Here is a 72,089-nt window from a genome sequence, read left to right as displayed (position 1 = left end):
AGGTTGCCATTCAAGAATGTCAGAGCAGCGTGTATTTCATTGTTTAAGACAATCAAAAGTTATTCTTAAAATTTCAGATTTTGAGAAAATACATTAACCAGACATTCAAAAAACTCACTAAAAAAATGAACCTAAATCTATGAGAAATTTATATGAAAATATTAAAATTGGTAAAGTCATGCTAAAAATGGTCATGAATAATGAAGCCAACTGAATAAGGGAGAAACAGGAAAATAAATATACTTACCTTAATTTTAGAGCTCAATAATGCTATATATTTATAGCAGAAATAAAGACACAAGAACTGTAAAGAGAGGATTAATTACTCTTTTAAATGAGAAAATGAAAGGGAAACAAGTTAATTTTTTTTAAAAAAATTAAGGCGCTAACTATAAAACAAAGCAAATTAAGCAAATAAATAACTTTTGAAAAGTCAAAAGTTATTGTTTTGGGATTTATAATTAGATAAATGTATTTCTATAAAACTTGGAAAACAAATTTTTAGCTAGAGTTTGTTCACATTAAACACAAGGGTACACATATTCCAAATTATTTCAGAATTATCTTTACACAAAAAAGTTTTAAAAACTAGATATGGCAAAATGTTATGGTTTAAATTCTGTTTCTAGGAAGCAAACATTTGAGATTGTATCAAAATGCAAAATTGGGGAAATATCTGCTTCTAAAGAATTAGATTAAAACAAAATGATGTTGAAGAAGTTAAAGCCAAAGAACTCTAGTATGGAACGCTGCACCCAATTACAGAAAAGATGACAATATTAACATCAGGCAGAAACAATAGAAGAAGAGAAGCACAGTGATGAGTACAAAACAAATTCGATTTTTTATGCACCAAAGAATAGACATGAAATTAAAAACAACGGTTAGCCATTTAACAATGAACTAACAGATTTCCAATTTTACTGGCACATTTTAACACATTATCATTATTTTACTCTATATAAGAATATATAAATTTTAAAACATGGAGGATCTTGTCAATCCAGTCAACATAATGAAACTAACTGATATGGAAATCCTTACCCTTGACTCGCATTTAAATCTCCCTTTATATGTTCAATGGGCTATTTACATAATATTTCTTTAAAATATTTGACCAGAATGATACTGTCAATGAATTAAAAAAATTAAAAACTATGTAAGTTGAAAAGTAATAGCATTTTTCAAAATGAACTTTCTTTTCAGACTATTTGCCTTTAAAAAAAAGAATATTTCTTAATATTATAGTGAAACCACAAGTAATAATATCTTAAGGAAAAACCTAAATAATGTAGATTAAAACTTATAGGCAGGCAGGGGTGCCTAGGTGTCTCAGTGGGTTGAGCATCTGACTCCTGGTTCAGCTCAGGTCCTGATCTCATGGGTTGTGAGATCAAGCTGGTTTCAGCGCTCATCAGGGCGTCTGCTTAAGGATTCGCTCCCTCTGCCCCTCCGCACACTCATGATTGCTCTCTCTGTCAAAAATAAATAAATGAATAGATCTTAAAAACAACAACAACAACTTAAGGGCAGTGGCTAACTCGTCATCTCTAAAGTTTTCATCACTAATGTCAGCAAACCAGGTATTTCAAGACAGGACTTAGAGCTATAAACATGTTCTAATTAAAAAAGAGGACGACAATAATAAAAAAGTTGTAAATTAATAGGAATAGAGAAAGCATTGCCACATCTAAAGTTTTATTTCTTAAGCCAAAATTGGACAAAAATAAATTCCTGGAAAATATAATCAAGAAAAGAGCGAAATGTCCCTAATTCACACCCATCGGCAGCATTTTAGGTGATATACAAACATCAGCTGTAAAGGAAGAAATTACTAAGGGAAAAATTACCACTTCAGGTTTTTTATTTTGTGAAAAAAAATTAGATACTTCCTGTGAACATAGATAATGCTTTTTTGCAAAGAAAATAGGGTTAGTCTTGAATTTTGCCAAGCAGGCATGTTATTGAAAATGATAGAAATGTTGTATACTTTTTGGTAGATGTGTTTTATGATTGTATTCAATATTTGTATAACTGCATATGTTCACATTTGCACTTACAGAGATTTCAAAGTGCTTTACAATTTTGGGTTGCTTGATTCTAGAAGATTGGTTATTAAATTGTACAATGGAGTTCTAAAACAGATTACAAAAAGGAAACAAAAGAAAACAGTCGCCCTTGGAATATAGTTTTGCTGCAACTATAATTACTATTGTGCCAATGATTTATTTTCCATAGTGATGTCTTCGAAATTCTATTCTTAGCCTTCTTGCACACTTTCTTCCTAGACCATGTTATGCACATTCATTATTTTAACATACATTGATAAATCCTGATTATAACCAGTTTAGAATTATAACACCTGGGGAATTCAGCATTTCCAGCTGGAAGTTCTCAAAGTATCTCATTTTTGATATACCTCAAATACAGCCTGACACTAACCGCCCCCCCCAAATCTGTATTTCCTTCAGTATTTGCTTATACAGTAAGTGTAATCACCGCTCACCGAAGAATGAAATCTGGCCCTTATCCTAAATACCATTCTTTCTGCTACCAACCTCACAAATCAAATTAAATTTACGATTATATCCTAAAAACATTACCTTCTTAAGTTATTTCCTATTCCATATCCCCACTGCAATGCCAAGAATGGCTCAAGTGGCCATCTTCACTCCAAGCCTGCAAATCCCTTCTTCTGATTGATCTTCCAGTCTGCTTCTGCTATTATTTCTGTCCTCCACAGTCTACATCCGAGCTCCCCCAGCATTTCAGACATGTTCTTCCAATATTTTCCCTTGTTTGCCTCTATAAACATTTCCCATCCATTGCTCTCTTGACCCTGGGCTCTAGACTTACCAAATTGCTTCTTGTCCTAGTACCATGCTCTCTCTCATCCCAGTAACATTGAACTTCCTGTACTCTTCCTGAAATGTCCTCATCCTTTCTCTGCATTCCTCAAGACTGTGCAAGCATTCTCTATAAAACTCTCTTTAACTTCTTATATAAGCAGAATAAGTAACTCTTTCTTTTATATATTTTTATAAACCATCAGACTTCCTCGATTACATGTTCCTCTTCTGCTATATTTGATTATATATACATTTATGTCTGCACCATGTTTGGCTGTCTGGTGACCTGAGGCTTCAGTATACATACAGGCAATCCAGTAGGAATAATTTTAAGCAGAATATTGGGTGTTGAGATTAGAAAAAGTAAAAGCAGGCAAAGAGGGAGAGCATTTCAATCCAAGCTTTGAGAGAAATAAAGGTAGCCGCACTTACTGCAGCCTTCTTCTTAGACCTCAGCCGAAGACGGGATTCGGAAACAATAGCCAAGAGCGTGTGCTTACACATGGACTCACGATACACAAAGCTCAGACTATACTCGAGTACAGTTTTCTTTCTCCAGATCTATGCTTCTCACACAGTATTTCTGACCATACAACGGGTGCAAAAAACATACTGCTGTAATCCTCTTACCACACACTTTTCTCCTTGTTGAGATGTCATACGAAGAGCAAATTCCTCAAAAAAACTTGAATCCAGAATGTTTTAAAATTTTTATATCAAGTCAATTTTATAACACTTAAATTGGCTTTCATTGTATTAAATCTTCACAAGTATTTGTCTATTTTTTCCATTGAAACTCTTTTAGAGACAAATGTGTCTTCCCTCCTTTCAGTGTGTTTTTATATTTTAGCTATCTGAAAAAGGTTTGTGTTATGTTTTGTGTTTCATTTGCTTATTTGTTTTTATTAATTACAAAATTCTATTATTAATCTCTCAGTATAAAATTTTCACTACAAATACAAACGTAATTGCACCTCTGGGTCTCTTAGTAGTCAAACTGAAGGGAAGTTATCTGGAATGAAGGGAATTAATCTCATTTCATTTATTTTAAGTAAGGTATTTTAACATTTTTCAAAAGTTCTTGTTCTTCTTCTTCTTTCCTTCTTTTAGGTTGGCCTGTTGTCTATGTGCTAACCGTGAATATGTTCCCTCAAATGAAAAAAAAAAAAAAAAGGGCCTTTGTTGATGTGATTAATGATCTTGAGATGGAGAGAATACCCTGAGTTATCAGGGTGGGCCCAATAGCATAACAGGGTCATCACAATGGGAAGAGGACTGTTAGGACTGTCAATTAGAAATAGGACAACAGAAGAGGCCAGAGGGAGACCTGAAGATGCAAATGACCTCCAGAAGCTGGAAAAAGCAAAGACAGAGTTTCTTTCCAAAAGCTCCCGGGAGGAATGCAGCCCTGCCAACACCTTGGTTTTAGGATTTTTGGCCTCCAGAACTATAAGAGAATGAATCTGTGTCTTAAAGCACAAAGTTTGTGGCAATTTGTTAAAGCAGCACTAGGAAACTAGACAATGATCAATACTAGAAATGTTCTGGATCATGGAAATTGCTTTATTAAACATTGAGAAGAGAGCTAATATGTATTGAATACTTCAGTGTATCAGGAATAACAAAGCTATGCATTTTGCAAACCTTATCTAATTTTATCTTTAAAATTTTGTGAGATAGAGCTTATCTCCAGTTTAATAGCTAAGACTTGGCAATGAGCAACACCACCAAAAACAAACAAAAAATCACATAGTTAAATGATAGAACAGGCATTCAAAATCAGTATCCTTGGCCTTAAAATCTATTATCTTTCTAATGCATGTTTGACTCAAATTTTAGATCAAAATTATTTCTGAATCTGGAAACATCTGAAATAACACCAACAATCCTGGCTTGATTATTTCATTTTAAAGATGATATTTTTACTGACTTTACTAAACTTTTGGTTATCTTTTAATGATTCACCACTGTCAAGAAATCATCCTTGCCCCTTACTTCCTTCGGTCAGCATGGATTAGTTGGTCCTTTTAAATGTTCTCCTATTCTGCACCTCCATCCATTTTTTTATTTTATTTTATTTTATTTTTTTTTTTTTAAGATTTTATTTATTTATTTGACAGGATAGAGACAGCCAGCGAGAGAGGGAACACAAGCAGGGGGAGTAGGAGAGGAAGGCAGGCTCATAGCAGAGGAGCCTGACGTGGGGCTCGAACCCATAACGCGGGATCACGCCCTGAGCCGAAGGCAGACGCTTAACCGCTGTGCCACCCAGGCGCCNGGCTTAACGACTGAGCCACCCAGGCGCCCCTCCATCCATTTTTTTAAACAGTTTTTTTTTCCCCCTGTATTCTACAAACATCTTTACAACATGTAGAGTTGATTTTTTTTTTTTGTATCTAGTATGTTAACACAATGATTTGCACTTTTTAATATTTTTTGTATAACTAATAATTCATAGCATGGGCCCACTGATAATTTAGTAAAATGTTAAAAAGAAAATTTTGATATATTGGGCAGTTGCATTATTTAGACAAAACATCTTCATTTTTACATCTACATCTGTCTGTTCAATGATTTGTTGTGTGAATTTGACCTATGATACAAATGTTGCCTGAATGTTGTTTTATTTGTCTGTGTAGTTGATTCTAAAATATTGTTTGGAAATAACACTGTTGTAGTATTAGATGAAGGAGGCAAAATTATTCATAGTTCTCAGAAAGAAAGACCGGAAAGAGAAACAGAAACAAGTTATCTACCAGCAAGTCAATGGCAGAAATGAAAATAGGAGGGCGCCTTGGTGGCTCAGGCAGTAAAGTGACTGACTCTTGATTTTGGCTCAGGTCATGATCTCAGCTCATGATTGAGCCCCATGTGTCAGGCTCCAAGTTCAGTGTGGAGTCATGTTGAGATTCTCTCTCTCCCTCTGCCTTGACTCCCCCCCCCCCGCTTGTGCACTCTCACTCTCTCTCAATTAAATAAATAAAATCTTAAAAAAAAGAAGAGGAAAGAGAGAAAATAAAGTCCAGGTAAGCTAACAGCATATACTACTTTCTCTTCTCAAATGTTTCCTCCTTTACCTCATGGTTTATATGACTTTCAAGTTATTTCATCCAATATATCCTTACATGGAAAAGAGCTAAAGTTAATGGGTATATGCATATTGGTTCAGTCACATCTGGATCCCAGTTCTACCACCCACTAATAAGCTGTTCCCAGGTGTGAAGTCAAAATGTAAAGTGTAAATCACATCAGAAACGTGTTCTGTTATAACAGCAAATCTGAAATAAACAGAATCTTTTTTAAAAAGCAAGATTGTAGGAGTACAGAGTGCAGTGTGTGTATGATTTTAATACAAGAAATATTTTCCCGGTAAAATCATATGTGGTTTACCAAATACATGAGACAACAGAGGAAAACTGAAAACAGCTGTATGTACACATCTTGGGGCTCTGATTTAATCAGATTTGCTTGAGCATTGGCTCTTGAGATTTTAAATCAAAATGTTACTTTTTGAGATAAAAATACTAATATATTGGAATATATATTTTAAAATATGCCATATATTTTTAATATAACATAATCATGGAGTAAAACTTCCACATTAACCAATTTATCTTGAACTATCAAAAGGTAATGGCGCAAGACACTTGTTAAAATTGGCAAGGAAGTACCTATTCAAGGTTACTGCAACAGAAGTCAACATTATAGGGGCGAGCAGTTGAGCTCAACTCCACTGAAACAAAAGGCAGAAGGATTTTCAAACTCCAAAGTGGACTAATGGAAAAATACTGAAGACCCTAGGTGAAGGTAGGTCCGTGTGATTAGGCTATCAGTGTTTGCTAATTGACACTTACCAAATGAGGCTTCTACTCTCCCACAGAGACTGGGCGACAAAGGCCTTACCTTCCTAATGATTATAGTTCAAAGGGATGGCTCCCAGGTCCTAAAGTAGGACAATACATTTCTGCATTGTAAAATATTTGTATCACAAAGGAACAGAGAAAGAATTTACAATTGAAAATTTTCTAAACTAAATGCTCTGAGAAAAAGGAGGGCAGGAGTTTACAGTCAGTAAAAAATCTATCTAAAATCTAGTGAACTTGGAGGGAATGTTAAGGTCCTCTGGGTCAATGTATATAATGCATAATTTGAACAACATGAATTATAATACTAAAAACATTATGTTATCTTGAACAAATTTCAATGGTGTCTTTAGGATTCAAATTTTGGGGGAAATGTAATATTTCAGGACTTTCCTTTTTTTTCTTGTAAAAAATGCCAGTAAGCAAGTGATCTGTTAGAAGGATGTTGGATTATATTTTCCTTTAGTTCAAGATTGTAATGCAGAAAAATGTTCTTCCATGTGGCGCCTCGTGGCTCAGTCAGTTAAACGTTCAGCTCTTGATCTCAGCTCCAGTCTTGATCTCAAGGTTGTGAGTTCAAACCCTGCAGTTGGGCTCCATGCTGGGTGTGGAGCTTACCTAAAAAAACAGAAGAAAGAAAGAAAAATGTTCTTTCACCATTTTTTAAATACCACAAAGATATTTCAATAGTAATCAATGCTGTCAGGTTGAATTTTGAATAGTTTGAAAATCTAATTTATACCATATAGGCTTTCATGAAGGGTACAACTATGAAAACTACGTAATTCCCACAACAATGACAATGGTTTACATCTCCAATCTTTTAAAAAAGAGATATCAACACAATATTGCTGCCTTCAATTATATAGTTTTATAACTCCAATTTAATTTCTGCATTTATAATCAGATCAGCAACACGTTGACATGGACAATAATAAGAAAAATTGTATCCAAGGTTGGTATTTTAATTTGTGCTGGTGAGATCGTGCAAATTAATTTTTTAAGTGCTGTGGGTGGGGGGATTCAATTATTTGGCTTATCTATTGTGAAATTATTAAAACCAGAAAGGACAAAAAAAACACTTAGAAAAAGAAATGAGTTGTATGGAAACCTAGAATAAGAGTACAGAGCTGAGCAAGTTTGAGGTAAATACCCTGTCTGGACATTAATTTTTATTACTTTTTATTATTTTTAAAAAGATTTATTTATTTATTTTAGAGAGAGAGAGCAGGGGTGGGGGGGCAACAGACAGAGGAAGAAGGAGAAAGAGAATCTCACGCAGACTCCTGACTGAGTGTGGAGCATGACATGGGCTTCAATCTCACAACCCTGATACCAAGACCCAAGTCGAAATCAAGTCAGACCTTAACCTAGTGAGCTACCCAGGCGCCCTTGTCTGGACATTTAATTTCCATTGGGTTCTACACACACACAAAAAAAGCAATACAAAATAAAAACTAATAAACAAAAACACCGATCAAGCAAAAACAATAAGGGATATTTTAAATTTCTTGCACTAGAAGAAAGGAGGAGAAAAAGGAGCTAAATTCACTACTATTCTTCCTGAAGACTCACTTAAGGGAAGCAGAATTTGTCACCCCAAAATATGTCTCTCTGGGATTAAGATTTGGTTAAACTGGTTATTTGTAAAAAAATTAGAAAAATGAAAACAGAAACAAAAAAGCAAACAAAAAACCAATAGGCATGAAGAAAGCTCTGAAAACCAAGTCGAAATTACCTTTTTGTAAAACACATGTACATTTGTAAGGGAAACCTCCATTTGTAATGGTATCTCCATCTCTGTAGACTTAAGACTAAATCTCCATAAAAATTTAACAACAAAGAAAGTATGGACTTAAATCTGCATGACAACATACCTTGTTTATTGTGTTTTGCCTGATAACTTCCCATAACTGACTCTTCTCACCCCTAACATCTTTTTTTTTTTTTTTTTTTTGGTCTTTAGCTTAAGATGGTATTTAAGGTGAAGGCTTGGGCCATTTCAGAGAGTTACCCAATTTTCCTGGAGGAAATAAAACGGGAAGTTTACATGTTATTAAAATTCTGCCTTTTATTATGGGGGTCTCAGTCAAGAACCTATAAGGGTGGAGGGAAAATTATTTTTCCTGAGAAAAACTTCTGAGATTTATTGTCTATCAGAATAAAATCAGTCTGTGCTTTGAAAATGGTCCAAATCATCTGGCTGTAGCATTTCCAAGGTTCTTATGAGTAAGACTGAATTGAAGATATCAAAGGTCATTGGTGTAAACGACAATAATAGAGCTATGGTAATATTGATAATGAGGCATATAATGAACTGGACTTCATTTTGGAGATCCTCAGTGACCAAAAAGAGAATTGCAAATGAAGTGGAAATTTAGAGAAGATTAGTCAGGGATGATGAAAAAAGGCTATTTTAAAAGGTAGAATTTCAGGTTGGTTGCAATTTAGTGTAATGAGATTCTACTCTTAAGTGAAAATCCATTAAATGACAGAAATAATTTAAATAATGAGAAATTCTATGAGATGAGACAGCAAAGTCCATATATCCAGAAGAGATGTTCTCTCCTGACTCAGTCCCTGAAAACCACAATAAATCTGTTTCAGTCCCTGGTCCATTTTGATCAATTTGACCAATGCAATCCATTAAATAACCCAAGAACCTTATTACTTGATGGCACTGAATAATGTATTATTAAAATTTTGTTAAATTATTGTACAAATTAACAGATGTGTTTTATTATTTAAATGCATAAGTTTATGACCTTTGTCCTGAATTCATACAATTTTTCAAGCTTAGTAAATTTTTATTTGTATATACAGTGATGCAAGTTGATCTATCCACGTTATCATCTATATATATTTACATAGAAAAATAATCACTAAACTACCTTAAATGGTTACAATAATGAGTCACCTATGTAATTATTTTTTTTCTTAGAAAAATGTCATTTACCATAAAAGCCTCTTTGAGAAAGCCACTATTCCACTGACAGTTGTTCCACTTCCATTGTTACAGGTAGACACCTAGTTCCACCATTTACCACCTATATGAACGCCAATAAACTTATTATCCCTTCCAAACTTCAGTTTTCTCATAGGCGAAATGGTGGTAACTACCATTCTCATAGGGTTGTTCTGAGGAATAACTGAGTTTACTCAGATTATGCCAAATTATGGGAATGGGGGTTGGAAGATGGACCATTAGGGAAGCTTGCTGAGGTTCATTAATAAAGTATAAAAAGTATTTAGACTTTTCCATCATTTACAGATAAGAAAATTAAAGATCATGGAGTATAATGAATTACCAAGTTTATAAAACTTGTTAGAAACCATGACAATATTAGAATCCACAGTATTCCTAATTGTCTAAATCAGTGCAAAGAAAGGATTTCTTTAAATATTCTACTAAGTAAATAGCATTAACTACAGTGATGAAAATAATACATTATCCTATAATGTGTTTCAATAAGACACTTTTGTCTCCACTTCTGAATTCTCAGCATCCTTTTTCAGAGTCATATGCAAATTTTCAGGTCTAGAGATATTTTACAGTTCATTTTTTTAATATTCTAAAACATCAGTAAAAGTTTCAAACTAATTTCAAGAAAGCTATGTGCCTACTTTCAGATTATGTTTATCACGTATCCTTTTTTCAGGAAAAAAAGAAGTCAGTTGAGTAAACATACATATATTTCCATGCATACAGAGAAATATTAAAATAATTTGTAATACCCAGAATCTAGAAAGAAAATACATAAATTAATCATTTTAAATATCCTGAAAGCGTTCAGTTTACACACACACACACACACACACACACACACACACACGATCTTTTAATCAGTGGTTGAGGGAACAAACTTGGTTGGTGGGATTAAGGAAAAATTTGTGAGGGTGGGTACTATAGGTGTGGATTTTTCTCTCATCAGAATTTTATAATCCAAGAACAATGAACAAATTTGGCAAAATTTTTTGCATCATGAGCATGATATATTCAGTGCTATGACTCTTAATTTCATGAGAAAAATTGAATCATAGGGTGCTATGCTATCTGGTAGGTCTCAAATATTTGCTTCTAGTAGATAGTAATCTTCTGCTTATTGATATGTGTCTTGCTTAAACAAAAATACATTAGTACTTATATATAATAAATGTAATGTAAAAGCATAAAAATCTAATTCTTGGTTATGCATTTATTTATAATCCCTATAATCCTTTATGAGTATATATAATAATTAAATACCAATTACCTCATTTAAAAATTTGATTTCATGCAGTGTAATTTGGAGTGTTTACTTATTAATATTTAATTACTTCTTAATTAAAATTTGCAATTTATAAAATATGTATTCTTTTTAAATAGCTAATGATAAATACAAGTAAATGAAAATAATTATTTTACTTACAAGTTAATAATTAATAATTAACTTTTTTAACTGAGATTTTGTTTCCTTTAATTTTTTTTTTAAAGATTTTATTTATTTATTTGACAGAGAGGGAGAGAGCCAGCGAGAGCGGGAACACAAGCAGGGGCAGTGGGAGAGGAAGAAGCAGGCTCACAGCAGAGGAGCCTGATGTGGGGCTCGATCCCACAACGCAGGGATCACGCCCTGAGCCGAAGGCAGACGCTTAACCACTGTGCCACCCAGGCGCCCCCTTTTAATGTTTTTAATAACATATTCTTACAGGCTTTCTAAGTGAAATAGTTAGGGACATTTTAAGTACAGATGATCTCAAAGATTACTGTCCATAACAAGTATTATTTTCACCTAGTTAGTGAAACACAGTTCTTGCGGTTGGTAATTCAGGATGAAGAAAGTACCTGCAGTCGTATTCTCAACTTAAATGGTGACTGACTCCCCAGAAGTCTTACAAGAATACTACTTTGTGGATTTCTCCTGGGCCCTAGTTATTCCAAGTGTCAGCAGGAATTTGTTACAACGCTTCATCTCCTCTAACAGAGCCTTGTGACCTGAATTTGGATAATAGTTTCTTTTTATAACAACTCTTTAGCGTAGTTGAAATAAGCTCCATTTTACAGATCAAATAGTGTTGAGGAAACAGAAGTTCCATCAATCCTCATTTAAATTATAAAAAGCAAGTTTATTTTTTTCTCCATGTGCTCAAATCACTAGCAAATGACATAAATGATTAAAAAGGAATTATCTAATAGATTATTTCATGTAATATTTTTTAAAATATGAGATAAATTATTTTGTGATTATTAACACATGCATATTTTGGTTCTATCATAAGTTATGTGAAAATGTGCTGTGCACATAAATCTACTGCATATATTTAAAAACTGTCCAATAAGAGATCATGTCCAAGAGGCTGTCTGAAATTAGACACCATGAAACATTCACTTTCAGTGAAAATATATTTCTGATTTACCGAATAAATCTTGCTCAATTGCCCTAAAACATTAAGCTCTTCACACTTCAAGTGGTCTTTTCTAATTATGTTTTCATTAGCTTTGGATTTATAACATAAGCTGGTCTATTGGGTCAAAGGGAGGGTATTAGAGAATCAGTTGCGAACACATAAAAGACAAGTTGAATAGGAACATTTCACAACTTAGATATTAAAAAAATATTTTTCATACATAGTAATGGGAGGAGAAAGATGTATACAATATCAAGTTTTAATGAATATATCTATCCCATTAGTCTCAATTATTCAAAGCTTCCGTGTGACTTTCCAAAGGAAAGCAATGGTCTATTTCTGTGATGAGTCAGCAGGGGGCAGTAGGTGTCACAGAAAGATGATGGAAGAAGCTTGAACAAACTCTTTCCAATGAGTTCCCTCACAAGCTTCTAATAACAAACCTGTTACCAACAAATCACTCTGTTGTTTCTATGTCAGTGCTTTTATACACCTGTTTGAAAATGAGCTGATGTAAAAAGTAAACCTATTCTCAATTTCCCCAGAGTATACTTGAGTGCATTTATTTTCAGCGGGATAAAGTTAATCCATGTAAATAAGAACTCTTCGTGGAACATCAAGAATAACACAGTTGGATTTAAATGAGCCCTTGGCTTGATTTGAACAGCTTAGAATTTTATAGGGGTGGTACTCTCACCCAGTCCCCCATCCAGTAAAGATATTTAACCATAAATTTTAATTTTTCTATGTAGTTGAGATTAAAGCAATATTTAGAATGTAGACCACTGTAAAGCCAAGGTTTTCTAAAATAAAATCACTAAAATATTAAAAATACTGTGATGTCTTTTAGTTTAAAAACTGCTTCAGTGAGGATTTTTGCTTTGCTTTGCTTTGTTTTCTGAAGTCCATTTAAAATATAGCTTTCTGTGGTTACTATGCGATAATGGTAGCTGATTATATGATAGAGCTGCACAATAATAATTTGCAATCTGTCATGTGTGAAATCTTGCACTGAAGCAGATAAACCCAGGCTGCTGAAGTGTGCTCGGTATCATTGCATTAGATGTAATAGCACAGATTGTATAACAGTATATAATAAAAACATTGTGTTTCTTCTATGATTAGAAATTTGATTACTCTAAATTATCATTCTGCCAAATGTTTTAAAGATTTTTTATAAGTTTAACTGGAACTTTGTACATTAATTAAAATGATCCACCAGAAATGCAGAAAATCCATTAGGAAGAACAAACAAAGTTTGCTCCACCTGGTTATTTTTTACAACCTCAAGAAGATTCGAATAAATGTCATGTTCAATTCCACCCATCACCCTATTGCCTTTTATTCTGTAATGAATATGGAAAAGATGATGAGGGCAGTTTACCAATGAGACAGGCCAGGACACTCAGATACTGAATAACATTATCATGATTCTTATCTCCCAAGGAAACTAGAAAATTAAAGTTGTTGGGAGATTGACCCTCATGTAAATTTGAGATTGTTTCTTTGAATGTTGTGACAAGGAGAAACTTCCAGGTATATTATGCCCCGTACCAATGTCACAACTTGGGCACATATATGTAGCGGGCTGGCATCAAAACTGGTTGGCCTGTTCCTGTCTGTAAAAATTTCCCTAGATTTATTCAGTAATCATAAAATTATCTTTATGCTCACGATCAATAAAAAACAAAAACAAAAACAAAGAAACAGCTTTGTGTACTGGTATATAGGCATAAATTTTATCCATGTGAAGCATGTTTGAAACTTAGCAGCCGGTAGGTATGAACTGTGAGATATGGGCTGCAAGACTGGGTAAGCAAATACAGACTCTTCATGGACCGGGGAAGAGGTCCTATGGTTAACTGACACTGGTTTAGGATGGATCACATGAAAAGAGTCTGCCTGCTTGCCTGTCTTTTTAAGAAGGGCAGGATAGCTGGTTAGGATGCCAAGATAAAGAAGATGCCCCAGTCAGGAAGAGGGGAGCACAGAGATTTGTAAGTGGCAGCCTTTTTTGAAATTGGGTGCTTTCAATCTAAAAAAGAAGGTGGGTGGGGAAAATCAAGTTACCCAAAAAATAAATAAAATGTTGACTAACAGCTTACTTTTCCGACTGAAAAATCTCTATCAATCCAGAATTTTGTGGTGGTATCAAATTTTGTAGGGGATAGGCCAATTACTGGCTATAGCAAAAACAGATATTTAATCAATAATAGTAGTAATAATGACAATAATAATAACAGCTAAAATGTCTTGACCGAAAATGATGTGCCAGAAACATTTCAAAGTACTTTCCATATGTTGTCTTATTTTTCTCCTGACAAATTTAAGAGGCTGATGTTAATTTCATCCCCCTTCTATAGATGTAAATATTGAGACAAAGAGTGATTGGCGTGCCCAATGTTCTAGGAGCTAGTTAGTTGTGGACCTGGGATTTGCACCTAAGAAATCTGGATTGAGAAATACAGACCTCCTACTCATATCTATAAAGCTATTTATTAAGAACTTTGAAATAGCTAACAAATTTATGCTCTGATTTTTGTCATTAATTAATATTTTGGTCATTAACATATTACTAAAAACTTTTAGTTTTATATTACTAATGTTCTAAAATTTAAGTCAACTAACACAGAAATTGCCTATTTCTATTAATTAACATACAATATATGGCCTTTCCAGCCATGCTTGGAATTTTTCAATTTGTCAGCTCTGATGCAGTTGAATGATTAGAAATGGATGAGATTATATATATTTCACTAAGAAAAATGTAGATATCTGAAGAGGTTTTGGTTGTGTTTAACTGTTCATGTGAGGAAGGGGATAAAAAACTTCGGTGAAAAAAAATGCAGAGTAGAAGTCAAATGTATATACCATGAACATTCTATTGCCCCTAAGTTGCTAAATTATATATTTCTCTGATTCTCTTCCTTTCACTTTTTGCATTATATTACTACTATTTATTAATTTTCCTTTACCCCATGATATTCTCATCTCCTTGAGATCAAGGTCCTTATTCATATCATCTATTGACCATCAAAATGCATTGGATGGTAATAAAAGAGGACAGCATATATTGAACAGTTACTATGCACCAGCGTTTGTGCTAATCTAATTATTATATGTTCGTCACTCCAGTTAATCTTTACAACAGCACGAAGTCCTGATAAGTAGCTTTAGTTCCTACCATACTAAATGGTGGGTTGGAATCGCTTCTGTTAACTCTGGAGTTTTACGTGAGAAAATGGAAAAAAACAAAACAAAACAAAACACCCCCCAAAACCATGAGAGAGTAGAGAGGAGAGTGTGGTGAATACGTGAATGAATAAATGAATATACAAATGACTTTTGATAATTTAACTATAACATTTCTCTATGTAGCCCTATCCAGGTTCAATCTGTTTTGGGTCTTTTAGGCCTCATGGATCTTGATGTCCATTTCTCTCTCCAGGTTTGGGAAGTTTCCAGCCATTATTGCTTTAAATATACTTTGTGTTCTTTTTTCTTCCTTTTTTCCTTCTGAAGTTCTCCTAATGCAAATATTTTTTTCTTTTCATTGTGGCCCACAAGTCCCCAGGCTTTCTTCACTATTTTTCATTTTTTATTCTTTTTGATCCAGTAACTGGGTAATTTCCAACATCCTATCTTCCAGGGCACTGGTTCTTCATGGCCAAATCTACTTTTGAAACTCCTTATTTAATTCTTCCGTTCTGTTATGTTTTTCAACTCTAGGATTTCTATTGCTTGTGTTTGATGGTGGGTATTCCTTGTCAAGCTTCTTGTTTTGTTCATATGTTGTTTTCCTAATTTCATTTAATCGTCTGTTTTTTCTTGTAGTTTGCTAAATTTCCTTAAGAGGGTTATTTTGAATTATTCGACAGTTCATAGCTCTCTGTTTCTTTAGGATCAGTTATTAGAATTTTATTACTTTCCTTTGGTGCTGTCATATTTATCTGATTTTTCATGATCCTTGATTCCTTACATTGGTATCTGTGCAGTTGGGTAATAGGGTTCCTTTTTCAGACTTCACAGATTTGCTTTAGCAGAGATAGTTCTTTACCAGTCAGCTCAGTTACAGTTTCAGTGTGACTGCTGGTAAAGTCTTTGAGCAGATGGGGCCTGCCATTATGGTCTATTTTTGGACTAGGCAACTGAGCTCTGAGGAAAGAATAGGGGAGTGTGCCATTGGCTAAGAATAGTTGGATAAAGTTCTAACTGTTCCCTACCTAAGTGAGTCTGTACGATGGGCTCTGCAGTTGCCCCAGTTCCCTGGTCAGGCTTATAAGATGGTTGGAACTGGGTACTATGTTCAGTAGTAGAAAGCACTATGAATTAACTCCCCTGTCCTGTGGGGAAGAAGGCCAGGGCCAAGGGCTGTTGTTTGGGGGCCCTAATCAGGCCTGAGTGTGCAGTGAATTTCCTGGACACATGAGGCCACTGATTTTGATCTGTAGACGGGGGAGCCATGACTGTGCTCTTTGTTCAAGCGCCACTGTATGTAGGGCTATTGAATGGGCTATGCCAAATCCTGTGTGTCCTGGTTAGGTTCCTGGGTCAGACATGCTTAAGACTACATTCGATGATGAGCAGAGCAATGAATTAGAGTTCCTGCCAGGATAGCAGAAGAAGCTGTTCCAAAACTGGTGAGGCTCTTTGCTTATTACCTTAACTCAAACTGAAACACACCCCAAGTTCCTTAGCCAAACATAGACACTGGCTTTTCCCTGAAAACTATGGGCTCTATTGGCCTTTTTCTCAGCTCAAAGGCACTGAGCCACACAGCATTCAGATGTCTTCATCAGCCTTCTGATCAGATGGGGTTGGAAGAATTACACTCCACGGCAGGTGGGGCTATCCCTCTGCCCTCTTGCTTGGGTAAGAAGGGGAGGGACTGCTCCAGGTTAATCTCCATTTCCCAAACAAGCTCTCTAGTTGGGAGGTGCCAGGGGCTACCCTCACCTTTATCTGTGAATCAATCTCCCTGTTTGTGTATTGTACGAGAAGCCTCCAGAGCCAGGACTGGATTTGCTCTGAGGGCAATCAGCTCTGCCTTCCTGCTTCCCAGCTTCCAGAGTTGTCATGGGCCCTTCTGATCAGGTGGGGCTGGCAGGTACTGTCCACTGTAGGTGGGGCTGTGACTCAGTCCCTTACCTGGGTGTGGACAAACCAGGCTCTAAGGCCAGGAAACTCCTCATTCACGACTGATTCTGGAGGTCTGCACCCTACCAAGTTCTTTGATCAAAGTACACTCCCAACTTGGTTCTGCAGATGAGTAAAACTGCTGGATGGGATTTCTACTTGGGTACTGCAGGTATGAATTTGGTCTGCCAAGATGTGCTGGTTTTGCAAGCTCCTTACCCTTTCTCTGTAACAGTCCAATTCCTAGTGGCTGGGCCCTGTAGATTCTTCTGCAATTCCTATGGTGCAAAATCAGAGTGAAGGCTCCCGCAAAGCCACCCATAATGCTGCGGGGAGGCTGGTTGTCCCCTTTGGGTTCCCTTTTCCCATTGAAAGATCTGGAAGCTCAAGGGAGACCTCTCCATATGATGCTGTGCTGTCCTGAGGGGGCAGTGTGATCAACTTCTCTTACCTAGACACTTCTCTTACTCTTCTAAAGCAGTCTATTGTGGTCTTTGAGAAGCTGAAGGTGCTGTAGCCCAATACTCATGTTCTAAGATTCTCTAGGTGGTGTATTGTTTTTTTTTTTTTTTAAGATTTTATTTTTTAATTTTCAGAGAGAGTGAGAGCACAAGCAGGGAGAGGAGCAGGCAAAGGGAGAAGCAGACTCCCCACTGAGCAAGGAGCCTGATGTGGGACTTGATCCCAGGACCCTAGGATCATGACATGAGCCAAAAGCATTGCTTAACCCACTGAGCCACCCAGGCACTCCATGTATTGTTCTTGAACAGATATTAGCTGTTCTTCTTGTGAGGGAAAGTGAAGTCAGGAACAAACTATGTCACCATCTTGGTGATGTCCTCCTATATCATATATATAAATCTTTAAAGCTTTTGCTATTAACAAATAGAAAACTTTACAATCAATTCTGGAGCTTACTTTTTATGCATCACCTTCCCTACCATGTACCAATAATTGCCAGTTTCAATTGAAAGTAAATTCCAATGTCACAAAACATTGCATATTAAACTTGACTGTAACACTTTGAAAAGTACACTATGTAAATTTGTGGGTAATGATACAAGGAGTACATTTGGGTTTGGTGATCAAAGGGGACTTTAAATCTTTATAAGGAGAACAATAAATAATTTAAAACATAAAGTTTAAGTAGTATTTTATAGATAATTTAGTATATGTTATATGTTCTTAGAAATGGGAGTTTTATAGCCCATTTGATTGCCCTCTATCACTCTAGCTTTGTCAAGCTATTAAATATTCAATGTTCTTATCAGATAGCATTTCTCTCCTATATAATTTAGCTGGAAAGAGCTCATTCCTTTATGATGTAGTTGACACTATTTATTCCTACTTAATTTCTAGTAAGTTTGCTTCTATATTAAATCCAATATGTATCTGTGAATTTATACTCCTTGTCATTAAGTAGTTATAAGTAACTGCTATGAATATGTGTAAGAATTATAAGTTACAACTTAGTTCAAGCAATCAACGTAGTATTTGTGCAAACTGTATATCCAAACGTATGTTAAGGACATATAAGGGTGAACAAAATATAAGAAAGCGTCTTTGCTCACAAAGACCTGAAGAAAATAAGTGAAGACCAATTAAGAGCTGCAGAGTGAGATACTGATTTTAAGGTCAATAGAATTCAGAGAATGAGAAGCTCACTCTGGGCTGAAACTCAATGGAAAGGGTCAGGAGTGAATACTCAGGGAGAAGAAAGAAACTGAAAATCATAAGACTTCCTGTGATTGAAAGGAATCCAGACAAAAGGAATCTGAACAAATTTGTAGTTCTTAAAGCGACTTAAAGATTAGACACCAGGAGCTGACCTAAGCAAGCCCTGAAGAAATCATGGGGGATCAGTAAAAGGAAAGAGAGACAAATTTGGAAGGGAAAAAACTGCTTGAGAAGTCAAGAGATGAATTCTCAGTGTAGATACAGAAGGTTAGAGAGAGGAAAAAGCATCCATTGGTTTCAGAATGGGTCTCAAGTTTCAGCCTGCAGAAATAGAAGACATATTTTTACTTCAAAATTATGTTTAAGAGAAGAAAAATAGTTAAGTACAGTAAAAACTGCAAAATGGAAGAAAAGCACATATTTATTTTTCAGGAATGGTTATTACCATGATTAGTGGTTGAATGAAAGCTAAGTGCTAATCATTTACAGGGCACTTAAAACAATAATATCCTTCATTTGTATAGGATTATATCACTTGTTATTGAAAATTTTATGGGTTTTCATACTTAGCACAATTTAAAAACAACTTTGGGAGATCAGGTTACAATTAGTCACTATTTTCTCTTACCAAATTTTTTTTAAAGATTATTTATTTATTTGAGAGCGAGAGAGAGAGAGGGAGAGAGCAGAGCAGGAGGGAGGGGCAGAGAGAGAAGCAGGCTCCCCACTGAGCAGGGAGCCCAACATGATGCCAGCCTGGTTCCCAGGACCCTGGGATCATGACCTCAGCTAAAGGCAGACGCTCAACTAACTGAGCCACCCAGGCACCCCTCTCTTACCAAACTTTTGAAAGAAGAGAAATATTAACACTGAGATGTTAAAATTTCTTGAATGTAACAAGGCTCGTAAGTGTCAGAACTCAGATTTTTAAAAAAGATTTTATGTATGTATGTACGCATTTACGGAGAGCAAGAATGCAGGAGTGGGGGGAGAGGCAGAGAGAGAGTGCGAGAGTGAACCTCCAGCAGACTCCATTTGGAGCATAGAGCCTGAGGAGGGACTTAGTCCCAGGCCCCGAGATCATGACCTGAGCCAAATCAAGACTTGGATGCTTAACTGACTGAGCACCCAGGCATCCAAGAACTCAGATATTCTGAATGCTAGTTGTGTGGTCTTTTATCAAGATACCACATTGTTCTCCATCTGTTTGGATGACTATGTTTATGTATATTAAATGTATTATAAATAATACACATATATAGTCTTCTACATGTATCTATTATATACACATAATATGTGAATGTTTTAATTAAAATAAATGCTTTTTTAACTTTAATTTTTATTGTTCCTTAAAAATTCATTAGATTTTGTTTATTTTTTTAAACCACTTTATTGAGGTATAATTGACATTCAAAAAGCTATACATATTTAATGTATATAACTTGATGAGTCCGGGCAAAGTATACACCCACGAGACCATCACCACCACCATCACCACCACCATCATCATAAATATATCTAAGGTTATGACAATTAACTTTTCTCAACCTGGATGTTGTTCCACTTCGGTCCATCCAAAGATATTCTGCTTGATAGATATCACAGAGTTTAGAAGATCTCAAACTAAAACAAGTTCAACTCCTAAATAACAATTGCCTCTAAGTCCTGGTGTTTAGGAAGTCTTTAACAATGGCAGATGGATCTAAGTTTACCAAACAACCAATATCTTCTCCATGTGGAGGCTATATTCTTGGGGAACACAGAGGTAGTGTTCAGAAGAAGAAAGGAGAGAAAAAAATTAAAGAAAAGATAAGACAAGGAAGGGTACACAGTTTGAGTGGATTGACAAATGAAGCCATGGCGTTAGATACAGAATCATTCAGTGAGGCAATGTTTGAGTTCAGGAAGCCTCCTCATACCAATTAAAGAATGCAGACGATTTTAGTCTGATTTTCTTTTCTCTTTTTGTTCTAAATAAATAATCTTTATATTCATTTTTTAAATTTTTTTTACATCCTTATAGTATTTTTTTCTTTTCTTTTTTTAATAATATTTATTTTGTTATATTAGTTACCATATAGTACATCCCCGGTTCTTGATGCAATGTTCCATGATTATATTCAAAAGTTTCCCAAAGTAACTGTTTCAAATCCCAATTGTCCCTGGCAAAATTGTGTCAGTTAGAAAGAATCCCATGACTTAACTTTAGAGTGAAAAAGCCATAAAGACAAGGGGTGTTTTGCATAGGGGAAGTGCAGTTTATGACCACGAAAGCCCCATGAGGACTACTGGGTACAAAGGACAGTGCTTATGCAAACCTGTGCCTCTGGAACTTGGTCAAAGATCAGTCTTGCCTAATTGGAGGCCAGACCCCATAGCAACATTAACAGTGGTTCTCAGGGATTAACAGTGATTTTTTTTTAATTTGTTATCATAATAAATGTACATCAACAAAAAAGCTCCACAGTCAAGATAAAAACATATGCGCCACCCCCAAATTCTTCTTCATGCTCCTTTATAATTCCTGCCTTCCTCACCTCCACAAATTTCTTCTTCAACCTCAGGCAACCACTAATCTACTTGTATCACTGCATAGTAATTGTGCTTTCTAGATTTTCATATGACCGGAATAATGTAGTATTTATTTTTTTGTCTGACTTTTTTTTACAAACACAATTATTTTGAGAGTCATTCCTGTTATAGCATATGTCACTAGTTCCTTTTTATTTCTGAATAACATTGTGCTGTGTGGATATACCCCGGTTTGTTTATTCATTATCTGCTGATGGATTTTGTGGACTGCACGTTTGTGCCCTTCTCAAATGTTTATGCTGAAGCCTTAATCCTCAGTGTGATTGTACTTTGAGACAGGCCCCTAAGGAAGTAATTAAGGTTAAATGAGGTCATAAAGATGGGGTCCTGATCCAAAAGGATTAGTGGCCTTACAAGAAGAGACATTAGAGAGCTTTTTCTTTCTCCAATGAGCACAGGAAAAAGGCCATGTAGAGACGCAAAAAGAAGGCAGCCACCTGCAAGCCAGGAAGAGATCTCTCAAAAGGAACAAATTGGCTGGCACCTTGGTCTTGGACTTCCTAGCCCCCAGAATTGTAAGAAATAAATTTCTGTTGTTTTAGCCATCTGGTCTGTAGCATTTTGTTATGGCAGCTACAACAGACTACTATAATGGACCTTTGGGCTGTTAATAGGTTTCACTATTGAAAATAAAGCAATTATGAACATTCATTTACAGTTACCATACTTAGCAAATAAAAATACAAGGCAACCAGTTAAATCTGAATTATTTCTGATTGCTTATGCATATGTGCACTGACATAAAAGAATAACATTGCACTTATGCTAAAAATTATCCCTTGTTTATTTGAAGTAAATTATAATTATCCAAATTACAAATTTCTTCAGTTTTCTCTACAGATTTCATTCTCCTTAAAGGTTTTGTTTTGTTTTGTCTTTTGCAGAATTTGCATATAGAAACTTGCAGTTCTGGTCTATATTCCATTTATACTCTGAGTGATTATGTCCAACTTTATTTTTTCCCCCATTGAACATTTATAATGAGAAAACTCATTAAGCATTAGTATTATGAGCTGGTCAACTGCATATTCTGACATACAGTTAACAACTTTGAGAATTAATCTTCAAATTTGATTTTTATAAATCACAATATCATTGTTGCATATAATATTGTTCATGACATAACCTGTGTTTCTGTTTTCAGGATTCCATTGCATCGCTCGATCAAGACTTTAAAAAAAAATTGTCCACTGACAAAAAAGAACATTGCTATAAATTTTTATTCCCTTCTCTCCAATACCATATGTGATGATTCCATTTATTTTCATGCTAGAAAGTATTTAGCAACATCCAGGTGGAATAATTAAATTCTTCAAGGGATGAAATCCTTTTCAGAAATAGTCATCGCAAATGCCATAATATTTATCTGCTTGAAGTTGGAATTCCTTTTCCTCTTTATTAGTAATGTTGTCCCTTCTAAAGACAGACTTAACACTTAAAGGATAATTGTTTGCCAATTCTTTCTTTAACACATTGAATAATTTCTTTTAAGCAATGGAGTACTTCAATAATAGTCTGCTCTTTTTTCATTTGTTTAAGAGAGCCAATGGAGTTTTGAATGCACAAAAAGTTAAAAATACAGAATATCAACAAAATTACAAATATAATGTAATTACTCAGCTAAAAAATATAAATTAAGCCAGAGTAAAATCCCATGACAATTACTTCAGTGTCAATAGAAAGGACATCAAATGCTGTTTGAGAAGCATTACAAAGAACATGGGTAGGCCACCCAACAGCTTCAAGAGAATCATTCACACCTTTCAACTTTGAATAAACTTGTACCATTATACAATTACAAAACCTGTATTTGTATTGTTGCTACTACCAACAATATGATTTTTCTCATTAATTCTAACTTTAATAAGTCTCTGCAAAAATTTGCTACTGCTGTTGACGTCTTATCTGGAAGAGATTTTACTTGCAATAGACTTATAAGCAAGCCTTTTTCATGACAAAAATATTGCGAAATCATAATATCTGCATTGGGATTACTTACACCTATGGTTATGACGCAAATGCAAGGAATAATGACTTTTAATTTATTGCAGGGTTTTTTTTTTTTGGTTTTGTTTTGGGTGTTTTTGTTGGTTTTTTGTTTTTTGTTTTTGTTTTTTTTTTCGGCTTTTTGGTTTTTGAAACCAGGCACTTGAAAATTTGCTTGCCTTTTTGGAGTCATAAAATGCTTTTGGTGGACACATGTTTAAGCAATCATTTGAGCTAAAAGACCGATGATGGTATGCAGTTGGAAGGTCATAACATCTTTTGCTGTGATGATTTTACCCTCTTCATTTGAATTTCTCTTTAACTAAAATTGTTAGTTAAATCACTTTGGTGCTACTTGAGGAAATCATACATCTCTTATGCTTACCCATTAGCATATGCTGATTTATAACAGACTTCCCATGATTTCTGAGATTGAGTGAAAAACTGCAAATGCAGAAACAGCTTCAAAATTTTTTTTCTCCCTTTCTCTGTCCACAGTTCCGAATATTCAACATGAAATTTTTACTTGTGTTTTGGCCCTCTGGCATTCAAACATATACAAATACAGATCGAGATAATAGCAAGTAATGCAAGAACTGAAAAAAAATGATTTTGAAAAGCTCATGGACATATGACTGCATCTATTATTCATAAATCCTAACTCATAACTCACTGATCATAAACAGAGCTGAATTATTGAAAAGTTAATAAATTGAAGTAGTTTTGTCATTTAAGTAATTTAAACATTAATTACAGTGGTAAAAAAATAGCTTTAACTGTCTAATTTATGGAATTTATAAAAAAAATCAGAATGCAAAATATTTAGAGCATCCTGGCAATGTCAATACAGAATACAAACCCAAATCATTCAATACAAGACATACTTGAATATACAGAATGCTTGGCAACCTTACATGGAAGTCTTTTCATAGACATATGCTTTCACTTCTAGTGGGGGAATGCCTTAGGGTGGGAAGCCTGCTTCATATTATAAGTCTGTATTTAATGTTTATAAAATCTCAAATTTATTTCCAAATTGGTTTTATCATTCTGCATTCCTACCAGCACAACATGAGAGCTCTTGGTCCTCCATTTCATTTCCTAAACTTGGCATAGTTTGTCTGTTAATTTTTAGCCACTCTAAAAATTGTGTATTGGTCTTCCATTGTCATATTAATTTGCAATCTTCTAAAATTGATGATATTAACCTTTTTTCACGTTCTTAGCTTGCCATCCTTATATCACCTATCTCTCTATCTTTTTAGTTAAGTGTCTATTCAAATAATTTGCTCAGTTTTTACTAGGGCATTAGTTTTCTTAAAATTGGTATTTTCATTTTTTTTTAAATACATTCTGACTATAGGTTCTTTATCTGATATATGATTTGCAAATTTTTTTTTCCAGTCAATGGCTTGTCTTTTCTTTCTCTTAATAATGCCTTTCAAAGAGCAGGAGTTCTTTATTTTTCTACTCCTTTGCATTTCTGGTAATCTTTTTTCTTGTTGGGTGGTAGGTATTTTTGTATTCCTATAAATATTCTTCAGCTTATTGCAGAATGCAGTTAGTCACCTCAAATAGTTTAAATCTTTCTAGTCTTTCTTTTAAGATTTGTTAGCGGAGACCAGAGTAGAGGTCAGCGTAAAGTCAATATTTCTTAAATATCTTTCATTATCCTCTAGGAAACATTTTTAGATTTTTTTTTCCAAATTACTTTTTGTTCATGAAATTCAATGCCACCATTTATACAGTATAACCATTTATTTACTGTGGCTCATTAGAGGTCTATAAAACATTGTGATATCTAAGATTTTCTCGACTCTGATTAATTTAAATCAGAATCTGATTATTAACCTGTTGGAGGTGCTCTTGCCCCTATGGAGAATACATGATCTCAGGATACTTACTTCCCACTACTGACAACTTCTACCTGTTCTTCTCCTTCTCTGTTACTCTGCCCAAGGCACAAAACAAGACTTCCCATCCATCTGTTGGGAACAGGCACTCTTCATAGCCCTGCGTCAGGGCCAGCCCCTGTTACTTCTTATCCTTTTGAGTTCTTTTCCATGACCTTGAGTAGCTGCCTCGCACTCTGGCACTGATTTGCACTCAGCTGAATGTTTATGGTGAAGCTTTTGAAGGTCTCTGGAGTTCTCCCCTACCTCGCAGTTTCCTTTCTTATATTCTGCCTTGCGAACTCCAGTTGCTTTGCTTTCTGGACTCTCAGATCCATCTCCTTAGGTGATCCACTGTATTTTATCTGGATTTTCCCTCCCTGTTCCCCTTCCTGGAAATTCTTTCAAGGCAGTAAGCTGGCACAGTCACAGGGCTCACCTCAATGTATGTCACTGCTCAGGGATCAGCGTCCTTATTGCCCGATGAACTGCCTTCAAACGACTGCTTCATAGCGTTGTACTTTTTGTTTCCTTGTTTCAGTGATAGGGCAAATCTAGTCTCTGTTTCTACATCGTGGGTTGAAGCAGATTTTTCCCTTTATAAGGTTTTGAAATGGTAATCCAAGACAAAAATTTGTCAAAAGGACAAGGATTTGAGAATTTACCTTTTAAACTCTTTTGTTCCAGGAGCCAGTTTGAGGATGGAATTACTCTTTGTTTTTGTTTTGTTTTTTTTTAATAGAAAAACAATCCTCAAAACCCTGGATAAGCATATTGACACTAGAAACAGGTCTTAGAATACTCAGAATCAAACTCATCAAGTGAATGAACAGGTGATTAAGATTAAACAAGGTAGTACTTGCAGAACAATGTGAATGTAATAAATGTCACTGAATTGCTCACTTTAATTTTATATTACGTGGATTTTGATGCAATAGATGGTGTTTAGAAACTCTCAGTTTCTAAGGATATACTGTATGGTGACTAACATAGCATAATAAAAAATTATTATTAAAAAAAGAGATGTGCAAACATATACAAAAAAAATAAAAGGATCAGAGTAAAATTTCAAAAAAAAGAAACTCATTTTTTTTAAAGATGTATATATCTTTGATGAAATGTTCCCCTATACTAATTCTTTTCACATTAGACTCATGATATTCATAAGAGATATGGGTTATGGTTTTTCCAACTTCTCAAATACATTGATTACACAAAAAGATAATTCTTAACCAGAATGAGAATCAACAATACCATTTGAAACTACTATTTAAGCTGACTCATGCCCCATGCTCAGATATGATTAAGTAGGTCTAGATTTATGGCTTTGGGATCTGTATTTACGAAAAGTTGTTTAGATATCTCAATTTCCAATCCTTCTATTGAATTCTCCACTATATCACAAAACTACCCCATTATATTAAGGACAATTTAATTGAAAAAATTTGACGATAGCAAGTAATGAATCATGGAACATTGCATCAAGAACTGGGGATGTACTGTATGGTGACTAATATAGCAAAATAAATATTATTTAAAGAAAATAAAAAAATTGATGATAACCTTTAGACTCCACATATTAATATGGGACACTATATTTGCTTGAAAGTTAAACTCCACACTATATTACACTGTACAATGAATGTTGCATGATTGAGCATGCACTTACCTGATACAAAACCGAAGTGGAGATGATGACTGATAAGAGTTCACTACGTGTTCAACATCTGTGATTCTAAGGCAATGCGCACTGCTGGCGGGAAGCCAGTTATGATCCGTGCACCTCCTTCTGGGTCATCAGCATCAACCTTTTATAGAATGAGGAAAATAGGAAAATGAGGTGATGGAAAAGAGAAGGAAGACAGCTGTAGAACATGAAAGACCAGCAGAAGAGGACAAATTGAGGCTGTAGGTTCAATCTTTGCAAGAATATTATCACCACCAGGCCACCTATATATAAAAGGAGAGAAAGAGACTCTCCCTCTTAATGGGGATGGCAAGTTTCAGAAAGAACATGTAGAGTAGAAAGTACTGTTGAGGACAGTTTGGAAAACACATTCTTCCTCTAAACATTAAAAAAACCACTTTTTTATTTTACCCATTGATAAATAAAATTGCTAAGGACTCTTAAAAGTTTTAGATATTTAGATCAAATTTGTGTTACAAAAATTTTACTTGATTAGTTATTATGTGGACAGCTTTCTGATTGTTTAAGACTTCCTAGGCATTTTAACTCTTTATAATTTATCAGGAATAAATCTGTTTCCTCACCTTTATTTTTCAGAATTTATTATTAGATTCAAAAATATCTTAAAATACCTGTAATTCTTCAGAGTCTTAAACATAAACAACATAAGCGTGTGAAGTTTTTGCCTCTGTACAGTTAGTTATGTTTATTATAAGAAGTGCGATTTCCACAGATATATGTGAGGTTTTTGTTGTTATTGTTACAAAAATTCAGTACAACCTACAGATCATGAAAGGCACATGAAAAGATGCTGGACATCTCTAATCACCAGGGATATGCGAATCTAAACTACAGTGAGATATCACCTCACACCTGTCAGAATGGCTAGTATCGAAATGACAAGAGGGGCACCTGGGTGGCTCAGTCGGTTGAGTGTCTGCCTCTTGAACTCAGCTCAGGTCTTGATTCCAGGGTCGTGTGTTTAAGCCCCACAATGGGCTCCAGGCTGGGTGTGGGGCCTATTTAATTAAAAAAAAAAAAAAACAGACAGACAAGAAGTAACAGTGTTGGCATTGATGTGGAGAAAAGAGAACCCTCATCTCTGCTATTGTGAATGTAAATCTGTACAGCCACTAATGGAAAATAGTATAGCAGTTCTTCAAAAAACTAAAAATAGGACTATCACATGATCCAGCAATGCCACTTCTGGGTATTTATCCAAAGAAAACAGTAACACTAATTTGAAAACATATGTGCACCCCTATGTTCTTTGCAGCATTATTCACATTAGCCAAGATATGGAAACAACCAAAATGTCCATTGATGGATAAATGGTTAAAGATCTTATAGGTTAAAGATGTGATACACACACACACACACACACACTAATGCTACTCAGCCATAAAAAATAAAAAAGAATTAAATCTTCCCATTTGCAACAACATGGATGAACTTGTGGATATTATGCTAAGTAAAATAAGGCAGACAGAGAAAGACAAATATTATAATTTCAATTATATGTGGAATCTAGAAAAATCAAATAAAACAATTTTTATTTTTATGGGATATTTTCTAACTACAATGATACTCTTTGGAATGCAAGCTTTTTGTTGGTTTTTTTGGTTGTTATGTTTTGTTCTTTTTTAAAAAAAATTCAGTATGCTTTTAGTTATTTCCAGGAACTCTGGGAAAGGAAAATATCTAGGTAGGCAATACTTCATTAAACAATTATATGTAATATGTTGATCAATTTTACGAACTTATATTGGTATGGTTAAATTAGATAGTTTTCTTTTGAATCAAAGCCACCTGAATTTTTTCCCCCAAGATTTACTTATTTATTTGAGAGAGAGAGAGAGAGCATGAGTTGGGGAGGACAGAATCTCAAGCAAACTCCTCGCTGAGCTCAGAGCCCGACACAGGGCTCAATCTCACAACTCTGAGTTCATGACCTGAGCCAAAATCAAGAGTCAGACACTCAACCAACAGAGTCACCCAGGCACCCTGAATTTTTTTTAATTTACAACTGATTTTTGTCTTGAAATAGATCATGAGATCATATCAATAATCGATAAAGCTATCAAACTGTCTATGCTTTTATGGCACATGATGTGATGAGCACTGGGTTTACATGTAACTAATGAATCATTGAACACTATATCAAAAACTAATGATGTACTAATTGAATTTAAATTTTAAAAAGTAAATCCAAAATGAGATTTTATTATAGTCTTATATAAACCTTATAAATCTTACCAAAATGGTTTTTGTAAAATGTGACCAATATTTAGAGTCTGAGTTACACAATAATATTTTATTATCCATTTTTTCTAAATATTTATTATACTATCATAATGAATGGGATAGAATTGGATGGTGAATTTGGGATATTTGAAAGGATAGGGTTTATAACACACTATTGGGAATTTTCCCAAATATAGTCTAATTAAGTTAAGGAATGAAACAATTGTTTACATACTACATGAAGACATAAGGGTTTTTTTTCTTAATTTAATACTGTCTACAATACTATATAGTATTAATACAGTAATATTATAATACTAATAATTAATATATTAATATACTACGTTAGTATTATAATCAGATAATGAAGTAAGCAATGCTTAAATTGTACCACTTCTTAGCATACTGGATTTTTTTTTTTAATTTCACAAATGGCCTATGTTTTAAGACAATTATGATCTAGGAAAATAATCCAGGAATTTAATTTTCTAACTCAGTAAATTTTAATTCAAGCTATTAATCCAAGTGCTTCCATAGGTTTTCAATCAATTCTTTTGCATAGCCATTTGAAAATAGTATTTCTATCTCTCTGTAGCTTGTGTATATATACAAATACATCAGCATATTTTTATGATTTGACATATTTAAAGCCACTTTCATGTGAATGTTCTATTTTCCAACCAGACTATGATAGTGTCTATTTCCCTTATAAAAACCAGTAGAGCTGTCTTTTAACGTACATTTATAGTATTTGCCACAACCTTATAAAATATAGGGTTAAAGAGAATCATAGTTCTAGAGATTTCTGCCCCGTTTCTTGCCCAAAGCTATGTTGCTCATAGTTGTCACCTGGGTTTCCAGATCAGGTAATCTGACTCTAGAGACCATTTTTACAGAAAGCACCTCTTGGGAATTAGACAGAACAGGCTTTAAATTTTAGTTTTTCAAGTTACTAGCTCTGTGGCCTCAAGCAAGTTATATAACCTTCCTGAGATTCAGTTTCTTGATCAGTAAAACTGGCCTAATAAAATCTAGTGCATAGGTATGTTACAGAAGTAAGATTTGAAAATGAGTGCACAGTGTCCAGTAGATCTTAAAGGTAAGTAGACAGTTAAATTGTATTATTATTTTGATAAATTGTTTCTTGTTACAGATGAGGAAACTTCCATCTTCAAAATTAGATGGGCTCCACCTAAAACATAGGAAGTTTTTAATATCTATTCAACACTTCATTCAAGTCAAGCAGAGGATTTAAGGCTATCCAACATATTCTGAACTTAGGTGGAGATTTCACCTAGTAATAAAGGAATAAAAGGCAAACTGTGTTTTAGTTAATGTTGAAAAGAGGACTGAATAATGCATAGAGTGAAAAGTGCATTCTCAAATCATTCGAATAAGTCTTAGATAAGCAACATTTCTTAACTAGATAATTGAGGTAATCTGTGGATTGCCATGTGTAAACAGATACCATATTTGTTTTTGTGAATATAATCAGTGTGGACTCAAATGAATTACTGTCCAGATTTAAAATCTAGCCCTAAAATACTATATTAAATTTGAAATTTAGCATTTTTGTGATTGCTTTCCTTATTCAAAACCGTACTTGCTCTTAGGATATTTACAAGAGCACTGCTTTTTTTTTTTTTTTTTTTTTTTTTTTTTTTTTTTTTTTTTTAATGGTTTTCTGTTCCTAGGCAAATCACCCAGTTGGTCTCTGAAGATAAATTTTTAAATGCTTGGTGTCTACATCTCTCCAAGCTTTTCTAATCAGTTTGAAACGCAGTTGTGCCTTGTAACTTTAGAGAATTAAATGGCAGTTTCTGTAGTCTTTAGAAATCAGAAATGAATTTGTCTCAGGCCTGATCTATTTACTTATGTTTTTAGAAATTCAATATATTCACAGATGGATATTATGTAGCCAGCATTTTGTGGTGTTCTAACATGAAATATATATAACAAATTGCCAGCTAGGTTATTATATGCTTAAGAGTTTTAATTGCTGTGTACTTCAAACATTTTTTACATTGTGCCATCTGGCACATGGAAACATTAATGAATTTTTAAACTTAATGGGATATGCTTTGCATTAGGAAGGTCTGAAAATTAGTTGCTAACCACTGGTAAATGACAGATTTATCAACACAAACTCACAAAACTGCAGTCCATTGCTTTGTGCCATTAAGGTAGCAACACATTTTTAAGTGCTAGTAAAAGTTGTTCAATCAATTGTTTGGATGGAAATAATTTATAAATATAGTAGCTCTCCTTACTATTTAAAGAAATTGCATCTGTAATATCATAACATTTTTTTTCTTTGAGTGTAGTCTTAGAAAAGTATTTTTGATACCAAGTAGAATAATTCACTTAAATTTTAAACAAATTGTTAGACATGTTGGAAAAATCTGCTATGTTTTCAAGAGCTCTACTGAAAAGTTTCTGTCTCTGTAATTCAAAGACACTCTCTTTTTATTAGTCTTCCATTTCTATTGTAACTACACTTTATGTACATTAAACCTGGCAATAATATAAAATGACTAGCTGCCAGAACTTCTAATTCAAAAGAGGATAATCCACTGTGCTCTTCTCCCCTAATAATCTTAGTTTCTATTTGCTTTGGTGTTCTTCCTTCTATAAATGTACTAAAGAATAGATTCCCTGTAGTCCTGTCAAAAGGGAAAATGCAAAGAATCTGTCAAGAATGCAAGCAGTAAACAGAAATCCATTCAGTAGCATAAAAAACAGGAAACAGGTGAAGTGATCTGTTGGATAAATTGGGAAAAATCTCTTTTAAAAAGAACATGTATGTGGAAATTACAAAGAAAATATTATCACAGATTCATAAATAAACATTTATGAAGTATAAAAAGCCATAATAAAGCCAACTTCAAACCACTAGTTCAGATTTTTAAAATCATTATAGCAAGTAGCGTAAAATTAATCTTTATATTGTTTATGAAAATATTCCCTCTAGGAAATTACTAGAATGCCCATGATTATACTAACATAACATCAAAGATTTTTTACCTAAGTATGCTTATGATATACTTTAACTTTCAGCTGTGTTATGTAAATATATACATTATAAGCATAAGTGTTCACAGCTTAAATTATTGCTTTGCTACTAAAACTTGGAGGATTTCAAATAACTCATAATAGCTTAAGTAATTCCAGTAAATAGTTGATGAGAATCAAGAAAAATTCCTTTAAAAATAATTTGCAAATCATTTTCCAATCAATTTTCACCTCTTCCTCCAAGCAGCATCCTTCCTGGAATTAGAGATGGTGGAAGGTGGAGCTCTTAGAGAATGGCTCCCTAACAGAGGGTGTCATGGAGAGGAACTGCCATTGCAGATTCGCAGATGCCAACTCTTGCCAAGTTGGCTATTTTTCGTACTACCTGCAAATGCAACACGTCTCCCAGTCAGGATAAATGGTCTTGTGGGAGTGGATAAAACTCTCTCACCAGAGAGAATTTAGGAAAATATAAGATGCACAGCAAATAATGAAAGACCTTTGGAGATCTCTGGAAAAATGGAGATGTGAGGGGTCAGAGTAGATGGAACTGTGAAACAAAGGAGAAGATCAAACAGAAGCAATTCATATCCCTTCCTCTCATAAAGCCACACTTCATTTGAAGTGATGGTGCTCTGCCAATCTCTAGTCAACCACTTCCTGCCTATTCTCAACTTCTGGTGGGCTCTGCAGTTGTGTGCTCTCTGCTTTTCATAACCTCAGCTATTCCAAGTTACTTAGAAGACTGCCAATAGCAGAGAAATTGTATGGGTTATGTCCTTTCCTTTTGATCCCAGTGTGTTTGCTATTTAGTCAGTATAAAATAGTTATATACTTAATTTGTTGTTAATTGCATCATGTGCTGCTAGCCAGGTTTCCTCAATGATATCCTAACCCTACAAGGGAAGGCACTCTTATTTTTCATTGTTTACAACACTTGTATATAATTCCCAATAAATATTGGGATATCGATATATTGATAACACCTTCATTGACAACTCATGTTTTTCTAGTTTTATATGTGTGTCTGTGTGTGGGCAGTTTCTATAAATTTTGGTAGTTTCTTGTTATAAGTTTGACAGTTTCATGATAGAAAAAGATGGTTTACCTTACCCCACCTGAAAGGTGACATCAATCTATAAAAGTATATAGAGATAATAAACTGACAAATTTTAATTAAACTAATCGAAAAATTAATTATTTTCAAGGTATAACCAACATTTGTATGAAGATAGAATTAGAGCACAGGAATTTTTTAAATTATTATTTTATTTTATTTTAATTTAATTTAATTTGTTAGATTCTCTGTTCATTTAGTAGCTGCATAAACTTTGGGCAAGTTATTTAACCACACTCCACCCCAGTAAAGTTGTGAAAATAACTGTTCATACCTCAGAGGATTGTTAAGAAAATTAAATGAGTTAATGTTGCATAATAAAGAAGTTAACTATACTTTGATCCTGGTTCCCTAGGAATCAGGGATTTCTTGGAATTTCCCTAGTGATAAGAGTGTCTTTGTTATTTGTAATAGGCCCTTTGGACCACATATGACTGATGAGGTAGCACTGATAGGCTTATGGACAGTCTCAGGATAGGATTAGAGTGTTGGGGCTTTGAGCCTTGTGGTACTAGCCTAACCTCATGACCTCTGGGGAGAGAGGTTATCCACTGAGTTCAATCACATGGCCACTGATTCAATTAATCATACTTAGGTAACAAAACCCCAATAAAAACTCTGGACACCTACACATGAGTGAGCTTCCTTGGTTGGTAATCATACATTGATGTGCTGGGAGGGTGATGTTTCCTGAGGACTCAGAAGCTTCACGTTTAAGACCCTCCCAGACCTTGCCCTATGCATCTTTTCTTTTGGCTGGTCCTGATTTGCATCCTTTGCAATAAAATGTAACTATAAGCATAAAGCATACCTGAGTTCCATGAGGAGTTCTTTTTTTTTTTTTTAAGATTTTATTTATTTTAGAGATAGAGAGAAAGAGAGTGGGGGGAGGAGCACAGGGAGAGGGACAAGCAGAATCCTCACTAAGTGCAGAGTTAAGGCAGGGCTCAATCCCACGACCCTGAGATCATGAGTCAAATCTTGATCCTGAGTGAGATCAAGAGTCAGACACCTAACTGACTGAGCCACCCAGGTGACCCTCCATGAAGAATTCTTAACAAAGCTGTAACTCTTGGTTTAGCCCTGCCATTTTCGTCTTTGGAGTCCTGACCAACTGGAAGGTAAGGAGGGAAAGCACGCATAAGGACAGTCCTCCAGGCTGTCGCATATGCAGTGTTTGGTTTATATCTTGCTGTAGTGTTTCCCATTGATCCTGAAGGTTTTTCTCATTCTATATGTGTTGTATAGATTTTGTAGGCCACTTGACCTCTAAGATGCTTACAGTGCTTTATGATGTAGGCTTTTCATTATTGCTCTATTGCAGCCCATGCTCTCCAGTGTGTGGGCATGAAGGAGATGGGGCCATAGGGTAATATGAGCTGGGTTCCCCCTTATTCTCCCACTCTAAATATTATTTCTGTGATAAATTATTTGACCATGTATCCTATCTTTCCTTAGAAGAGTTTACTATAATAGTTACACAAACCAAGAGTTTAAAGGGATGGCTTATGGATCTTAGTCCCATAAAAATTAGGGTGCAGCCAACAGCCCAGATACTTTTTATCCTCTTCTTTCCCACTGACCACTTAAATAATCTTGCAAATTTAACCCCTAGGGATTGCTTTGTTAAATCTCCAAATGTGATCAGACAAGTCTGAATTTGCAATATTGCCTTGAGGTTCCTACATAATAAAGATTAAAATATATACCTTTCTGAACTACCTTCTGCATTACTGAATTACCACTTCCCTACATGCCATTTTAAAGGTTATTTTGAGCTATTGTGAGGTGATATTGCCTGCTGGTGGGAACCTTGTTACTTGTGTGGGAGGGGAGTGAATTCAGTTAGTTTTTGCTAAGGTTGTGTGGATATCCCTGTAGTACTAAATGTGCAGAGTTCATCCCTTTACATTTCTATAACTGTGTATTTCAAAATTCCCCATTGCCCAAAGCTGCCACAGCTGTCATTCATATAAATGCACATTTTTAAAGGAGGTTTCTAACTGATTAAATTAGATGAACAATCTTATTAAAACGCCATAGAGGCTATATACTTTGGAGAGTCTCAGGATAGTACCTAAAACCATCTACACTTGGAGGTTTAGTCTATATTCAGACCTGATAAAATTAGCTATTCCATCTTGACTATACCTACATTCTTCTAGGTAGAATACTGGTTCAGGTCAAAGGTCTGAGTGGGGGCTACCATAATACTTATATTTCATTTTCTTTTTTTATTGAAAGTTTATACTGAGAGAATGTTAAGGTGCAGGGTGATGTGGCCACAAGAAAGTGGCCTGTGTGGAACTGCACCCAGACCACCGATGCTTATTGCACCTGTCTAGCACAGGGCTACTACTCTGCACCTGGCTGACACCACCATGCTGAAGCAATTCAACAAGACAGACAAGGAATCAGGTGGAGGGTCCAACCTATTCCAGCATCTTGAGAAGAGTGCAGTACTCCAGGACGCCCATGTATTTATTGAAATTCCCATTAACCCTCGAAAATGTGCCGCATCATCAACAAGATCCTTTACCTCATAAACCAGGGGGAATACCTAGGGACCACTGAAGTGACTACGGTCTTCTTTTCATGACCAAGTTCTTTCATTCCCATGATCCCACACTCTGCTGGATGTGCTACTTGATCATCAAGGAGATATCATGCATTGATGAGGACATCATTATCATCACCAGCAGCCTGACAAAGGACATGACCAGGAAAGAAGATGGCCACCAGGCCCAGTTACGCATACCCTCTGTCAGATCACTGATAGCACCATGCTGCAGTCTACTGAGCGCTATATGAACCAGGCCATCATGGACAAGGTGCCCAGTGTCTCTAGCTCCTCCCTGGTATCTTCCCTGCACCTGCTGAAGTGCAGCTTTGATGTGGTCAAGGTCTGGGTGAATGAGGCCTAGCAGGTGGCATGCAGTGATAATCCTATGGTCTTGTACCATGTGCTGGGGTTCCTCTACCATGTGCATAAGAATGACCACTTGACTGTCAATAAGCTAATTAGCAAGTTCAGCACAGTCTCAAGGTGGCCAGCAAGCAGCTGGAGGAGAAGGATGGCAGCCATGACAGCCCACTATTAGACTTCATTGAGAGATGCCTGCCCAATAAGCACAAGATGGTGGTGTACGAAGCCATCTCATCCATTGTCAATCTGCCAGGCTGCAGTGCCAAAGAGCTGGCCCCAGCTGTGTCAGTGTTCCAGCTTTTCTGCAGCTGTCAGCAGTGGTGACCTGGAATCTGGACCTGGAGAACGTGGTTACATACTCAAATTGCAGCACCACCACAATGGCCATCACTATACTCCTAAAGACTGGCAGCAAAACTGCCTCATGAAGCAAATTTCGTCCTTCATGTTGGATATCTTTGATGAGTTCAAGGTGGTGGTGGTCCAGGCCATCAGTGCCCTGTCAGAAGTATCCTCAAAACACGTTGTGGTCATAAACTTCCTATTCACCATGCTGTGGGAAGAGGGTGGCTTTGAGTACGAGTAGGCCATCACGGACTGCATCATCAGCATCATTGAGGAGAACCAGGAGAACAAGGAGACTGGGCTTTGGTACCTGTGTGAGTTCATCGAGGACTGCAAGTTCACCATGCTGGCCACCCATGTCCTTCATCTCCTGGGTCAGGAAGGGCCCCAGATCAACAACCCCTCCACACATATCTGCTTCATGTATGATTACTTGGTCTTGGTGCATGAGGAGGTCCGGGCAGGTGCTGTAAGTGCTCTGGCCAAATCTGGAGCCCAGAAAGAAGAGATGTTACTCAGTATCTTGGTGTTGCTGAAGAAGTGTGTGATGAATAATGACAGTGAAGTAAGGGACCAAGCCACCTACTATCTCAATATCCTGGAGCAGATAGCGAAGGCCCTCAATTCAGACTATATATCCTAAATGGTCTTACTGTTTCCATCACTGGTCTGGAGAGAGCTCTGCAGCAGTACACTTGAGAGCCATCAGAAAAACCTTTTGACCTCAAGTCTGTGACCCTGGCCACCATGCCAATAGCAGAGCACAGAACCAAAAGCACCCTCATCACAGTTGCCAAGCAGCCTGAGAAAGTGGCAGCCACCTGGCAACAGATCTTCCAGGAGCAACTGGTGAAAGTACCAGAGTTCCGTGGGTGAGGTCCTCTCTTTAAGCTCTCACTTGAACCTGTGATCCTCACTGAGTCAGAGACAGAGTATGTCATCACTGCAGCAAACACACCTTCACTGACCACATGGTGTTCCAGTTTGACTGCACAAACACACTCAATGACAAGACTTTGTAGAATGTCACAGTGCAGATGGAGCCTACTAAAGCCTACAAAGTGCTCTGTTATGTGTCTGCCTGAAGCTTACCCTACAACCAGCCTGGGACCTGTTACACACTGGTGGCAGTGCCCAAGGAAGACCCCACAACTGTGACCTGCACATTCAGTTGCATAATGAAGTTTACTGTCAAGGACTGTGACCCCATCACTGGGGAGACTGATGATGAAGGCTATGAAGATGAATATGTGCTAGGATATCTGGAAGTCATCATTGCTGAACACATCAAAGTCATGAAGCTGAACTCTGAAACAGTCTGGGATGAGGTAGGGGATGAGTTTGAGAAGGAGGAAACATTCACCTTGTCTACCATTAAGACACTTGAAGAGACTGTGGGCAATATGGTGCAATTTCTGGGAATGTAGCTTTGTGAGAGGTCAGACAAAGTGCTGGATGACAAGAACACCCACAATGCTCCTGGCTGGTGTGCCCCAGGGTGGTCATGACATCCTGGTGCACTCCCAACTGCTGCTTTTGGACACAGTAACAATGCAGATGACAGCTAGAAGTGCAGAGAAGAAGCCAGTAGACATCATCTTGGCATCTTTGGGCTAAGAGGCCAAACTGCATAGGCCCTACTCCTATCGTTATCCTCCCAATATTATGCAGAAGGCACGCCTTCCTCCTGAACCCAGTGGAAACTTCTTCCCAAGCCTCAGTATTCAAAAACAATTAGGAATCAGTGAAAAAAATTTTTTTGTTTAACCACTGCCCCAGGACTGCTAAGGAGTAACTTTTTTTTTTTCCTTTTTTTCAATAGGGGATGATTTTAGCTTGTCCCAGAACCTGCTGCCCTTCCTGTCAGGGAAGAGACATCCAAATGAATAAAATGCTCGCACCTCCTCTTGAATTTATCACCAAGGAAACCATCTTATCCTTATAAATAAATCAGCACATATTTCTTAAAATAAAATAAATAAATAAAAGAATGTTAAGTTGTAGGAATAAATACATGCGGACATTTGGGATTTTACAAATGGGTCAACTTGTCAGAATTGGTGTTAATGGAGCTTAAACAAGGCCTCCTAAGAAATGAATGTTAGCGATAATTCTGGAACTCTGTGGCTTGACACACGTTGTCTTTAACACCCTCCCCAGGATTCTGAGATGTCCCACAGAGAACCCAAGTGATTAGGCCTTGGAGGCACTTGAGCTTGTCTCTCAGGTCAGGAATTTTACAACTGACACATTATCTTGTGGTGATGGCATTGGAATAATGTGTAAAGCAAGGTTCTGCCTTGCAATGCTGTGGTCTGTGGTCCCTAGGGAAAAACAGAGCAAAAACAAAATAATGGAGAAAACCTTTATTTTTGAGAAAACAGGTGCATCCACATGTATAGGTCCAATTATTTTGGTGGAATCCAACCACCACCTGGGGCTGATGCAGAAAGGCAAATTCCTACAGGAAATATCAGGGTCAAATCCCTTACATCCTGTTCCTGGGGACAGCTGGCAAGCCTCTATGGCTTTTGCTCAAACCCCCAGTCACCTATGAAAATGCTTATCCTCATGACTTTAAGATCATGCCTCCATTAAAAATAATTAGAAATTTTAATATATAATTATAACTCTGTTTATAACATATGACACTTTGTTTTTTATTTTGACTTTTGCACTTCCCAATAAAATACATTTTATGTACAATGTGGGTATTTCCTGTAAAATTCTTCTTTTTTATGGAAGGCTCTAACTATAAAGTGAATGTAGGAGTCACTAATGTGCATTCTATTTTATAATTCCAAATTTCAATACTGAAGCCTGCCTGCATCAGCCATGAGTACTCATGTACATCCAGACAATGGAATAGTATTCAGAGCTAAAAAGAAATGAGCTATCAAGCCATGAAAAGATGTGGAGGAACATTTAATGCATATTACTAAGTTAAAAAAGGCCAATCTAAAAAGGCTATACACTGTATGATTCCAACTGTATGACACTCTGGACTATGTGACATTCTGAAAAGAGCAAAATCATGGAAGTTGGGGTTGGGGAGAGAGTAGTTGAACAAGCAGAGCATGGAGAAATTTTAGGGCAATGAAACTGTTCTGTGCAATATTATAATGGTGATTCTTTGTCAAAATCCATAGAATGGACAAGACCAAGAGTGAATCCTAATATAAATTATAAACTCTGGGTGATCATGTTTTGTCAATATCAGATCAGTGGGATGTTGACAGTGTGGGAGGCTGTGCATATGTGGAGTCAATGGGTATACAGAAACTCCTTGTACTTTTTGTTCAATTTTGCTTTGACCTTAAACTGCCCTAAATCAAGTCTGCTTTAAAAATTACTAAAATGAGATTTTCTGATTATGCAAGTGAAATACTAAAAGTCTAAAGTATCATGAGCTTAATTTTTATTCCATTTTTTCTATGCATATATTGAAATCATTGATGTCATACTATATCTATATAGAATTTATAAAATTTCATATATAAGTTGGAAGTCTGTTTATTCTTTCCTTTGTCTAAGCAAACCTATTTATTAAAAACTCTTTTTAAATATTTTTTAATTACTTAAAAATATTAATATTCTAATAACCTTCTTATCATTGGGTATTTGGGATATTTTCAGTTCCTGATTATTATAATAATGTTCTATAAGCATTTTCGGTAAGTCTAATTGTTACATTAAGATGCATTACTATATGTGGACAAACATTTTAAGGCTTTTATTGAATACTGTACAGTACTTTCCAAAAAAGATTCAATCAAATGTTACTCTTACCAGGAGCGTGTGAGAATGCTCTCACAATTCCATCCTCCACATTGAACCTTATAATTTCTGATAGGTAATAATTACCCAATCAACCTTGCCAGTACTTCTTTAAAAGTATTCCCCTATCTCCTCTTCTTTATCCAGAAGAATAAGAATTTGATTAAATACAGAGGATTGAAAGTATTGCATAAGGGTTTTTTTCATAGTGACCTACAGTCTCATTTCATTAGTAAGATTTGACATACACCCTAGTGACATAATCAACCAGATGTGCATAATTGTTTTCAGAACACAATGTGTGAATAAATGGTCAGTCTTTTTTACTTTTTAAGTTTTATGTGAATGGATCCAGTTTGAATAGTTCAGCATCTCTCTTTTAAGTTTGATTTCCTAGATCATGCCCTGGGTAAGATGGTAATAATTTCCTATGGTAAAGTGGTCTGATGGGATCTTTACTGACTAATTACTATTACTATGAACATATGGGCTCCCAAATACTTTCAACGACTTCTAGTGAAGAGAAGAACTATTGCATATTTATAATAAGCTACTAGAACCATCAATAATGTGATCTTTGAAATACTGACAAAGTCTCAATTCTCCTAGAAAGTTTGTCAAAGGGCATCTTGAAGAAATGCTATAGGTTCATGAATATTTATAAATACTGTCATAAATTAGGCAACATTCTCAGGCTTTTTGCCTTAACCTTTTAAATGTGATGGACTGTATGAACTAAATTATGACATGAATGACTAGAAAAACTGATCAGGTGATAGGAGTGCTGTGACATTTCCTCAAGTCCAATATATTATATTACATATATATTACTCTTTCAACATAGTTATTGTGATGCCAAAATATGCACTTTACATTCTCTAATTTGAAAGAGCTATGTTGGTGTAACTCTCCAAAACCATGTTAGGGATTAGTTTGCCTATAATTTTCAGTTATTTTGGAAAATGTGTAGCTGATGTGATACATGCTGATGTATACTTTAATTTGTCATTCACTGAATACATTCCATTTATCAAACATTGGCTTTCTCACAGCCTCTGTTCTAGGTGCCATGATAACTGCTCTGTCTAAGACTGACCCTGGCTCTACCCTACTGAAGGTTCTAATTCTGGGAACAAAGAATTTCATGACCTGTGATGACCCCTACAGTAAAGGAAGCACAGAGTGGGACAAATCACATGCAAGGGAACTAAATCTAATTTGAAGGAAGAAAAAAAAAATTGGAAAAAGTAACATTGAACCTGAGATTGGGAGGGGGCATAAGAATTAGCTAAAAGATTTGTAGAGGAAACATTATAGTGAAAGCCATAAGTAAGAAAGCATGATCTATTACAGAATTGCAAACAAAGACCACTACAGCTGGAGCAGAGAGAGTGAATATTAAACCTAAACATACAGACTGAGGCTGAGCTGTAGAGGGACACTTGAGCATTGTCAAACATTTTGAACTTTACCTCAAAAGATGTAACTGAAGAGTTTTAAGCAGAAGAATGAAGTAAAAAAAATTGTATTCCTAAATATCACATTGGGTGCAGTGAAGGAAAAGAACTGGAGCAAAGCCGGGATAAAGATACAGAGAGATCTGGTAGAGGCAGCAGTGGTGGGCAAGGCAGGCTACGGTGGTGCCGGGATTGATCAAGCGTGGAAGCAGTGGCAAATTCAAAAACAAATTCTTTTGAGCACTTTTGAGAGAGAACATTAATAGAACTTAGTAATTAATTCTATTTGGAGCTGAAGAAATGTATTTAATTTGAGTTGGTGGATGTCAGTGTAAGTGTTAAGGTTAAGAATAGAATTGGGTATCCAAATTGGCAAAGAAGAAGTCAAACTGTCTCTCTTCGCAGATGACATGATACTCTATATGGAAAACCCAAAAGAATCCACTCCCAAACTGTGGCGGGATACAAAATCAATGCTCAGAAATCAGTTGCGGTTCTATACACGAATAATGAGATTGAAGAAAGAGAAATTAGGGAATCCACCCCATTTACAATAGCACCAAAAACCATATGTTACCTTGGAATTAACTTAACCAGAAACTTAAAGGATCTATATTCTAGAAACTATACATCACTCTTGAAAGACATTGAGAAAGACATAAAAAGATGGAAAAATATTCCATGCTCATGGATTGGAAGATTTAACATAGTTAAAATGTCCATGCTACCCAGAGCAATCTACACTTTCAATGCTATCCCGATCAAAATACCGAGGACATTTTTCAAAGAACTGGAACAAATAGTCCTTAAATTTGTATGGAACCAGAAAAGGCCCCGAATCTCCAAGGAACTGTTGAAAAGGAAAAACAAAGCTGGGGGCATCACAATGCCGGATTTCGAGCTGTACTACAAAGCTGTGATCACAAAGACAGCATGGTACTGGCACAAAAACAGACACATCGACCAATGGAACAGAATAGAGAACCCAGAAATGGACCCTCGGCTCTTTGGGCAACTAATCTTTGATAAAGCAGGAAAAAACATCCGGTGGAAAAAAGACAGTCTCTTCAATAAATGGTGCTGGGAAAATTGGACAGCTACATGCAAAAGAATGAAACTTGACCACTCTCTCACACCATACACAAAAATAAACTCCAAATGGATGAAAGACCTCAATGTGAGACAGGAATCCATCAAAATCTTAGAGGAGAACATAGGCAGCAACCTATACGACATCGGCCAAAGCAACATTTTTCATGACACATGTCCAAAGGCAAGAGAAACAAAAGATAAAATGAACTTGTGGGACTTCATCAAGATAAAAAGCTTCTGCACAGCCAAGGAAACAGTCAAAAAAACTAAGAGACAGCCCACGGAATGGGAGAATATATTTGCAAAGGACACCACAGATAAAGGACTGGTATCCAAGATCTACAAAGAACTTCTCAAACTCAATACACGAGAAACAAATAAACAAATCATAAAATGGGCAGAAGATATGAACAGACACTTTTCCAATGAAGACATACAAATGGCTAACAGACACATGAAAAAATGTTCAAAATCATTAGCCATCAGGGAAATTCAAATCAAAACCACACTGAGATACCACCTTACGCCAGTTAGAATGGCAAAGATAGACAAGGCAAGAAACAACAATTGTTGGAGAGGATGTGGAGAAAGGGGATCCCTCCTACATTGTTGAATGGAATGCAGGTTGGTACAGCCACTCTGGAAAACAGTGTGGAGGTCCCTTAAAAAGTTAAAAATTGAGCTACCCTATGACCCAGCCATTGCACTACTGGGTGTTTACCCCAAAGATACAGACGTAGTAAAGAGAAGGGCCATATGCACCCCAATGTTCATAGCTGCATTGTCCACAATAGCCAAATCATGGAAGGAGCCGAGATGCCCTTCAACAGATGACTGGATTAAGATGCTGTGGTCCATATATACAATGGAATATTACTCAGCTATCAGAAAGAACGAATTCTCAACATTTGCTGCAACATGGATGGCACTGGAGGAGATAATGCTAAGTGAAATAAGTCAAGCAGAGAAAGACAATTATCATATGATTTCTCTAATCTATGGAACATAAAAACTAGGAAGATCAGTAGGGGAAGAAAGGGATAAAGAAAGGGGGTAATCAGAAGGGGGAATGAAGCATGAGAAACTATGGACTATGAGAAACAAACTAAGGGCCTCAGAGAGGAGGGGGGTGGGGGAATGGGATAGACCAGTGATAGGTAGTAAGGAGGGCACCTATTGCATGGTGCACTGGTGTTATATGCAACTAATGAATCATCGAACTTTACGTCGGAATCCGGGGATGTATTGTATGGTGACTAACATAATATAATAAAAAAACATAAAAAAAAAAGAATAGAATTGGGGCATTTTGAAGGGCTTGTGGAACAATGAAGTGAAGAAGGATTTAGGCAATTGAATAGAGAGGTCTAAAATGCAAAAGATAGTGCTGGGCTAGAAATGAGTATTTGGACATTATTAGAATATAGACGATGAAGCTATTAAAGCAGACAAAAATACCCATGGAAGCTATGTAAGAAAAAAAAAAGTTCTGATAAATAAAACTCCAAAGTCAAATATTTGGTAATGAGAGCTGGCCTTAACATTTCCCTCAGCTTGACCAAATTTTAGATAGACTCCTTCCTGTCTCTAGACCCTTCACGTCCCTTTTCTCAGAGCATTTGCTTTAGAAAATTTTTAAATTCTTCCTTGGCCCCTTTGAGATGCAAATATTTTAAGATTCCAGTAAATGAACATACAGTGTTATATTAGATTCAGGTGTACAATGCAGTGACTCAACAATTCTATGCATTACTTCGTGCTCATCACACATGTACTCTTAATCCCGTTCACCTATTTCACCCATCCCCCACCGACCACCTCTCCTGTAACTTCCAATTACCAGTAAAACTCTATGTTTAAGAGTCTGGTTTTTTGTTTGTTTGTTGTTTTTTTTGTTTCTTAAATTCCACATATGATTGAAATCAGATGGTATTTGTCTTTCTCTGATTTATTTCACAGCATTATGCTCTCTCAATCCATCCATGTTGTTGCAAATGGCAAAAACTCATTCTTTTTTATGGCTGAGTAATATTCTGGGATGTAAGTCTTTTAAAAAGCCTCTTGCCATTTGTACAGTTCAGGATTATCTTTCTCAAGGACCTGGGAATCATCCTTTGAAATGTAATAATCAAGGAAGACAGTGGCTCCATCTCCCAGTTTCTGCGGGAATGTAGGAGTCCAACTTTGGAGAACATTAGCTCCAAGTTACAAAATACCTCCTGTCGTGAAGTCATTAGAAAGTTTACTTTTTCTGTTGGTAAAGCCAATCAACAAACACAGATGACTGATGATCTCCCATTCACCTCTGCTCTTAAAAACCTTACCTGCCGCCTTTTGTGTCAGAGCTGGGTTCAGATTGAGTCTGGGCCTCTCTTGAATAGGGTCATTCTTGCCTGTTTAAATTTTATCTGGTGCCACAAAAACAGACTGAGAATGATCAACATTATAGACAGGAAGAAAACCAGGGTATTATAGCATTATGGAAGTCGAGGGAAAATAATGATTCAAAAAAGAAGTTATGCCCATCACTGTCAAAAACTGCTGAAATGTCAAGTACGGTAAAGATTAAACCAATTATATTAAATTAAACATATGTGAATATACTGAAATCAGAGAGTACAGAGTGTGTAGATGGAAAGCAGCTTGGAGTGGGTTGAAGAAAAAGTAGGAAGTAAATAAATGAAGACATCAGGGTAGACAAGAATAAAATGCACAGTCTTTTTTTTTTTTTCCAATAAAAAAATTAAACCTGACCCTTATTTTCCTTCCAGAGTCAAGTTAGAGCTGAGGCATGTGGAACAGAATGTAATGTTTTATCAAAAGCAATTCCTCTTTGACTTTCTTTCTTTTTTTCTTTCCTTCCCTTTTCCTTCCTTCCTTCCTTCCTTCCTTCCTTCCTTCCTTCCTTCCTTCCTTCCTTCCTTATGTTTCAGGTTATTTAAATTTTAGTTAACATATAGTGCAGTATTAGTTTCAGGAGTAGAATTTAGTGATTCATCACTTACTTATAACTGCCAGTACTCATCACAGCAAGTGACCTCCTTAATGCCCATCACCCATGTAACCCAACTCCCCCCACCTACCTCCCCTCCAGCAACCCTCAGTTTGTTCTTTACAGTTAAGGGTCTCTTATGGTTTGCCTGCCTCTCTCTCTCTCTCTCTTTTTTCTTTTCTCCTGTGTTCATCTGTCTCGTTTCTTAAATTCCACATGTGAGTGAAATCATATGGTAATTGTCTTTCTCTGACCGACTTGTTTTTCTTACATAGTACATTCTAGCTCCATCCATGTCATTGCAAATGGCAAGATTTCATCCTTTTTGAGGCTTGAGCAATATTCCATTGTATATATATATATCACTTCTTCTTTATCCATTCATCAGTTGATGGAGATTCTTTCAATAATTTGGCAATTGTTGATAATGCCATTTGGGCTCTTTCCATAATTTGGCAATTATGGATAATGCTGTTATAAACATTGAGGTGCATGTGCCCCTTCGAATCAGCATTTTTGTATTCTTTGGATAAATACTTAGTAGTGCAATTGCTGGATCATAAGGTAGTTGTATTTTTAACTTACTGAGGAACCTCCATACTATTTTCTAGAGTGGCTTCACCAGTTTGCATTCTCACCAACAATGTAAGAGAGTTCCCCTTTCTCTGCATCCTTGCCAACATCTTTATTTCCTGTGTTGTTAATTTTAGCCATCTGACAGGTGTGAGGTGGTATCTCATTGTAGTTTTGATTTGTATTTCCCTGATGATGAGCGATGTTAAGCATCTTCTCATTTGTCTGTTAGCTATTTGAGATACACAGTCTCTCTCTCTCTCTGTTAAGTATTCTGGGCTCAAACTCACAACTCTGAAATCAAGACCTGATATCAAGAGTCCGACACTTAACTGACTGAGCCACTCAGGTGCCCTGAGATGCAGTGTCTTCATCTGATTTCTTTATTAAGTTACTATGTATATGTTCAATTCAAAGACCCCATTGAAGAAATTCATTTCTACTATTCACCATTTTTTATAACATAACCATCTTAAGAAGTCCTTTTTTTAAATGTTTTTTTTTAATTATATTATGTTATTCACCATACAGTACATCCTGGTTTCTGATGTAAAGTTACATTGTTGACTTCACTTATGAAATTTAATGACCTGTAATGTTGTTATTGTACTGAGAAGTGTTCTTTTAACAATTTTATAGGTTCATAAAGTATTTTAGTTAGTTCTATGTGAACCGGAAGGCTATGAGAAATCTTACTACCACAAGTATTTGGGCTACAGCTAATCAGAAGCCTATCATGATTCTGTTTGGGTCATTTATTTTGTTTCCTTAAAGATGAATTGAAAACTTCTTAGAACATCATCTTTGGAAGCTAGTTTACTGACATAACTTCCATCCATATGTCCTCACTCAGCCATTTCATGCCACGGTTCTGCTCAAAATCTCAGATGGAAATAGCATTTCACTGTTTATTATTAGTATTTCAGAATGAATTTCTATGACCTGATTTTGACTGAAATTAAACTAGGGTTTATCCATTTTTATTGGGACAGAATGCTATAATCAGAAGCTGTAAATACCCAATAAGTGAATAGGCAATAAAATGGTAATAGGCACTATCATTTATGAAACTGAAAATCTCTGTACTGATACAATATAAATCAGAGAATTGTACAATTATATGGATTCACAAGGAAAGAATGCCCTTCTCTGCACATGGTCATCATAACTCTGGCTCATGTTCTTCTAATAGAAGCCCAACAAGATTTTATTCTCTTGGACATTTCATTTCATTTAAAGGATAATAGTCAGTTTTATGTGTTCATGAGGGTTATATTTTTGATAATAAGAAGGTGTAAACAAGACTGGAAAAGAAACTCTAAGGCATCCTGATGATAGAGGAAGGGTCCATTTTGATGTCAAGCTCAACAATTGTGCCAGGCAGTCCCAGTGCTCTGGGAGAATATATAACTGCAGCTGGCAATGATGGCTCTGATTCCAGGACAAATAAAAGTGAAAGTGAGCATCTCTTTTCCAATACATAGTTCCTTTTGGCGGCAAAGTCAATGGGAAGAATTGACAATGCAACACAGATACCAAATCATGTGATTTACTGCACACACTGATCTGACCACGATCAGGTAATAACCAGCAGTCTCCAGAAGCTCATTCAACTGCTCTCTTATATACAACTCAAATTTTTCCCCAGCATGAATTCATTCTTTGCCAATAGCACAACCTAAAGCAAGTTCCTTCCCAGTTCTTGCCCCAAGGTTGAGTTCACAAGCTCCTATTGCTGTTTATTCCATTTACATGAGATTTTCCTCACGATAATGCTATTAGCTTGGAGGTTCTATTGCCAAGACCACAGAGAGTGGTGTTTACCCAAGTTTAATTTTTTTTTTTTTTTTTTTTTTTTTTTTTTTGGGGGGGGGGGGGGGGGGNAGGGAGAGAGAATCTTAAGTAGGCTCCACACCACAGCATGGAGCCCGGTGTGGGACTCCATCTCACAATGCTGAGATCATGACCTGAGCCAAAACCAAGAGTCAGATGCTTAACCGACTGAGCCACTCTGGTGGCTCTCAGCCAATTTTAGTCTTGTTAGAGACCTTGAACCTATCAATCAGATGCCCTTTATTTATCTCTTGATGATCAATAAAAGTCCAGATTGTTTCACAATTTGGCCTGATTTTTATATTTGCTTTTCTATTTTCTATTTCCTTAACATCTGGTTGACCTGTGTAATTTTTCTTGCATTTAGTACCTTAATTCAAAAAGATAAAAAGCTCCTCTCTATCCATATGGTTATCATAACTCCATTCTCTTTGGGGATCATGTTCCTATAAAAGATTCATGGTGAGCTTTGGTTCCCTAACTGAATTAAGTTTACTACATAATTTTATTTATTTTTAAAAGTAAATGTTTCATTTCACTTCTTCTATGTAATAGAATTTCCCTTTAATCAAGCCTACCACCCAACATTGGTCATGTCTCTTTCTAAATTTTTGTATCTCCCTGAAACTACCACATTTATTATTTCACCATTTAATATTTCACCTCCTTTTTCTTCTGTTTTATTTATTCCTTTATCATAAATTACACTAACAAAAGACGATTCCTCAATTATTGGAACCAGTCTTAACACCACCCCAGATCTGCCTAATCACTTCTACCTTTTTAGGCCCACAGACATTTTCTTTTTTTCAGGACTTGAAAAGACCTGTGTTTTCCATGATCATAGAGACATAGTGCCTTCTCCCTTGCTTCAACTCTTCGCACACAGACTGTTTCAGATTTCCCAGATGTGCAGCCTGGGATGTAGCAAGTTTTCCCAGCAATTCCAGCAGCAGCTAATTGTATTGGTATTTTTGAGGTTTGAACACCTTGTGTTTCCTTTCTTTCCTTCTTTCTCACACCACCCCATGGTCATCTCATTAGTTACCCTCAATGGTGGTGAGAGCATGCTTTTGCAATTAGCTAGTGAGCACATGTAGAAAGTGGCCCAATTGTGCAAGATTGGAAGAAAATACACACATTTGAGCATTTAGCACCACCCAGGATGAAAAATCAAGGAACATGATACCACTAAAGGAACATAATAATTTTCCACCAAAAGATCCTAAAGAAAATTGACTCGTGATTTTTCCAATAAAGAAAAAAAATCATGTTTTAAGAAAGTGCAGTGAACTCTAAGAAAACAGAAAGAAAAACAGTTTGATGAAATCAGGAAAACAACACAAACAAGATGAGAAGTTTAACAGATTAGAAATATAAAAAACAAACAGAAATTCTGGAGTTAAAGAATACTGATCGAAATGAAAAATGTAAGAGCACCAATATCAGACTGGATCAAAAAGAATAAGAAATCTGTGAAGTAGAAAACAACTCATCTGAATTTATCCAGTCAGAGGAGAACAAATACAAAAGGAATGAAGAAGAGTGAGGAAAGCCCATGTGAGCAAAAGCATACAACTAAAAGAAACGATTTAGATATTATTTAAGTCCCAAAGGAGAAGAAAGAGAGAAAGGGGATGCAAGCTCATTTAAAGAAATAATGACCGAGAACTTCCCAAATCTTGGGAGAGATGTGAACATCCAAGTTCATGAGCTCATAGCCCCCCCTCCAATTTCTACCCAAAATAATCTTTTCCACAACTTAAAATAAAACTGTCTGAGATCAAAGACAGATTTTTTTAAAGTGGCAAGAAAAAAACATCTCATATATAAGGTAATCCCCATAAGGCTATCACTGAATTCTCAGCAGGAACTTTGGAGGGCAGGAAAGAACGGTATGATACATTCAAAGTGTCAAAAGAAAAAACTGCCAACCAAGAATACTTAACCCATTAAAGTTGTCTTTCAGAAATGAAGAGATAAAGACTTTTCCAAACAAACAAAAGCTGAGCAAATTTATCACAATAGGTGTGCCTTACAAGAAATGCTAAAAGTTCTTCAGGGTGATGCAAAAAGATGTTAATTAGCAAGAAGAAAACACAAAGATATGAAACACAATGTAAAGTAAGTACTTGGTCAAATTTAGAATACTCTAATACTGTAATACTGTGGTGTGTTAATCACTTAACTCTATTATAAAGTTAAAGGACAAATGTATTAATAATAACTATTATTACAAAAAATTTTTATTGGCTATACAATAAAAAAAGATGCAAACTGTGACATCAAAAAATAAGACATTTGAAGGGAGAGAAAAATGAACTGTTTTTGTGTGCAATCAATGTTAAATTATTAGCTTAAATAGACTATTATAGCTATAGGATGTTTTGTATAAGTCTCATGGTAACCACAAAAGAAAAACTATGGTAGACAACACAAAAGATAGAAGGGAAGCAAAGCATACCACAATGGAAAATCATCAATTCATAAAGGTAGCCAGCAAGAGAGGAAGACAGGAACTCCCTTTTAGAAAATAAAATAAGATGGCATTAGTAAGTTCTTATCTATCCATAAATACACTTTAAATGTAAATGGATTAAATTATCCAATCAAAAGGCTTAGAGTGGCTGAGGAAATGAAAAAAAAAACAAGGCATGACAAATGCTAACTACAATTACACAGCTTTGAGGACACATGTAGACTGAAAATGAAGGGATGGGAAAAGACACTCCACGCAAATGGAAACCGAAAGAGAACAGGGGTAGTTATATTTATATTTATATAGATATATTTATATAGATATAACTATATAAATATATAACTGTAGATATAGTTATATCTATATATAGATAAAATATTTAAGTAAAAACCTGTCATAAGATATGAAGAGGGTCATAATAAAATGATAAATGGCTTAATTTATCAGAAGGATTTAAGAATTGTAGGTAAATATATATGCACCTAACATTAGAGCACCAAAATATATTAAGCAAATTGGTACAGCTACCACTACCACTTTTACAGCCACTAAGGAAAACAGTGTAGAGGATCCTCGAAAAATTAAAAATAGAACTACACTATGATCCAGCATATCTTCCCTATTTCTTGCAGCTCAGATTAGGGGCAGAGTCACAGTTCACAGGGGGGGCAGCTTTTCTTTCTCTTGTTCCCAGTAGCAATGGTACGGTAAAGTCACTCTGCGTTTTTCCTTGATAATACACTTTCTCTCTTTTATTCTACCTCTTCCATGGGACAATCACAGTATGGCATATATAGGACTGTATCTTTTTAGTGTATCAACAACTGAGCTTAAAAGGTAATTCAGATTCTAATGAGATATCAACCAAAAGCAAAGTAATTCAAATAAAATTTTTCTATTTTCCCCAGTCTTTATTTTTAAACTTATCATAAGAAATTGGATATAATAATAAATATTTCATTAAATTTAAATTCTTTAAGTTCACCTGAATGCAAATATCAGGTTACAGTTCCATACTCATAATGCACAGTATATACAAATGTTGGCATATTTTCCAGTTCCCTTGATAGACATCCAAATTTTATGGATGAGATTTTGGAGCCTCTTGTTGAAAATTTATCTGCAATGGCAAAAGAAGTGACTGCACTCATCCACAATGCTTGCCACTAAAATTACACCTCATGGAGACGTAGAAAGACAATGTTTTTCCCTGTAAAACTGAAGGAACACCTGCAAACATAGATGGTGGTGAAGGTCAAGAGCACCACAGAGCATCTGGTATAGGGAGTATTTTTAATCATTCATCTCCTGGAAGAGAAGCAATGCTAAATCCCTCTCTCTATTGAACTAACTCATTACAGGCAAATTCTTGCCAAGTTTCTGTTGTGGGATTTCTATTCACTCAAAGGTAGGCTATTTATCCTAGTGAAATACACTCCTTTCCCAAACCATGTCTTTTCATGTGAACTACTAGCATTAGTGCATTCCTGTGTCATGAATAAAAATGACCACTGGACAAATGTGTTAAATTTCATTTTGCCCAAGAGGAATAGTCTGTATATCTCCCCCACCTTGTATTTCTATTTTACCCTGATATCCCCTTATGTTTATAAGGAAAACAAATGTTTAACCTTGGAGGAGTAGAAAATATAACATTATATACAATTGAAATTTATGAGAAATTATCACTAAATGGTTAATTCAAAGGAATTGGCTTGTCATATATTTTTTTTAGTACCTTATTCTCCTAGCTACGTAGGAGAACTTCAAGGGTCTTTTATTTTTTTCTAAAGGGACTAGAATTTACACAGTGTTAAAGCATAAAATATTGTATAACAGTTTGCAAAGATTTAGGCAGTATTTGGGAAATATCAGCCTAGGAAAAATACATTGTAACCAGGAGAATTTCAAGATTACAGAGCATTTGTATTTGTGGGCCTATAGTCATGAACAATATTTCATAAACAAAAAATGCATTTGTAACAAAATGAGTTATTACTCAGCTTGAGGCAAAATAGACAGTTGATACTTTTGTCCCATGCTGGCTTAGGATTTTAGAAAATTCAAAATCGACAACAACCAAACCTCCATGCTATATATAATTCAAGCTGACATTGCACATATTTACACGTAGTTCCATGGGGCTGCTTCTATGTTAATGCTAAGATGGTCCCAAGTCTCTTTGATTGTTTTGGAGTGGCTATTGGCCCAAGAGCTTAAGGTTCATGTGATCCTGCATGCGTTGCAGCTAGATGGTGCTAGCCATCTCCTATTAATAATGTGACGGACAAGCAAAAGTCAGCTCAATATTTCCACATAACTGTGAAATTTTTTCAAAACACTACTGGTGTCAGCTGGGTAGGGGAGACACCCTGTTTACATCTGAATTCCCTGGGTTGCTATAGTGCTTCTTAAAGTTGGGACTGGGGGGAAGAAATGACCAATGGACAATTGCAGAATGGCATTTTCAGCATTTCTTCGGTCTACTCATGAAAAAATTACAGAAATCTTTTCTTTATGTTTTTTCCATGTTAAAGTAAAAACATCCACAACTATAGGTTCTGTCCCTTGGTGATACTTCCTGTTGTTGTCATATTTATGCAAGTTTTCTTTTGTTTTGTTTTTTGAAAGCTGGGCCATTTGGTCATTTTAGATTTCTTGGGTCAAAGCAGAATTACAAGGGAAAAATACCTACTTGAACAATTTTTCTCTTCCTTTCCCCTTTTTTCTTCTCTTTATACTCTGCCTGTCCTCTAAGAAACACTATAGCAATGGAAATGCAAAATATCTATCCAGCAACTTCAATATTTAATAGCAAGACAAGAGTAAACCAGTTAGGTTAAACAAATCTCCTATTTCTTTTTGAATCTTTTTTGCATCATTTCTTCAAAACTATGGGAGGGAAAGAATTAATATATGTCATTTGATATTTGTTTGACTAATTTTACCAAACGAAAATACAAAAGCAAAGAAAAAAACCTTTTTGGCTGTTTCTAACCATTGCAGCAGACAGAAATGATCTTATTTGTAGAGAGATGTTTAGGAGTTAAGGGATAATAAAATCATATTTATGAATACATCCTTTTTCGTGTTAGCAAAATCTGTGGCTTCTCCCACTAGGTAGAAGGGGAAGAAATTCAAGTGATAAACACTCATCATTTTTCTAGCTATAACTTTGTATTCTTGCTCAGTTAATGAAGATTGAAAAGCAGAGTAAAATTCTCAGAAGTCACTTTTGATGAAAACTAATACCTGCAGCATATACACTTATGTCCCCACACATTATAAATATAGTCATGTAGAGAAAAAATAAGAGGGGACTTCTGGCAGGAAAACACGAACCACTTGTTTGCACAATAGTCCTTTCTTTAGTCTATTTATCTTACACACCGGAGCCCACATTTCTTATGAATTATCTATGATGATATGAGGATATCCTAATCATCATCAATGCCTTCCCATAGACAGGGCACCTGCATGGCTCAGTCCGTTAAGCATCCGACTCTTGATTTGGCTCAGATCCCGATCTCAGAGTTTTGGGATCAAACCCTGCATCAGACTCGGTGGGGAGTCTGCCTGAGATTCCTCTCTCTCTGCTCCTCCCCTGGCTTGGAAGCACTCTCTCTCTAAAATAAATGAATAAATCTTTATTTATTTGACTTTCCCACAGGCAACCGTCATCAAAATTATGTTTACTAAGGCTTTTTAAAAAAGATTTATATAACAAAACAAGTATAAATTTTCAATAAATGTGGGCCTGAAATGTTGAAGTTTTCCTGAATTTTGTTACACCAAGAAATACCTCTTGTTACTAAACCAAGTCAGAATGTATCCGATCTAACCTGAGAAACTATGCAAGTCTTTGATCTCCCAAGGACAATGAAAGAAAGAGTAAATTTCCTAACATTCAATGAACAGCTAACAATGGAAAATAGTGCCTTAGAAAACAGTCCTATGGATAAACACAGGAGTGTCCCTGAAAAGCCTTACATATTTTTCTTTTGAAATTAATGACATCTCTTAGAGCAAAGCAAAATCATGTTAAAGCTTAAAAACTACCTGAGAGTTATCTGTCCATAACATTAGCGATATTGGTAATACTTTAATACAGGTGATGTGGATATTACATATATTTTATGTAATTTCTACTTTTGTTCTGCATAGATGGACTGGTCTATTATTGTACAGGGCCACTTAATTTGAGTTTTTCTATAGTGCTCTAATGATCTATCTTTGAATTACGAAGTAAGACGTTTTCATACTCTCTGTGCTTTTTTCCTCTTCATTTAGCTAACCATACATATACTGCATAGTTTGAATGTATCCTTTCATTTATCAGCTAATTTACTTAAAAGAGGTTATGCATTAAATCTGAGCAAAGTCCTCAGTACACGCACCACAGTCCTCTTTTAGTTGGAGGGCTATTGTTTTGGAAATACACTGGCACATAGAAGGAGCAAACACTACCAAGCTCTTTTTATGATCCAGCAATTTTATTTCTGGGTACATATCCTAAGGAAATTAAATATCTCAAAGAGATATCTGTGTCTTCATGTTCATTACAGCACTATTTAAAATAGCCAAGACATGAAAACATCCTAAGTGTTCAGTAATGGATGAATGGATAAATAAAATATGGTGTATACATAATGGAACAGATTTCAATATATATATAAAATATTATTTAGGAATAAAAATGAAAAAATCCTGCCATTTGTGAAAACATGTTAGGACCTAGAGGGTATTAAGCAATGTAAAATAAGACAGACAAGAGAAAGACAAATACTGCATGATTTCACTTACATATGAAATCTAAAACAGCTGCTCATACAATCATAAAATGTTGGTTTCCAGGAGTTGTGGGTTTGGTGAAATGGGAGATATTGATCAAAGGGTACTAACTTCCATTTATTTTATTTTTTTATTATTTATTTATTTATATTTATTTATTTTGAAAATTTTTTATTATGTTATGTTAGTCACCATACAGTCATCATTAGTTTTTGATGTAGTGTTCCATGATTCATTGTTTGCGTGTAACACCTAGTGCTCCATGCAATACGTGCCCTCCTTAATACCCATCACTGGCCTAGCCCTATTCCCCACCCACCTTCCCTCTGAAGCCCTCAGTTTGTTTCCCAGAGTACATAGTCTCTTGTGGTTCATTCCTCCTTCTGTTTAACCCCCCTTCATTCCTCCTTTCTTTTTCCTACCCATCTCCCTGCTATTTCTTATGTTCCATAAATGAGTGAAACCATATGATAATTGTCTTCCTATGCTTGACTTATTTCACTTAGCATAATCCCCTCCAGTCCTATCCATGTTGCTGCAAATGTTGGGTAATAGTTCTTTCTGATGGTTGAGTAATATTCCATTGTACATATGGACCACACCTTCTTTATCCATTCTTCTGTTGAAGGGCATCTAGGCTCTTTCCACAATTTAGCTATTGTGAACAATGCTGTTATGAACATTGGGGTGCATATGGCTCTTCTCTTCACTACGTCTGTATCTTTGATGGACCCTCAGCTCTATGGTCAACTAATCTTTGACAAAGCAGGAATACACATCCAGTGGAAAAAAGACAGTCTCTTCAATAAATGGTGCTGGGAAAATTGGGCAGCTATATACAAAAGAATGAAACTTGACCACTCTCTCACACCCTACACAAAGATAAACTCCAAATGAATGAAAGACCTCGATGTGAGACAAGAATCCATCAAAATCCTAGAGGAGAGCATAGGCAGCAACCTCTACGGCATTGGCCAGAGCAACATTTTTCATGACACATCTCCAAAGTCAAGAGAAACAAAAGAAAACATGACCTTGTGGGACTTCATCAAGATAAAAAGTTTCTGCACAGCAAAGGAAACAGTCTTCAAAACAAAGAGGCAACCCACAGAATGGGAGGAGATATGTGCAAATGAAACTACAGATAAAAGGCTGGTATCCAAGATCTATAAAGAACTTCTCAAACTCAATACATGAGGAACAAATAATCAAATGAAAGAAATGGGCAGAAGATACTAACTTCCATTTAAAAGATGAATATGCCCTAACATTTAATGTACAACTTGTCTGTAAAGAACAATATTGTATTATATACTTGAAAGCTGCTAAGAAAGCAGATCTCAAATGTTCTCAAACAAAAAAGAAAATTATGTAAGGCAATGGATGTGCTAACTAACCTTATTCAGGTAATCATTTTATAACGTATATGTGTATGAAATCATCATGTACATTTTAAACTTACACAATGTTATATGTCAAGTATATTTCAAAAAAACTGGTAAAATTATTGAAAAATAAAAAACAAAAAAGGAAAAATAACTTTAAAACACATATTTGTTTAAATATATATATTTGTCCATATGTATACATGAATATATGTGTCTCCTCTCACATAGAAATTTAGGGACATTTAAGTGCATTAATAATGGATAGATACCATTTTATAGTAAAATATATCATGTATACTGCAAATAGAAATGCTGATTTTAAATTGAAAATATCACTCTTACATCCAGGCAGAAATAGTTTCCTTTAAAGCAACATTCCTGTAATGAATATCACTCTGTCTATTTTGCCCATTTTGTGCATCAGAAATTGTGACATTCAGGAAAAAAACCTAGAAGAGATAGCCATCATAATACATTTTTAAAGGTGTGACACATAGTATATTAGTTCTTAAAAATACTCAGAAAAAGAAAAATTTCTTGACCAAATATTTTAAGGTATTACCCATTTTAGAGATCTGTAGTATACTTAAGCAATTTAGAATATCCAGCAACTCCTCACATTCCTTTACAAGCTCCCCCCACCCCAATACTAATTACATCCCTCTGAAAAAGTTCTGCCAAATGTGCTTGGACAAATGCTGATCTAAGACAATATATGAGATGGTCATTTACTCAGTACTTTATAAAGATGAAATGCTTGGTTTATAAGAACTCAATTCACATTCATAAGAGAGAACTACATCATAAGTGACGTTCTGACTTAAAATAACTTTTAAACTTTTTCTGATTTTATCTTCATAAAATAACTGGTCATGGTAACAAAATAAAAAGTAAACAAATAGAACTACATCAAACTGAAAGCTTCTGCACAGCAAAGGGAGCCATCAACAAAATGAAAATGCAACACACTGAATGGGAGAAAACATTAGCAACTCATACATCTGATAAGGGGTTAATATCCAAAATGTATAAAGAATACATACAACTCAATAGCAAAAAATAATCAAATTAAAAAATGGAGATCAATAGACATTTTTCTAAAGAAGACATACAGATGGCCAACAGCCACTTGAAAAGATCAGTATCACTAGTCATCAGGAAAATGCAAATCAAAACCACACTGAGATACTTACTATCTCACACCTGTCAAAATGGCTATTATCAAAAATACTAGAAATAAAAAGTGTTGGTGAGGATGTAGAGAAAAAGGAGCCACTGTACACTGTTGGTAGAAATGTAATTGGTGCAGCCACTATGAGAACCCATATGGAGTTTCCTCAAAAAATAGCACTACTATATAATCCAGCAATTCCACTTCTGGATACTTATTCAAAGAAAATCAAAATGCCATCTCAAAAAGACATAAGCATGCCCATGTTCATTCCAGTATTATTTACAATAGCCAAGACATGGAAACAACCTATGCATTCATCAATGGGTGAATGAATAAAGAAGATATGGAGTATATATATGTAATATAATACTGTTCAGCCGTGAAGAAGAATGACTCCTTGCCATTTGTGACAACGTGGATAAAAGTTTAGGGCATTATGCCAAGTGAAATAAGTCACACAAAAAAGGACAAACACCATATGATCTCATTTACATATGGAATTTAAAAAAAAAAAAAAACACCTAGACCAAAAAACAAGTTCACAGATACAAAGAACAAAGTCGTGGTAGCCAGAGGTGGCAGATTGGGTGGGGGTGGGACAAATGGGTGAATGGAGTTAAAAGGTACAAACTTCCAGTTATAAAATAAATAAATCGTAGGGATATAATGTACAGCATGGAGACTACAGTTAATAATATTGTATTGCATATTTGAAAGTTGTCAAGAGAGTAGAAGTTCTTAGCACAAGAAAATAAATACTGTACCTGTGTATTGTGACGTGATAACTAGACTTATTGCACTGATCATTTTGCAATATATACAAATAATGATTCATGCTGTGAACCTGAAACTAATATAATGTTGTAGGTCAATTAAATCTTAGTGAAAAAAAAACATGTAAAACATAATTTCTAAAAAAGAAGATATTTAGAAATCACTCGTTTCCACTATATGCCAAAAGACACATTTTAATTGTAGCCTATAACATGAATCTTCTAAGCAATCTTGGAAATACTATTTTGAATATATTGTGTAACAGTCCATTCAGCAGCTCTTTCTTTCTCTTATAGCCTGAAATTAAAATTTAAACACCCATAGTGTAGATGATACTATGTCAGACATTGGAAATTTTGATCAGCCCCGCTCACCATAATATTGTTGGAGACCCAAACTCTTCAAGAAAATCACATCATTTTTCTTGACCTTCATTTCCTTAGCTGTGTACTAGAAATAGTAATTCCTACTTTATAAATTTTTTTTGTGCTAGAGTCAGACACTGCCTGAAAAAGTGCTTTGGAAACTGCGAGGAATTATGAAAATATAAGATATGATTATTACTGTCTTTTGGGCTCAATTGTGATATGGAAATCGTGTTTAGTTTATAGGAATAATATGGAATTCAGGGTTAATTTGTGGGCTTCAAGATATCTGTTATGTATAATTTAAGACTTAGTTCAATGGCAACTTCATGGGCATGACATTTCTCTTAGAAGTAAAAGCAAATATATTAACTAGCAACCAAACAAACGACAAACAACAAATAAATTACTGGTCAGAAAACTTATCCGAGTATAGCTAAGAGAATAATGTCTCCTTGACCATTTCAAGATTTTGCATGTATTCCATAGCTATTTCTCACCATCTTGCATCTTCCACATTGTTCTTGTGACATGCTGATTGACATGACAATGTGACAATGTGAGGGAAGTACCTGAGGGTGAAAATGGAAAAATTACTGACCCAAAGAGTTAAAAGGAACTGGATAAATAAAAGTTAGAGGATAGAGTATTATTTAGATAGTTTTATTTAAGGTTTTTTTCTTAAATATGTCTTCTTGAGATTGACACCATTTATAATGATAGGAAGGAAGGAAAAGAAAGGAAGAAAGAAAAGAAAAAGAAAGGAAGAAAGAAAAGAAAAAGAAAGAAAAGAAAGAAATTAGCCAGTGGGTAGGAAAATTAGTCACCTATAACCTGGATTTGTCTATGGTTAAGGCTTTGCATTTTTGAGCAAATTTATGTCCTTAATTCATAATGATGGGTGTAATTTAAAATGATAGTCTAGGTCCTCCATACAATCCCATTCTGCCTCTGTTCTATATCCTGTTTTCTATATTCTCAACTATCTCTTTGTCAGCTCTTTTATACTTCCTGGATAAGTAATGGCAAATTCCTGTTCCTGTGTCTGTAATTTCATCTTCTCCCTTCTCGTAGGTTGGGAATAAATTTTGGTCTTCTCTGACCAGGAAAACTGGGCTGATTATTTGCCCCACCTTATTCTTCCATTTCCTTCCTCACCTTGAATTTTGCCCTGCAGGGTTACCTAGCATATAGTACTTGAACTTCTCTGACCCCTGATTTCCAGATGTGTTTAGTCAATGAGAGAAACTGCTAGAGATAAAAAGGCCATGGATAGAGTGGTGAGGTATAGCTCCTTCCTCCTCCTGGTCTGTTATTTAGCTAAGGCAGCACTCCTACCTGGCAACGCTGCACCCATGGCTATTGCACTCCCTGGGATGCAGTACTTGTTCCCTTTCCTTGCCTCTTCAGGACTAGGAATGGGAATGGCTCCCCACTGTACCTCACCATTGCTTTTTTTTTTTTTTAAGATTTTATTTATTTATTTGACAGACAAAGAGACAGCCAGTGAGAGAGAGAACACAAGCAGGGGGAGTGGGAGAGGGAGAAGCAGGCTCCCAGCGAGAAGCCTGATGCGGGGTTCGATCCCAGAATGCCAGGATCACGCCTTGAGCCGAAGGCAGCCGCTTAACGACTGAGCCACCCAGGAGCCCCAACCATTGCTTTCTTTTAAACTCCAGCCATAGCACTGGAAATCATAACTACTGAATTCTCTTTAACCCAAACTAAGTACATCTTTTGTTTATTGCAACTCTGACTGATAGGGAAATAATGTGCAATTTTCAAAGTCAAATTTGTCTCTTCTTTATAAGAACTACACTGAACACCTAAATTTATAGTGATTACATACTCTCTGAACCAAAAACTTTGCTTTTTTTATATGATAAATTCAACATTTAATCAGGTATGACTTTACAAAATAATCTTGCAATTTCTCTTTAGTGTTAACACGTGTTATTATTAATCTTTTTGTGTGTTTGTCCCTATATTTTAAGATCCCTGAGAGGAGTTAATATCTTATTTATTATATAAATATTTCTTGATTGTTTCTGAATCATTGTATAATAGTGGCCACCAAATACATTTTGAATGTAAGGAGTTTTGACATGATATATTATCTCACACAGCTCTTCTCTATAGACTTCAATCATTTCCTTTTTTTTTTTTTTTAAAGATTTTATTTATTTATTTGACAGAGAGACAGCCAGCGAGAGAGGGAACACAAGCAGGGGGAGTGGGAGAGGAAGAAGCAGGCTCATAGCGGAGGAGCCTGATGTGAGGCTCCATCCCAGAATGCCGGGAACACGCCCTGAGCCGAAGGCAGACGCTTAACCGCTGTACCGCCCAGGCGCCCCGACTTCAATCATTTCCAAGCAAGTGTGTGTAGTGCATGGACGCCTCGCTTGATGATTAATTCAATTTAAGACCCAAGTTGACATTTTTCTCTGCTGAATTTACTAAAATCATTAACTTTTGATTTAGGTCATTGCCCATATATACCAGTTTGGGAAAACCTTTAATGAAAAGGTGAGAAAATATCTAATGAGATGTCAGATCCACCAACTTCTACTGTATTTTTCGTAAGTCATAAGACCCCAAAATAAATAAAATAAACAAACAGAAAGCAGAACATTAAGGAAGTGAACTGGTTGGCATTTATGGGTAGTAAATACTAATGGAGTATCATATGTGCATACAGATTGGTAGTTCTGAAATCAGACAGCCAGAATCCAGACTAGTAGCTAGTCGTATAACTTTGAGAAAGACACTTCACAACTCTGAGCTTCTGTTTTCTCCTTTGACAGATGGGGTCATTAGAACCTACTTCAGAGAGGTGTGGTGAAAAGTACTGCAGTGGTTCTTGGTGTGCTTGGTGTCACACACAAGTGGTCAGTGCTTGCCTGCTTGCACGTGCACGCAATAAAGTGCAACTGTTTTATCCTGTGTATACTATTTTTGAAAATTTCAGGTTAAGTTATAAAACAAGGAACACAGAAATAATATACAAATGTGAAAATGTGTACTTACATAAAACAACTATTTTAACATGATAACCCACATATCTAGATGAAGTGTCTTTCATTAAGGGAGCATTGCTTAATTTGATGTTTCATTTATTAAAAAAGCACTAAATTAATATTAGAATAACTGTCAACCTACAATATTATATTTTTGTAAACTAAATGATCCAATAGCCCTGTAAAATAGATAAGTGACTAGAATGAATGCAGTTTATGTGATTTAGCATTATGTCCATAGCTCCATTCAGATTAGGCTATTTATATTTTGTTTAAACATACCACTGATGATTAGAAAATTCCATTCTATTTAATTTAAAGGAACATTAATACAGTTTTTATTTGCCACAGTGAGACATTTCTGCTATGCACTAAGTTTCTTTAAACCTTTCTGTTCCTATAACTTATATTTCTCAACTTCCTTTTTTATATTGGCTCAAAATTCTTGTCTACTATGACATTAACCTCTCATGAGTCCATGTGATTCTGTTTATCTCTGTCCAAAGCTTCTCAGAACTTTTGCATTAGAGCTATATTAAATTCGTATTGTAATATTTTGTTTTACAAAAACACAGAGACAAATTTTATCCTATTTATTTGGTACTGAACTAAAATATTCTGTTAGTATGCTGAATGTGCAGTATCTTTGTATGTAATATATTATGAATTGACTAAAGTGTCAATTTATACACCTTCATGAATTGAAATGTCATTTAGTGTTGGAAATGAAAGACTAACTCATCACAATGCAATTCTGGGCTGTGTTTTTAAGCGTATTAAAAAACGTGTGAGGAGATATCAAATACACAAATTCAACAATAAAAATAACTAAAAAGGCACGTGTAAAGTTTAAAAATGGACTATTTATACCAGTATTATTTTCTTCTCAATAATATTAATCATGTATATGCCCCCACCATGTATCATATATATATGACATATACTTATCTCCATGGACATAGATTTACATACATTAGCATAGATTTTACATGTATAGGAATAGATTCATGTAGATTTTTCAAACTTAACCACCAAATTCCTAGCCTACTCTAAGAACTTTATGAAGATTATTTATTTATTTATTTATTTATTTATTAATTTCCTTTTCTTGTCCAAAATGTAGTCATTCCTTAATGGTGGTTCATTCCTTATCCTTAACTTCCTTTACTCAACTTTATTCATTCTTCCTTCTTCTCTGCTGCAGAGACCCCCTTCTAGCCATGTTTGTCACACAGCAACACTCTCTCCATTATTCAAACCTCATCTCCTTACCTTAACTATTTGTCAAAACTCTCCAATGCCTGGACCCCTAAACTTTGAATCACAATGCAAGATCAACACTGTCATGCAGCTTCTAACTCATCTGTCATGTCCTCAGAAGTGACCCAAATTTAAGTAGTTTCCCATTACCACACCCAGGGCACACTCTACCACATCATCCAGTTTTGTTTCCTTATTAGCACTTCTTTGAAATTATTTCATTTTTTATTTGATGTATTGTAAGTAGGTATATTTTGCCCTATTAGATTTTATGCACACTCAGCACTTAACAAACCATCGATGCCTTAATAATAAACACTTACTAAATGAATATGTGCTGTAAATTTTTCACAAATTGACCTTCTAAACCACTAACTTAGCTGTTAACCCAAAACAAGTCACCTTATAATCAGAATTCTATAAAGTACATAGTTAAATTTTATATTAGGGTTGTGATATATGTGAAAAGAAAAGGAGCAGCAATTCTTAATATCAAGAATCTTCTATATGCCAGAAGACATCTAGATGTCTTTAATATATCATATACCTTTTAATTACGCAACTTACTGGGAGAAAATAATGACTATTCCTATTTTGCAGACTTAGAACCTGAGATTCATGTAAATTAACTAATCTGTTTATCTTTTTATCAAAAGAAGTTAGCAGACCCAGATGTGATCTCATCTGGGTTTAACTCCAATGATGAGCTCTTTCATGAATACTATGAGATTCTAAATGTTTTTTTTTTTTTTAAATAAAGACTATATGCAATGTTTCTTCACTTTCTAGTGTATTATAAATTATGGAGACAAACAAATGCTGATTTAAAATAAAAACTAAACTACCAAATATGGTCTTAAGGCTTTCTAAGAACTGGCTTTTCCTAATTCTTAAATTTCTAATTCTCTCTGTTTTGTACCCTATGCTGGCTGTACTGGCCTCTCACTTTCTCAAGCACCTTAAATATGTCCACAACCCATTGCCTTTACCTGAAGTTTCTGATGTTTGCAATGTTTGTCTATAGATATTGCACGTTGTCCCCTTTCATTACTGGAGTCCTCACTCCAATGTATCTCCTCAGAGTGCCCTTCCTTTGTTAGCTCAGCAAAATGAGTCTCTCCTCAGCTATCTTCTCTGTGGTATTCAAAAGTAAGTCCATCATCTAGTGCTAGTTCAAGAAGTGTGTATATCCAGGCAATCACAGGATAAGTACAGAAAGTACAGAACACGTGCTGAGCAAACTTTATATAGCCATTTGATACTGCTGTAACATTTGTGTTGTATTAAATAAAACTACTGGCCTGGGGCCGCCTGTGTAGCGCAGTCCTTAAGCGTCTGCCTTCGGCTCAGGGCACGATCCGGATGATCTGGGATCGAGCCCCACATCAGGCTCCTTCACTGGGAGCCTGCTTCTTCCTCTCCCACTCCCCCTGGTTGTGTTCCCTCTCTCGCTGGCTGTCTCTGTCACATAAATAAAAAAAAAATCTTTAAAAAACCCAAAAAACTACTGGTCTATAATTGCTTGAAGGAAGCCCCCAAATTACAGAGAATTTGAGAAGTACTGATGTATCACATTAACTATTTTTTTTTTGCCTCTGACAGCACTTATTGATATCTGGATTTGTTTATTTACTTTTAATTTAATTTTTGCCACTCTAACTAAAATTTAAACTCTTTGAGACTATAGATTTTGGGCAACTTCCTTATATGATTATCTCAATGCCTAGAACCATGTTTAAGTGCTCAAAAGTGCTCAATGTAAATGTGTAAAAAGGCCATGTAATATATATTCTTGATTTTTAACCTAATTTTGGCAGACACCATTACAGTAAGTTATGTAATTTGTGGAATTCTCTAACAGAAAAAAATTGACAATAGATTTGTTTCCAAAAATGCTAAAGAAAGTAGGTGCCTTTTCCTCCTCCGCTGGGAACCTGCTTCTTCCTCTCCCACTCCCCCTGCTTGTGTTCCCTCTCACTGGCTGTCTCTCTCTCTCTGTGAAATAAATAAATAAAATCTTTAAAAAAAAAAAGTAGGTGCCTTTTCAATAAATTATGAGTGGTTAGTGGGTATCATACAAATATATCTGAATTCACTGGGATTTGTTTATTATCTTTGCAGATTATTTGTAAAAGAAGTACAGACCCAATTCCATTTTTTATTAAATTTGATTTATAGCATTTAAATATAATTGGCCATGACGAAGCAGTTGGTGTTGACCACAGAGTCAACATGATGCCATTTATTTCCAAAGAGTAATCAATTATTGACCAAGTACAAGCTATTTTCTTCTCCATTAATGTAGATAGCTGAGAAGTGACTATATTTGTTTCATTTAAAATCTGTTTTTCTTCATGAATAAATCCATTTAAAGTTCATTGACCTGTGATTCCCATGACCCTTCATGCATCTTTTTTTTTTCAAAATTCATCCAATTAGCAACTTTTTAATCTTCATTAAAAGTTGGAGTTTTCAATACTATTATATATTACGTCTATTATTTTAAATATTAACAATCTTATATACCTAAATATAATCTATGTTAATTATACTTCTATATTTATATTTTATATATAATCAAATTATTCATGATGCCTAATGCTCTAAAGCAATATGGACGCCTTAGTCCTGGATGCAGGCTTTCATGTATACATAAAATGGTTATTCAAATTAGTTAATTACTTTGATAAATTTTTTGCACACTTAATGTGTTTGTTTCCTTGATCTACTGGTTACTGGGATAGGAATGTTAAATTATTCTGTAGTCCTTCCTTATGATTTTTTTCAATCTCTCCTTGTATTAAAGTCCATTTTTCTTTTAAATACATCAAGACAATTTTAATTGATATATTTAGTTTTATCTCCCTGACAAAGTTGTATATTTTTTTCCTAATCTTATTTTTCTCAGGTTTATTGTTTCTGGGATTAATATAGGTGTACCAACTTCTTAGTATTCTTTTAATAAGTCTCTTTGGTTTATTTTATTTCATTTTACTCTTTTTGTATCTCTTATAACATCAGACACCTGGATTTTTTAAGCTTGCTTTCGTTATTTTGGATATTTAAGATTTTGTATATTCATTCATAATTCTTGCTAAGCTATACACTTAAATATGTTTATTATATATTGTCTAGCATAATTATTGGTTTCCCAGCAGAACATTTTGTTTTTAGGATACTTAATACCCATATTCCCCTAAGTTGTATTCTTAATCCATTTTCCCACAGCAACAAGAATGAGTCAAAATACAAAAAAATTCTGAACATATCTGTGTAATATCCTTAAATGACTTCCCCTTGTCCCTATTGGTCTTTATTATACCAAATGGAATGCTGCACTATGGGACCAGGCTGCTTATTTTTCGAGCTTCAACTTTTGCCAATCTTAAAATATATTTTTTACAAACAAACTGCATTTTTTTCAGACCTTTAAAATCATTTTATTCTCTTATACTGCTTTGCCCTCTATCTAGAATTCATCACCTTCATTAGAAAGTTTTCCCATGCTGTCCACAGGTTGAGCGACTTCCCTATGTGCTTCCATAATACCTGGCACTTTTCCTAACTCAGCACATTTTTTATTATAACATTCTTTTCTTATATGTATCCTTCATTAGACTATATTATTTGAGAGCAAGTTTTGACCATTCTTATTTACTGTTGTATCTCTAGAGCCTGATCCAATATCCTATACATACTTATTAACTGGATGTGACATATTTCATAATGGGTCAACATTTGGTTAGACTTATGCTGAAATTATCTTTCCTCTGTATTATAAAAAGACAGGGCACCCGGGTGGCTTGGTTAGTTGAGTGTCTGCCTTCAGCTCAGGTCATCATATCAGAGTCCTGGGATCAAGCTCCGCATTGGGCTCCTGCTCAGTGGGGAGTCTGCTTCTCTCTCTACCTCTCCCCCTGGCTTGTGCTTGCTCTCTCTCGCTCATTCTCTCATTCTTTCAAATAAAGTCGTTAAAAACAAAGTCTACTGAAGAGATATCTAACTGCTTTAAAGTCCAAATGTTCCCTGATATTTTAGAATATTTCTTTTGTTTGAAACATTTGAAAGTACCAGGTACAGACATCTCCGTTTTATATATCATACAAGGCTTTTTTTGTGGGATTATATAATTTTAATTTTATGTACATACATGCAGTACAAAATTTAGAACCTGTGAGATGGAATACAGTGGAAAGTCTTCACCCCATACTTGTCTTTAGACACACAATTACTCTTCTCCAGAGGAATGTTTTTACCAGTTACTCATGAATCCATCAAAAAGCAATGTATATACAACCATATAAGTCATTATACAAATATAAATATAGATGTAATGGCATCCAAAAAATTCTGTTGTGTTTTGCACTTAATATACCTTCAAGATCATTCCATATCAGGATCAATATATGTAGGGCTCTCCCATTATCTTTCCCTACTCACTATTATTCCATTCTATGGACATACTAGAATTTATTTAATTATTCTTTTATTGATGAGCACTTAGATTTTTCCACATTCTTTTGGGTTTATATGCATACAACAGTAACTATCTCTGTAAATGTGTTTATTTCGCACATGTGCCATTATACCTGTTAAATAAATCTCAAAAGATGAACTGCTGGGTCAAAAGGAATGTACATTTTATTATTAATAGATATTTCCTAATAGCACTCCATAAAAGTTTTATTAATATACATTCCCACAGCAATGTATGAGTGCTGTTTCCTCATACCTTCACCTATCCAGTGAATTATTAAACTTGTCTATGGCCATACTAGCCTGAACACACCCAATCTTGTCAATCATACAGTTCTATTACAGTGTGTGTGTGTGTGCGTGTGCACACGCACATGTATGGGTGTGTGTGACCTCAAGTCTTCAAAGAAGCAGGTATCAATAAGGAATAAGATATGTAACACATTGACTGGAGGAAATATCCATGAGGCACAAAGAAGAGAGGGCTCAGAGGTATGCAGGGAATGTTTTCAGACCACAAATTGACCCTGGAGGGTTTTGGACTGTAAATAAGGCATCATAATGCCTACAACTCTTTACTTTGCTAAGAGTGAAAAACCAGGTACCCAGTCGCTATAAATATAGAGCTTCACCAGCCAGCTATAAATCAATTAAATGTTGCACACTTTTCTACTCCCATATTCTTTGAGAATAGACCTCTACACAACACCATAATCTATAGAGTACTTGATATTCTGTAAGTATACCAGTACTGCATCTTAGACATTTCCTTGCCACTTGCCTGATCATTTCTAGCTATTGGAGTCCTTCCAGTGTTTATAAGTGTATGTGTATCTCCCCCTGGGCTATGATCTACTTAAAGGCATGGTCCAATCTTATTCATTTAGTAGATGTTCAATAACTGGAGTTAATTACTCATTTGAAAACAGAAATTATCAAGAAAGTTTTTTTTCCCACTTAGGCAGCAATATAAGCAATTTCACTTTAGAAACATGATCTACTATTTAGACATTATAAGAGCTAAAAGTAAACACATATTTTAGTCTCTAGTTTTTAAGTGCCCACATTCCATCTTTTAAGAGAGTCTGGTAAATATACCTAATCAGAATATTCCACTCTCTGATCCTCTGCATTTAATCTCCTGAAATTGGAGCTAATGCTACTGAAATCTATTTTAACCATCAGTCGCAGTTTCACTAAGTTTAATGAGTTGGAGAGAATATAAAAGCAAAAGTGGCAATTGGTGACAATTTTCTGAATGATAGGAGGAAAGTTCTTCAGCAATTCAAGTGTTGTGCATGTAATTATTGTCTTTACCATGGTTTTGAAGGTACTTTTTGTGATTTAAGTCCGAGACAAGTACACAATCTTTTTCTAGATTAATACAGGTAGGCTGGCAGATGTACTAAGGAGGATTGTCACTGCTCCATTTGGACTGTTGCCATCTCCTTTGCACTTAATTAATAATCACTGCCTCTTGATTTGCTGATACCAGAGCAGCCAAGTGCAGCACAGGTGATACTGTAGATGACTTTGTTTTCTATTCAAGAATAAATAAAATATTAATAATTTATGTTACTTCTATTTTTAAAAAAGCATTTGATAATGTAAGAGAGGCAGTGGCTCCTGGCTTTTGGGGAAAAAAAAGTAATGGGAATATCTATTGTCCAAACTACAATTTTATAAACTTCAAAATATGCAGAATAAAGAATTAGTCCCATGGAGAATTGAAAGTAGTACAGTTACAGGGGTTAGAGTATATGGATTATAATTTGGGGCTTTTAACATAAATTTTGATATTATTCTTTAATACTTGACGTGCTACTGAAATCACTTTGAAATCAATAGGTCACCTTGGTATGAGTTACTATTGGTACCTTAAAGAAAATGGATTATCTTGTCTGTTTACCTATTCCCTGTATTGTTTCAGGAAAATGACTCTGTCCTAGATGGTACGTTTCATGATGCAGAAAATTTTTCTCTTAATTTATTGCTCTATCCTTGAATTTAATAGTGCTTGATACATTGTAGGTACTTAATAATTACTCATTTAATAGATTCATGAAAAATTATTGTGTTAGCCTAATTTTCTCATATAACTAATGCTTTTCTCACAAGTACACTGGAAGGATCTTCTGATTTTCTAAAGCTGAATAATCACTCCAAAACTTAAAACCTTGAAACAAAAATAATCATTGTTTTTCCCTAACAATTTTGGGGGTTGGAAATTTAGAAACAGCCCTCCTGGGTGTCTTAGTCTGTTTAGGTTGCTATGCCATAGACAAAGTGGCTTACAAACAACTTTTTATAACTTTTTATAACAGTTTCACTTATGCCATGCTGTATTTGTAGAAAAAAAAATCACAAAATCCAGCCCAACTTGAAAGGAAGAAGACATGCATACACGTCACAATTCACTGTGAGAAATAGCGAAGAAATTTTTACATACTTTTTACAACTACCACAGAAGATGATAAAGTATATAAAGATATCCTGGGCATAATCAGAATCTATTTGTTTGACAATGCATAACTAATCGAATTAAATGAACAATTGTCAATTTTTAAAAGGCCTGTGTTCATTTACAAATGAATATCCAGTCAAAATAGTAAAAATAATCCCATTGACCTTTCTTCTGTAAACAAAGTATAAACTCATACAGAATTTTTGTATGGATAAGTGTAGCAATTTTCTTATAATTATTAGCTTATATGTGTGATTGGATATTTTATATTCAAGTTCAGGTTTGAACAGTAGTTTCAAAAATACATCACATCAATCAAATGGCACTTAAAAAAATAAAACTAAAAAAAGAAATCTATCAGGCTATTGTTTCATGTCTGCAAGATCCCTGATTTCCCTGGTCCTTATATTACCTGATCATATTATTTAGGGGACTAGAGAGCCACTGTATACCTTAATTCCAATAACGTCATTCCCAACAAATAGAATTACTGACAAAGCTTGATTCCAGCAATTCCAGTCTCAATAAAAATGTAGGCTGGAAAATGAATTCTAAGGCTAAAGATGGTTATTTCTAAGTGACCACCTTTCACTTTTCAAATTAGGAAGAATTATGTGCAAAAGTTCATCTTCTCCAAGCCAATTTCTTCTAGTCTTTTTTTGTTTGAATCCCTAAGCAGCAGTTATACTGGGTTTAAACAAACAAACTACCTACCTAACCAAGAAACTTAGCAAAACCTAAAGCTGCCCTGTCCTAGAACTGTCTTGTCTTGAAACCTTCCGACACAAGCCTTTCTTCAAGGATAGCCTTGAAACATATACCAAAAAGTCACTTGCTGTTTAGATTGACACATTCTATCACACAAACCATCACAAGGAGGAAATAATCATCTCAGAAGTCAACCCCCTAGGGCTGCTTTTTATATGAGTTGCTGGTAATGCATACAGAAGAAGCAGAAACTGCATTTTTTTCTTTAAGATAAAAAAAGAAACAAATGGCATGAAAGTAATTTGATATTAAATCAAGATGACAGTGTTTTATTAACTCCTCTTGTTGAACCTTAGATGCACTGAGAAGCCAGTGATTACATGAAGGAAGCCCCTGCAAACTGAAGGAAGGAACAGGAGCAGACAAGGATAATGTGGGATACACTACAGCATAGGGAGAGACGGTAGAGTTAGCATCTTCGTTTTCACGTGAAAGATTCCGAACAGGGTTGATAGGGAGAAAACAAGGCGAAGGATGCATTTCCTTATTTCCGAAGTCCTAGAGGAAGCACCCATATGCCCATCAGCTTGATTCTGATTCTATTAAGTACTTAACATTTGTATTTGCCTCAAAGACTGCCTACTAAAGATACACTAGTGAAGATATTTAAGACAAATCTAGATAAACATAAAATTATATATGACTATTGAGATTAAGATTGAATTAAAAATGACTATTAAGTAGTTCAATAAAAT

The 72,089-nt window shown here is 35.3% G+C and overlaps 1 pseudogene; it reads left to right on the top strand.

The window, feature by feature from the left end:
• Positions 1-35,824: 35,824 nt before the first annotated feature.
• LOC105242191 lies at positions 35,825-38,331 on the top strand (annotated as a pseudogene).
• The last annotated feature ends 33,758 nt before the right edge of the window (positions 38,332-72,089 follow it).

The sequence above is a fragment of the Ailuropoda melanoleuca genome, chromosome 14 (assembly GCF_002007445.2).
Source record: "Ailuropoda melanoleuca isolate Jingjing chromosome 14, ASM200744v2, whole genome shotgun sequence".
In the NCBI taxonomy this organism is placed as follows: domain Eukaryota; kingdom Metazoa; phylum Chordata; class Mammalia; order Carnivora; family Ursidae; genus Ailuropoda; species Ailuropoda melanoleuca.
This window is presented reverse-complemented; position numbering and strand designations above follow the sequence as displayed.